At 36.8% G+C, this 72,089-nt stretch overlaps 3 protein-coding genes across 5 annotated transcripts; 1 reads left to right on the forward strand and 2 right to left on the reverse strand.

Annotated features, from left to right (window-relative positions):
* The first annotated feature begins 16,424 nt into the window (after positions 1-16,424).
* Positions 16,425-20,689, forward strand: LOC113307927 (double-stranded RNA-binding protein 1-like). 3 transcript variants are annotated; one of them, XM_026556396.1, is made up of 8 exons: positions 16,425-16,864; positions 17,141-17,248; positions 17,342-17,425; positions 18,389-18,630; positions 18,734-18,953; positions 19,383-19,538; positions 20,035-20,124; positions 20,275-20,689. In XM_026556396.1, exons 1-8 carry the CDS (start codon positions 16,585-16,587, stop codon positions 20,514-20,516), a joined length of 1,422 nt encoding a protein of 473 aa, XP_026412181.1. In that variant the 5' UTR covers positions 16,425-16,584; the 3' UTR covers positions 20,517-20,689. The 3 variants fall into 3 exon arrangements, with proteins under 3 accessions (XP_026412181.1, XP_026412180.1, XP_026412182.1); XM_026556395.1 differs by having other exon boundaries at positions 20,035-20,689; XM_026556397.1 differs by lacking the exons at positions 16,425-16,864; positions 17,141-17,248; positions 17,342-17,425 and adding an exon at positions 18,101-18,202 and having other exon boundaries at positions 20,035-20,689.
* Positions 20,690-22,590: 1,901 nt separating this feature from the next.
* Positions 22,591-23,569, reverse strand: LOC113313612 (inactive protein RESTRICTED TEV MOVEMENT 2-like). Its single transcript, XM_026562405.1, has 2 exons — positions 23,389-23,569; positions 22,591-23,248 (listed from the first exon to the last, which is right to left on the reverse strand). The coding sequence occupies exons 1-2, from the start codon at positions 23,543-23,545 to the stop codon at positions 22,626-22,628; spliced, it is 780 nt and encodes a 259-aa protein (XP_026418190.1). The 5' UTR covers positions 23,546-23,569; the 3' UTR covers positions 22,591-22,625.
* An 87-nt stretch (positions 23,570-23,656) lies between these two features.
* Positions 23,657-25,397, reverse strand: LOC113313611 (inactive protein RESTRICTED TEV MOVEMENT 2-like). Its single transcript, XM_026562403.1, has 2 exons — positions 25,097-25,397; positions 23,657-25,000 (listed from the first exon to the last, which is right to left on the reverse strand). The coding sequence occupies exons 1-2, from the start codon at positions 25,200-25,202 to the stop codon at positions 23,847-23,849; spliced, it is 1,260 nt and encodes a 419-aa protein (XP_026418188.1). The 5' UTR covers positions 25,203-25,397; the 3' UTR covers positions 23,657-23,846.
* Between the last annotated feature and the right edge of the window lie 46,692 nt (positions 25,398-72,089).

Raw genomic sequence — 72,089 nt, forward strand, 5'->3', positions numbered from 1 at the left:
TTAATATTTCTATCTCTCGATTTGATCTTTACTCAAGCAAATGGAAATCTGCGAGTCTTTATCAAATACTAGAGAGACAAACTTGGATGGTACCAAAGACCAATATCCAAGTGTCAATCAATGTAAATCAACAACCAAAGGTTGGATATTCTAATTGATTGATCTCAACGCACAACCTGTGATATTTCAATTATATAACAAAATATAATGCGGAATAGAAATAACACAGACACCAGAAATTTTGTTAACGAGGAAACCGCAAATGCAGAAAACCCCGGGACCTAGTCCAGATTGAACACCACACTGTATTAAGCCGCTACAGACACTAGCCTACTACAATATAACTTCTGTCTGGACTGTATTTGAACCCTAATCAATCTCACACTGATTCAAGGTACAGTTTCGCTCCTTATGTCTCTGATCCCAGCAGGATATTACGCACTTGATTCCCTTAGCTGATCTCACCCACAACTAAGAGTTCTACGACCCAAAGTCGAAGACTTTAATAAACAAATCTGTATCACATAGAAAAGTCTACGATGATAGATAAATCTGTCTCCCACAGATAAAACTAAAAGTTTTGTTCCGTCTTTTGATAATATCAAGGTGAACATGAACCAATCGATAACCCGGACTTATATTTCCGAAGAACAACCTAGAATTATCAATCACATCACAATAATCTGAATCGTATTGTAGCGAAACTAGATATTGCGGAATCACAAACGATGAGACGAATATGTTTGTGATTTCTTTTTATCTTTCCCTATCGGAGATATAATCTCAAGCCAATCTTACGATTGAACTCGTACGATAGAAAATGACAAGATCAGATCGCTCAAGTATAAGAGAAGTAGTTTCGTATGGCTTCAGAATCCCAATGAAGTCTTCAAGTCGTTAACCGACAGGGTCTCGAGAAGAAACTTATGGTTAAAGGAGAATCAACTCTAGCAAACCAACTAGTATCACACAGGAGGTGTGGGGATTAGTTTTTCCAATTGCTAGACGTCTCCTTTATATATTTTTCAAATCATTGTTTGTAATCCAAGTTACCTTGGTAACAAAGCATTCAATATTCAACGCTAGATGAAAAGCCTGATTTATCCAAGCTAATATCTTTCAACCGTTAGATCGAAACTTGGCTTGTCACACACAAATGAAATGTATTCATTTAGGTTTGAGTGACCGTACCTAAACGTATACACTTAGTTGGTTCAAAAATAGTTAACCAATGGTTAGCTATATGAGCACTTTCATATTAACCGTATTCATCTTCTTTATAACTAGTTCAAATGACTCATAAGAACTAGTTTAAGAGTTGTTCAATCGCTTAGATCTTTATACATAGACACAATTGGAACAAAATCGGTTTGATTCATTTGAATCAATTCATGAACAATATAGCCACGATTTGCAAAGATTACATTTCTTATTGATTTATTGTTTATGTTCATGAAACTACCGATTTGAGAAATATAACCAGCTTGGGTACGCGTACGGGTATGCAGTACCTTAGCTCCCGGATTTGAGTTGTTTTTTTGGTTTCCAAACTCGGCTGAATTTTTCGGGTTGAAAAATTCCGCCAGTACGCGTACGGGTACGCATACCTAAGGTGACTGGTTCATGAGTTCGTAAACTCCAAACTCGGCAGAATTTTCCGGGAGTAAAAGTTCCGCCAGTACGCGTACGGGTACGCGTACCCAGCCTGTCTCCTTCACCAATACTGCATGCACACATATGCACGCACTTGGTTTCCGGTACATGGATTTATACATTAATGTGCGAACATACTATATATGCTTATATCCATAGTTGGTTACGTAATCTCAACTCTACATTTCAATCATTGAAACATTCTTCTATAATGTTACAATAGTCGCTAGACATAAAGAATCGACTATCGTCATCAAAGCTATTTTCAAGATTGAAACGTCATCATGACTTTCGTCGCGGGTAAAGATGAAAATGGTTAAAGCAAAATCTTACCAACACTTATTTCGAGAAAAATATAGGCGAGTAAACTCGGCTCGAAATAGCAAATGTGTATGTATGAAAACTATCATACTTATACGACTTTTGTCTCAAGAGTAGGAGATAGAATAGATAGACTTTTGAGTGATAGATGAGTTCAAGTCTCCACATACCTTTTGGTCGGATGAAGTTCCACTGGTTCCTTGAGTAGTTCTTCGTCTTCGTAAGGTAATCGCCATGGAGTCTGGAGCTCAACTATTCCTAACTATCCTAGACCGAGACTTAGTCATAAGTATACTAGAAATGAAGACATATATTTTTGATCACTAACATTGAAAAACATGCTTGAGATAGCAACGCATGCGAGTTCGACCGAGCAATGCTCTAACAATCTCCCCCTTTGTCAATATTAGTGACAAAACTATCAATACATATGGATTACGAAATAGATAAAACTTTGTAGCTTCTCGTCCACATGCTTGATCTCCTTGGTGCTTCAACATTACTCGAAAACTTTGTCTTTTCCAAGTACTCCCATGATTCCGTAGATGTTCAATTCAGCATCATAGTTGTTGAAGTTTCATAGCCATAACAATGAGAAAACGAAAGCTCTCGATCATTGTTATACAATGTCATAGTATTATTACACATCATCAAAGTTCTTATATCACAACTTCGACAACAATACTACGGTGATATGTATCACTCCCCCTTAGTCAATACTTTTGTCTCAACATGAAAACCACTCCCCCTTACATAATGACCCGTAAAACACGTAAATCACTCCCCCTAAGTCAATAATTTTTTTTTCAATAAAATTGGCAAAGGTACGAAAACGGGATCCTAATGAAATTTCCACGAAGACGCTTCAAGACCAAAGAAAAGTACATATCAACTTATTTATATGCAATCATAAAGCCGAAGTTAAATGCATTCATCAAGGAGTTTATAAAGATACAAGATAACCCCTAAATAATTCCACAACCTCACTCCCCACAAAGATATGGATTTAAGCGCAAGTTCGAAAGAACTCTCCCCCATTTGATGTCATTCCCGAGAGAACAACAAGAGCGACCTTACTTTAACAAGAAAAAAATGATTTTATTGGACACCAAAAACCATAATGAAATGATTTTCTATATCCAAAATTCTCAATTAAACTAACCACAAGTAAACTCATGATTAATTTAATCGGAATACTCAATCAAATTTAACACAAAAGTGATCAATTTAATTGAACATGCTCAGCATAAGATAACTTATGGAGGTACGACTATGCTAACCATAAAAGAATGATTAACTCAATCGTTTTATGCTCAACACAAGAAAAACTTATGGAGCATTACAGTATACACATAAAATATGGATCAGGGAAGACCAATACTGCGGCATATACAAAGATTCATTCTATTTTCATCACTATTTGCATAACGACATATAATAGACATAATCCTTGTAAACAAAAGATTTTAACCTATCTTCCATCAATAATTGACATAATAGGCTTAACTTTTGTTTGTCAAAAGTTCATCGATCTTGTATCAATACATGCATATTTACATATAACCGAGATAACTTTTGACAATATATGGGACAATAATAGTTCACGGACGCAAAACCACATATCCCATAACATATTGCAATATATAAAACCATAAAGATTAAAATTGCAATCATCATCTTCCAAAACAACTTTAGAATTTAAATAAATAAATCTAAAAATCATGAAGATGAAAAAGTTGGACATAGCTATGTGTACTCACAATAATGGCTATTCCAAACTCTAGTTATTCTTCTAAACATAACACGAAAATAGAAGATTTACTAGACATTATAGATCTTTCTCAGAGCATCTACAGAGAATTCCTTCTCATTATTGAAGAAACTATTGATAATGGGATCATTCAATTCCTCTAGATCTTCAGAAATGTCAGTTAATTCACTAAGTTCTCTTTTTAGTCCACACAAGGTGTTCTTGGTTAGAGACAACATTTGTTCATAGTAAGTTATGTTTTCCAAAGAGGAAACGATTTGAGATTTTAAATCATTTCTCTTGTTGATGAAATATTTCACCATGCCTCTAAAATTATTATTATAGTGACAAACTGATATGAGATAGTTAGAGGAAGAACTTTCTCCATTAGTTGTCGACTTTGCTTTCTTTATCCTTGAGGAAGAGATTCCTTCACACAGATACAAATTAACTGCTTCAACTGCATCTCTTTTCGTAATCCCTCTAGTTACAGGAGCCATAAGACTGTATCTCATGAAAAGGAATGAGAAAGCAAATATATGAACGGATTTTATGAACACAAAACCCTAGAAGGACATTGAATGATTCTTTCAAGATTTGTTATCCGTCTTCCATATTCTTAGGAGAATATTTTCTTAACAAATATAAGAAAAAGAAAAAGATTTACAAACCGCAAGAACTTGAGCCACTTTTGATCCAATCCTCATTTTCCCCAAGCTAAAAATGAGGGTACGGACGTCACCAGCATTAGTTGGTGACTGAGCGAGCCATATGCTTATACTTCTTATTTTTTCGTGGCTTATCACTATTTGTTGTGTAAATAGATTTCTTACCTCGTCTAGATCTGGATTTCTTTAAAAGAGCTTGGTTTCCCGGACCTAGATTCATTTTCTGCATGTTCTTTTGAAGTTTGATTATTTTCTTATTGCTCCTTCTGAATCTCCAACAAGAGTCCTGATCATGCTTCGAATGTCCACAAAAAGAACAAATCAATGAGGATTTTTCGTTTTCCTGTGTAACACAACAATCAACAATTGTTGTTTCGTGATTATTTGGCGTGGACAACCTTGAGCTTTGAGTTTTGCTTTTAAATCCTAAACCACTAGTATTTCCAAAGGATCTCTGACTAAATAACATTGCTGAAATTTTGTCAGAGCTTCCAGATAACCTTTGCAAGTCATACTTGAGAGTGTTAATCTCTTCTTCCTTTAGAGACATGGTTCTGACGAACTTATCATTGAGACGCTCTATCTCAATATTTTTCGCATGGAGTGATGACTCAATTTTTTCCAAGGAGGCCTTTAAGTGAAGGTTCTCTTGAAGAATCTCTTTATTCAAGAGATCAAGAAGCTCTGTGTCATACTCAAGTTCTGAATCAGAAGTTGTAGTGAAGAGAGAATCTGTGGTAGACTCATCTGAGACATCCAGAGTAGATTTGTCTTTTATTGAATCATCTGAAGCATTAATTGAAGATGGATATTCATCACATTTATTCCTCCTCTTTATCAAATCCTTGACCTTCCTGATTATAAGTGATCTATCAAGATCAACATGATTGGAGCAACATTCATCAGCCCAAGACAAGTGAGAGGATACACCTGTTTCAGTCACAACGTTGAGAGCGAACGTTCTGCTAGTGTCAAGATCAAGAATTTTTAACTTTCCAGTCAGAGTGTTTCTGGAAAGTGTATCAAGGTTATTTCCCTCAACGATGGCATGCTTCTTATAATCGTATCTAGATGGAACCGATCTGAGAATTTTCATCACAATGTCCCTTTCAGGAAAAGTCTTACCCAATGCAAAAGATGCATTAACAATTTCAGACACTTTGTGATTAAACTCATCAAATGAATCTTCATCTGGCATACGAAGGTTTTCTCAATCGGAATTAAGGTTTTGAAGCCTAGCTTCCTTTTCACTGGTATTTCCTTCGAATACGGTTTCTAAGATATCCCACACATCTTTAGACCTAGTACAATTTGACACGTGGTGCTGAAGATTTGGGGTAATGGCATGTATGATGGCATTCAAACCGTCGGAATTTTGCTTCGCAGCAAGTATCTCAGCAGCATCGTATTCGCCAATATTTTTTGGAACATTAACGTTACCTACTGCAACAACGGGAGCATCATAGCCATTAACAACATATACCCATGATTGAAAATCGCGTGCTTGAAGAAAAGCTCGCATAACAATTTTCCATCATAAGTAATTAGAGCTATCGAAGACTGGTGGTACGTTAATAGAGATAGCACCTCTGTCCATAGAGTCGGATCACTACAAACACAGACTTGTAAGGTCTTGAACGTGTTTGCCTGCTCTGATACCAATTGAAAAAGCGGGGGTCTAACAACCACACCCAATATTTCGATTAACAATCTGTATGGACTAACTCTAATATACTTCTAAGAGAATCAACTAGACAGTCAGACTCAATCTTAATAAAAAGTATATCAAGGAGTTAATATTTCTATCTCTCGATTTGATCTTTACTCAAGCAAATGCAAATCTGCGAGTCTTTATCAAATACTAGAGAGATAAACTTGGATGGTACCAAAGACCAATATCCAAGTGTCAATCAACGTAAATCAACAACCAAAGGTTGGATATTCTAATTGATTGATTTCAACGCACAACCTGTGATATTTCAATTATATAACAAAATATAATGCGGAATATAAATAATACAGACACCAGAAATTTTGTTAACGAGGAAACCGCAAATGCAGAAAAACCCCGGGACCTAGTCCAGATTGAACACCACACTGTATTAAGGCGCTATAGACACTAACCTACTACAAACTAACTTCTGTCTGGACTGTAGTTGAACCCTAATCAATGTCACACTGATTCAAGGAACAGTTGCGCTCCTTACGTCTCTGATCCCAGCAGGATATTACGCACTTGATTCCCTCAGCTGATCTCACCCACAACTAAGAGTTGCTACGACCCAAAGTCGAAGACTTTAATATATAAATCTGTATCACACAGAAAAGTCTACGATGATAGATAAATCTGTCTCCCACACATAAACCTTAAAGTTTTGTTCCGTCTTTTGATAAAATCAAGGTGAACAGGAACCAATCGATAACCCGGACTTATATTCCCGAAGAACAGCCTAGAGTTATCAATCACCTCATAATAATCTAAATCGTATGGTAGCGAAACTAGATATTTTGGAATTACAAACGATTAGACGAAGATGTTTGTGATTTCTTTTTATCTGTATCGGAGATATAATCTCAAGCCAATCTTACAACTGAACTCGTACGATAGAAAATGGCAAGATCAGATCGCTCAACTACAAGAGAAGTAGTTTCGTCTGGCTTCACAATCCCAATGAAGTCTTCAAGTCGTTAACCGACAGGGTCTCGAGAAGAAACCTACGGTTAAAGGAGAATCGACTCTAGCAAACCAACTAGTATCACACAGGAGGTGTGGGGATTAGTTTTTCCAATTGCAAGATGTCTCCTTTATATGGTTTTCAAATCAGGGTTTCAATCCAAGTTACCTTGGTAACAAAGCTTTCAATATTCACCGTTAGATGAAAAACCTGATTTATCCAAGCTAATATCTTTCAACCGTTAGATCGAAACTTAGCTTTTCACACACAAATGAAATGTATTCATTTAGGTTTGAGTGACCGTACCTAAACGTGTACACTTAGTTCGTTCACAAATAGTTAACCAATGGTTATCCATATTAGCACTTTTATATTAACCGTATTCATCTTCTTCATAACTAGTTCAAATGACTCATAAGAACTAGTTCAAGAGTTGTTCAATTGCTTAGATCTTTATACATAGACACAATTGAAACAAAATCGGTTTGATTCATTTGAATCAATTCATGAATAATATAGCTACGGTTTGCAAAGATTGCATTCCTTATTGATTTATTGTTTAAGTTCATGAAACTACCGATTTGAGAAATATATCCAGCTTGGGTACGTACGGGTATGCGTACCTTAGCTACCGGATTTGAGTTGGTTTTTTGGTTTCCAAACTCAGCAGAATTTTTCGGGTAGAAAAGTTCCGCCAGTATGCGTACCTAAGGTGACTGGTTCATGAGTTCGTAAACTCCAAACTCGGCAGAATTTTCCGGGAGGAAAAGTTCCGCCAGTATGCGTATGGGTACGCGTACCCAACCTGTCTCCTTCACCAATACCGCATGCACACATATGCACGCACTTGGTTTCCGGTACATGGATTTATACACTAATGTGCGAACATACTATATATGATTATATCCATAGTTGGTTACGTAATCTCAACTCTACATTTCAATCATTGAAACATTCTTCTATAATGTTATAACAGTCGCTAGACATAAACAATCGACTATCGTCATCAAAGCTATTTTCAAGATTGAAACGTCATCATGACTTTCGTCATGGGTAAAGATGAAAATGGTTAAAGCAAAAGCTTACCAACACTTATTTCGAGAAAAATATAGGCGAGTAAACTCGGCTCAAAATAGCAAATGTGTATGTATGAAAACTGTCATACTTACACGACTTTTGTCTCAAAAGTAGGAGATAGAGTAGATAGACTTTTGAGTGACAGATGAGTTCAAGTCTCCACATACCTTTTGGTCGGATGAAGTTCCACTGGTTCCTTGAGTAGTTCTTCGTCTTCGTAAGATAATCGCCATGGAGTCTGGAGCTCAACTATTCCTAACTATCCTAGACCGAGACTTAGTCATAAGTATACTAGAAATCAAGACATATAGTTTTGATCACTAACATTGAAAAACATGCTTGAGATAGCAACGCATGCGAGTTCGGCCGAGAAATGCTCTAACAACGACGTCCAACTACCGGAAAAAGAAAAGCTAACTGAAAGTTAAAGAATCCTTGTTAGGACCTACGAGCCTTCATCTCCGAGGTGAATAGCCTCAATTGCTTCAAGTCGGAGTGCCTCTATTTCTTGAAGGCGAAGAGCCGCTCTAAAAGAAAAAGGAATTCACCACTTAAAGGTAAAAGATCTCGTTCTCTTATAGGTCAACTTCAACCACACACCTAAGCCGAAGTCAAATGGCTCTCCTCCACTGTGTATGGATGGCCACTGCAAGAGGTTGATGATACCTCCGTAGTACGACAACGATAGGTTGATGATACCTTAGTCGTACTGCTTGCCTCCGTTGTGTATGAATGTCCATTGCCAGATGTTAATGATACCTCCACAGTACGACAACGATAGGTTGATGACACATCTGTCGTACTGCTCTCCTCCGCTATGTATGGATGGACACTGCTAGAGGTTGATGACACCTCCGCCGTACGACAATAATAGGTTAATGACAACTCAGTCGTACTTCTCGCCTGCGATGTGTATGAATGACCACTCCTAGAGGTTGATGATACCTCCATAGTACTACATCGATAGGTTGATGACACTTCAGTCGTACTGCTCGCCTCCGCTTAGTATGGATTTCACTGCTAGAGGTTGATGATGCCTCCGTACTACGATGAAGATAGGTTGATGACACTTATATTGTACTGCTCGCCTCTGTTGTGTATGGATGGCCACTGCCATAGGTTTATGACACCTCCGTAGTACAACAATTATAGGTTGATGAAACCTCAGTCGTACTTCTCGCCTCTAGGTCATAACGTCTTCTCGTGACTGACCTTTCATTAAGCCTCTCCAAAGATCTGGCCCTACTCTCCCTCACCTAAAGGAGAACGTCCGAAATTAGGTGAATGGTAGGCCTCAACCAAGCTTGTGCTCTCCACACGACACACACGGGTACAACAAGTATTCTATAGTTTTTTATGTGACTTTGAATGGCTACCACGTGCAAACATATGCATTCTTCCATTTAAAGTTGCAACAACTCAAAGAATGCTAACACATCAGAAAATACATCACACACAAAAGCTGGTCACGTCATAAATGAGGGCATAAACTTAGGGTTTTGGTCTGACGGTCTACAACAACGTGTGGGTATCAGCCGTCCCACACAGAAAGAGAATAGTCGGGTGTGAGGAGTCAGCTTATGATATACTAGATAGGTTGCTTATCCTTAACTATTCCTGGGATCCGGGAGAAGGTGATGATCCTATTTCCTTATTTTTATCCCACTAACTAGAGATTAGGGTTTTGCTGGATTTTTGTTATAGGGAAAGCTAAAATGGATAGGGAAAGCTCAAACGAAGTTGGCCAAAGATCAAAATGGGTGGAAATAAAAACTTCTCTCCACTCCATCGATTCTCAATCACAATTTAGTTTTTTACTCCGAGTATTTTTCTTTCTTCATGACTGAATACAAAATAATCTTCAAACTAACCTACGTTTTAATTTTCATCAGCAAAAAATAAAAGAAACCTACGTTATAATCTTTCTTTTTCGTATATTCTCTATTATCATAAACTAAGTCTTCTTCTAATTTCATTATAGTTTTAAGAATAACAATGATCAAATAATAAAGGAGAGAAAATTAACCCGATAGCACGGTGTTTTGATGGTAATGTTGCTGATAATTATATCATACCAACACCAACCGTGAATGGATGGATACATACAAGTACTTGATGGGTGTTGTGTTGAGTTTCTTTCTTAAGTTGAACTATATTTGCAAACTACATTAATCCACTTCCAAGTAAAACTTGATGTAATCACAGACTCCCAAAATCAGTGATTATTTAGGATATATAGGAAATTTATTTTCATGATCAAAAGGTGTAAAACCCTAATTATCAATTATAAATAAAACAATTAACACCATATATCTTAATGTTTTGGAATACAATTTTATGTGGTTTAAAAAGAAGAATGATGATCAGATTTTTTGCGATGATAAGTTGATCAAACAATTATATTAAACTGTGCCTACGTGATGGTGTTCTTACAGGTGAATGTGGATCAAGAGTAGATAACTAAAAGCTAGGGATGGTTTATCTATTTTCCCCTTTATTGACTCCAAGTCAATCTAATATGACCAAAAGTCAGCTTTCCCCCATCCATTCTAGCTTTCTCTATAACAAAAATCTTTTGCTGAGCTCTAAATAGACATATGATTGGTCATTTTAAAAGAAACAACTGAATAGCTAGAAAAACAACAAGTTCTATGCGAATCATTGTCTTTTAGAGTATCTTCGTCTGCAACTGAATAAATCTAATCTCATATCTTTCGGATTCCCTACCTAGACCAACCCTACCTCCCACCTGCAAATGAAGCAGTCTTTGAACGACCATCATCTTGGTTTAGGAAAGTAATGTTCGTCATCAACCTCCGTTTCTCACAGTCGAACAAGGCATATTACATGACTGAACCTCGTATATTTTTCGAAATAAACATTTTGGCGATCACGGTGGGACAATTGATCATTCATTCGTAGTTATAGGTTACAATCGTGGTTGTCATCATGAAGGAAGTTGATTTATCAACCACCAACCGTAACAAAAACGCTGCCAGAAACCTAGATCTGGACTTTACATCAAAGGAATGGTTCTTCTTCGACTTACAAAATACTATGGTATATGAAAAAAAAGCCAAGGAGGCGCCACCTTAGCTGCAGGGTGTTTCCACGTCTATCATAGACACATCCAAGGCGGTGAAACCCTATCAGTGTTTATCTCGCATCAGAAGAGCACTTAGCCTTAGCCAACCCGCTAGTTTGATGTTCGGGATTACCTTAACCTTGACTCCAATGGTGAAAACGTCTTAGTGGTACCCATGTCTTGAAAATACGCTATTAAATATCGAAACATTGGCCAAGAACCGGGTTAGGCTCCGATACACTCAACATGATCTTACGAGATCTCAGACCGGTTACCTGACTCATCTAAAGACCATGCTGAGCCTCTTTACCATGTTGAACGTCATGACCATGATGAGCCTTATAACCATGCTTAACCTCTTGAGAATAGCGCAGACGTAAGTAACGCCACATCCTCGTTCTTTATCCGATTAGCCTCATTCTTTTTGCATCGGATCCGTGTGTTCTATCTCCTACATGATAAAGTTAGATTTTTTTTGGTAAAGCACCTACAAGTATGTGACAAGAAAAATGTTGCAGATCTGCTTTGTGGTTGCGGATAACTTTATCCAATTGAGGCACATCTTATCTTCCTGGAGAAACTAATTAATGCCCTAGATAATTAAAAACAGAATAATATAAGGTCCATGATGTTGCTTGAGCCTAAAACGATAATCTGGCTTAAGTTAAACAGAAGAGTCTGAGCCGATGTAAGCAGAAGAGACTCGGCCAGCCTAAGTAGAAGAGGCTCATCCAGTCTAAGCAGAAGAGACTCAGACAATCTGCTGAGAAGAGGGTTTATCATCAAAAATACGACGACAATGGCAAATAAAGCACCTGGTCCTGAACCAGTGCCAATAAATGAGATCAAGGCCTTCATTTTTCTTTGGGGTTCAACTGGAAGTCGATTTAGGCAACACTGTTTAGAGATTTGATTACTCAATGAAAGGTGATTATTCATTGTAATTATTATTTCACCTTGATTGTTCTCTTGGTTAAATTCAAAGTTTAACCTTTCTCCTAAAAAAAATCCATTAGAGTCTGGACCCTACTTAAAAACTCGGTGAGTGGTAAAAGATCGGGAAAAGTGCGCTCATTAATCGGCCGGACGAAATGTTAGTTCGGTCAAATATGCGGTCAATTACGCGTGATTCAAGAAAAATACAGAAATGCGTATATTCGTGTTGTGTTTAACATATCTCAATTCATCATGTAAAATTCAGCATATATTTTACTATAATTTTTTTTTAGTTCGAGTGCTATTATTTATAATTTTTATCGTATATTGTATGAAAAGGCATGATTTAAATGGTGTAATCATTTGAGTCTTTAATAGCTAAGATGACATGGAGATTTCTACACGTCTCTTCTTCTCTTTGAGTTTTGCTGTTGAAAGCAAAGTATCTCAGGGACGTTTCTTTTTGTACTGCAAAGAAGCCGCAGAGGGGTGTCTTTGGCTTGTGGGTGATGGCAACGACATTATAATCTGGATTGATCCTTGGATTCCATCTATCCCTAGATTTACACCTGCCTACCCAATGAATTCAGGAAACTTTCCTTAATTGGTAAAATATTTGATTATAATAACTGGAAACTGGAATGATGAGCTTATATATGAACTATTTGATCGGTTTAATGCAGAACAAATTCTCAAGATCTATGTTAATAGAGATTCAAAAGATAAGTTGATCTGGAAATTTACCACACAAGGAGACTTTACTAGAAAGTCATTTCGGACCCATCTCAACTCTATTGCATAAGAACCATCTCGCCTCAATGACACCACTTTCCCTTGGAAAAGATTTTGGGAAGTTAAGAAGCTTGCTCCAAAAGTCCAGAACTTCATGTGGAGACTTTTACACAATGACGTTGGTGTTATGCACAAAGTGGGTAGATTCGTAGAAGGAGTCCCAACCGAATGTCATTTATGCAATATGGTAGAGGAGACGGCAGACCATCTATTCCTGCACCGTCCTATTTTACAAGCAATCATGTTTGCCTCTCATTTAGGACTCAGGCTCGACAACAATGAGGTAACTCTAAAAACTCTAGTATCTAATTGGTTGTTAGTTAAAGATGATGGTTATCACTTTTGTTTGGGGTCAAAATTATTTTGGGCAATCTGGAAAGCTAGAAACACTTTAGTATTTGAAAAAAAAACAAGTTCATATTGATGTCGTACTACAACAAGGTATTTATTGGTTATCTTTATTGTAATGACAACGGGGATTCCATGATTCAATACCATCCCCAACAACAGACTCCTACTACAACTATTGAAATGATTAGATGGTCCCCACCACCAAAGGGCACGGTTAAGATCAACATTGATGCAGCTATAAAGAATGGGAGATCTTCTAATGCAGCTCTTTCCAGGGAATATCTGAGGGCCTTCATCAGCGCATAAACTTCTATCAACAATTATTGTAGCCCACTCATTGCTGAAGCCAATAGATTTGTCCTTGCTATGGGTTTCGACAAAAATTGTGATTGAAAGTGACTCTCTTACTATGATTCAAATTCTCAATGGAGAGTTATCCAGGTTTCTGTGGAGGGTTATCAACATTATAAATGAGCTCGACACTGCTACCTCCATTCTTTTGCAAGTAGAATATAACTTTGTGCCGCGAAAAGCTAATGATTCTGCTCATACACTCACTAAATTTGCTATCAAGTATAATATCCATGAGTTATGGACATCTTCCCAACCTCCTTCATGTATCTCCGGCGTTCTTGTTGCTGACGCTGTTTCGTTTGTAATCTTTTTTGTTTTCGGCTTTTCGCATGCTAAAAAAAATAAAAAATTGGTGTATATAAATGTTATGGAACATAATCACCAACAAACATATATGTATAAGAAGATACGATGAATATGCCGGAATCAACATAAAATAGGATTGAGGTAATGGCCGAATTAATGCGACAAATAATTTGTGAACATATAGTTCGCAGAAGATTCGGGAACGCTAACAAATTGTGAATATGATCCGGGTTGTAAAAATGCATCTAAAATGCGCGTGCTTGGATAGTTCGCGTGTAATTCACAAACCATCCGCGAACTTATTAACCTGGCTAATTTTGGGCCTATGGTGATTATTTGGGGCCTATGGATTTCTTCATCCACCCAATAAAGAATGATAAGGGGTGTCTAAAGTGTATTAAAATAGTAGATTACCCTTATACATTCTTAATAATTCCTAAAACAAATTCTAAAATCTAAATCATTTCTATTAACAATCTTCAATCAAAAATTAAAGCCAAATTCATCAAAATAAAAAACTAAAACCTAATCACAAACAACAATTCAATTCTCTATTTTTTTGGTTTTTGAAAAAAAACTTCGACGACAAACAAATTCGAGAGATTCAGTTAACTCCCTTTAATCCGTTTCTTTAGAGAAACTCAACAATGATTTAATCATGAATCTCTGAAATTTCTTCATCTAATTTTCAGAAAAATCAACCCAAAATCGGTTTATGTGTGCACTAGAATAAACCGATTGTAGTTGATGTTACCAGGAATCGGTTTTTGGTGTACACATACATAAACCGATTATGGGTTGATATGATGAACATCAACCACAATCGGTTTATGCTAATGCACACATAAACCGATTCTGAGTCCAAGTTTGGATTTGTAGAGAAATCAAGAATCGGTCTTTATGTGCCTCACATATATACCGATTATGTGAAATATCAAGTCTTCTGTATGTTTTTGTTGCTGGAATCAGATTACGTGAAAGACCACATAAACCGATTCTGGTTAACCAATTTTTTTCTTCTAGTTAATACTCGATCACAAAATGAGTATAAAATCATACTCGGTTTTAGTTCGAGTACAAGTGAAAATAGTGTTATACCTGAATTCAAAATGCGTATAATTTTGCACCCAATTTGAAAATGAGTATAATTTTATAGTCGAATTGAAAACGAGTATGACTTCTCAAACAATTTGAAAATGAGTATGAAATCATACCTTAACTCGAGTATATGTATGGAGTATAATAAATGTTAGTTGTATTTGATGTTTAACAACACATAATTTCCTGATCAAAAAGAAAAAAATTACCAGAATGGGTTTATGTTCATGTCCATATAAACCGATTCTGGATAATCGGTTGATTTTCATGTCTGTATAAACCGATTCTGGGTAAAAGAAAATTTCAAAAAATTTATGTATGTTTTTGAGATTACAATCGGTTGATACTAATGTCAACATAAGCGATTCTTGGTTGGTTCTTAAAAAAAATTCAAAATTTTAATTTTTTTCATGTTTTGATGACTCATTAACACAAATTAATTTCACATCTAATACGATTTTTTACTACTAATCAACTAAATTAACGCTAAGTAATCAAGGATAGATTAGCCATTAACTAAAATAATTGGATAAAGATTTTTTAGAGATTACTTCTTAATGACCCTTTTTGTTTTTTACTCATATGCCCCAAGTAATCACCATAAGGCCCCAAATTAACCAGGCTTATTAACTAGGGTCTTGACACAATTTATTGTTACACCAAATAGGTTGCCATGGTCATGGTACATACTACATACACCAAAGACCACCAAACAATCCAATGAGTTGCACATATCTCAATGTATTCATCTACCTAGTCTGTAAAATCTTAAATCAACTCCACATTTATCTACACACATACGGTTGTCATGTCCAAGGTAGTCAATTTCGGATTTCGGATTGTCTCGGTCGACACCGAGATACTGGTACAACTTTGTCTCGGGGAAATTCCGTTTTAGAATCTCGGTAAAATTTCGGTTTCATATTTTATATCCTCGTATCGATAATCACTTAAAAGAAACATAGTATTAGTAAATCTGGTTGTTCACCTTCCTCATCATCAACACCAAATAATAATTTTAGCTCAAGAAATTCAAACACAACAACAAGCAATAATACTAGTGAGTGAATTAATCTTTTTAATTTTTGTACGTGAGATTAGTCCACTCAATTTAAAAAGAAAAAAAAAATCCGGCCAAGACAAATCAATTCCGACCGAAAAACGCGTTTCCGGCCAAAATTTTCGCAAAGATTTCGTCCGATCAAAATTAACAAAATCGTGTCTTCTTGGACCGAAATCCGAAATTTCGCCGAAATTTCGGCCGAAATGACCGAAATCGACTACATAGGTCATGTCACATAAATTTTGTAACTTTCTTTTTAACTTTAACCAGACTCTTCCAGTATTCCTCCACATTACTTACATGCACATATTCTTTCTCTCTCACTACAAAAACGGAAATTCTCACTCCCTTCTTCTCTTTTTCTCTCCGCACTCAAAATTTATTAGTTTCTCTTGAGTTAAAGAATTGAACACTAGAGAGAAATACAAAGAGAGATTCACAGAGGAGAGAAAACAATGTATAAGTCAAGGCTTCAAGAACTTTGTCATCACAAATTATGGGGTTTACCTAACTATACATCCACAAGAGATGGACCTGATCACAATCCTAGATTCAAAGCTTCTGTATTAATCAATGGCGTATCTTTTGATACACCTGATTTTTGTAAATCTTCCAAAGAAGCTCAAAATGAAGCTGCTAAACTTGCTTATCATCATTTTGCTTCTTCCGATCCTCTTTATCGCCCTAAAATCATACTCAGAGATTCTCCTACTTCTCCGTTGTCTTCCTCACCTGGTACCTTTCTTAAACCCTAAAAACTCAAATTTCTTTAATACATTTCTAAAACTATTTTTTTTTCTTTTTTTGAAAATTAAGTTTGTTTTAAAAGAGGTGAAAATTATTAGTAGTACAAAATTCTTGGTTGATTATTTTAAAACGAAATTTAATTTTAGGTTTTTTCTACATTTCCGCCGATTATGTTGCAGAATGTGTCTCAAATTTGACATCGGATTATGTTGAGCATGTCGATGATTCTTGGGGGGAAATAACCATTTTTGGAATGTTTTGCAGCTTCTTCAACTACAAGCAATGGGGTCAAATCTAATGCTTCTAGGGAAGTAGTATTGCCACAACAAAATCAAGAACAAAGGAAGTCTGTGAAAGATGGATGTGTTGTAGGTATGAAAATTAGTGAGGAATTTTTAAGTTCAGATGTATGCATGTGATGTATAAGATTTTTTTTTGATCTTTTGCTTCTGATTGTTTTTTCAGGTTCTTCAAGGGCACAGTCACAACCTAATCATGAACTAAAAAGCAATTCTGTTAAAGGTGGAGAAGTCTCCGCTATCAAAGATGGTAGGAAGATTTAGTGTAGACATTGTTTTGTTTACATTTATTTGCTTGGTTCTTGCACCTTGTTTGATCGTAAATGTTCTGGATTGCTACTTAGTCAACCTTGTGGATAGTCAACCAATTATGGGTGTCAATGCTAATTACTATAGACGATATAAGATTTTAACCTCTGTGTTTAAGTACTGGTAGCTTGATACTGTTTATGTGATGTCCTGGTTGTGTGTAATGTTTCACCCCCATGCATCTCAAAGATAATAGAGTCTTTTGGTTGTTCCTTTTAGGGGCTTTTAAAGGGTAAATATCCTTACTTTTAACAGATACCATATTCCATAGGCTAGTTGCCATTTTCCCAAACAAATCTTGTAGCAAGAGATTCATTTATGAATATATAGTTTGGTGTTTAAGAATTAAGATCTCGTGGGCTATAAGAAGCTGGTGTGAGGTTAGCTTCATTCATTCGGCTATCCTCATTCTTCTAGCACCACCAAGTTCAAAACTGTTTGACCTGGTCGTGCACATGCAGGTCTTTTCTGCTGTACTTAAGGTTTCTTGTTCCCCCAACTTACTTGACCGGTTGGTAACGGCTTTATACTTTGTTGAGATATTTCTTGGATTCCTGTAAAATTGTGAAATAAATATTGATAATGTTTCATTGCTTAACTCATATGGAAAAAGATTCATGGCTCTACACCCTGTCTTGCTTAAAATTTAGATACTTCATGCTTCTAATAATAAGGGATTTCGCCTTGAAATTATTAACTTCAAATCAACAAATAAAAGGTGTATCAGAATAGGGGGATCTCTCATTTTTAAATCTAGGCCACCAGTTTCTCTCATTCTCTAGGACTCACCACTTTTTTCTTTCTTTCTCTGTTTTGTTTGTATTAGTTTTCGTTCCTGGTGTCTGACTATTTAGTGAATGTTTGTATGTCCTATCTTATAACGGGTTTTCTGGTTTCCCAACAGACTTGCAATATTTGCACAAGAGCCAGCTGCAAATTTACGCTCAGAAGAGAAACCTCAGTTTGCCCATTTATTCTTGTGTACGTGAGGGTCCTCCTCATAACACACACTTTAAAGCTATTGTTACAGTTGATGGACAAACCTTTGAGAGCCCTGAGTTTTTTCGCACACTAAAGGAAGCAGAACATGCCGCTTCAAGAGTTGCTTTGACATCGTTGATGCGTGACGGTAACAGTATTCTAGAGGCAAGGAATCTGATTCCACTATTGCAATTGAACTTGCTGCTTATATGGTTCTTCGTAAATCCTCATGATCATGGGCTTTGATATTTGTTATCCAATGTATCAGGAAGAGTCAGGTTTCTACAAGAACTTTTTACAGGAATTCCTTCGGAAAGAAGGTCTTCCCTTGCCAACTTATAAGACAAAATCTTGTGGCTCACCTCATCTACCAACATTCCAGTCGACCGTGGAAGTAGGTACTGATGTTTTTGAAGGTATAGCAGCCAGGACCAAGAAACAGGCAGAGATGAATGCGGCAAAAGTTGCGTATTCTCATCTTAAGGAGTGTGAGTAATTTCGTTTTCCCATTATCTCCCTCATTTCACTTTTCTGAGTCCTGAAGTTTTGCTTTCTAAATGTTGTTGCCCCACCAGAAACCATTGATTTTCAATGTCTTGTTGCCAAAGTTCGTGTGATGCATTTTCTTTTCTTTTTTTGTGTGGGTTCTCGTGGATAACCCTATTTTACTTGCTTTAGTCCTGCCTAAACAGAAAAGCTGTATCCCTGTGTCTTCAAAATTGAATTGCTATAATGGCATCCACCTGAGTGTTAAATTTTCTCATTTTAGTTTTAATGCACGCCTCAATTGTTAGAAGGACAGGGGCTTTCCATGTTTATTTTAAATGTAGCAGAGCCTAGTCCTTATCTCCTATTGATTTCATATGACTTACTTTTTGGTTGGCAAGTTAAATAGATAAGATGCTTTCTCTTGGCAGATAAATTGAATGGAAGTACGAGCTCTCAAGCGAAGGATGCTTTTCGGTGCAATTCTTCTAACTCAATCCCGTCCTTGAATCTGGAGTTGCAACTGAATGTCAAATCAGAAGGTCCTCTTTCTACATCATCCGAGGAGCATAAAATAGCACAGAAAGGTAACCTCTTTCTACACCAAGCTCCAGTTTTGGTTTATGCTAATTTATGAGTGTCTGCATGGGTGTGCTAAATCAAGTAAGGCTGATATCAGAATATTCTGTGTGATTCAACCTTTAGTTGATGAATTGTTGTTGCTACACACTACATATGATAGGTAACTGGACAGTAGTTAACATGCGTGGCCCACGTGCCTTTATGTGATTATTTATCACCAGAACTCGAAGCACTGTATTGAATAGTTTTGCATTGTTTTAAATGATTTATGCTGTGGCCTAACTTGGAGCCGAGTTTAAGGCTGATTTGGGCGAAACATTCAGTCATTCAACCACTCTACGCGTATACAGTGAACACATTGCAGTAGGCTTTTACATCTGATTAGTATTATATCCCTCTGAAGATGATCTTTTGTCAAATTAGCCGTAGATATATTTACAAGAGTACTATTTGACACTGTGTTAGATTGCTTATACACTATCTTCATGGTATGCAAGACAGGTAGCTGTGAGGATGCTAATTTGTCCAAGCCAGTCGTAGATGAGGGACAATTCCGTAATCATCCCTCAGTTGCTTCTTCCTTCAAGCCAGGTATTACTTCAACTATGAGGAGCAAGGAATCTGACGAGATATATGCACGTCTGCGTGATCCATTACCTTCATCTCTTTCCTCAACCGGTGATTATGCGTCATCGTCACTTTCACCTGATGATATTGAGCAATCATCACTTTCCTCTGCAGATGATAATGAGCCATCATTGTGCACCATGGTTTCCCAGTTTGCTGATCTATCCACAGCTGCATCAAATATGAGCACAATGTTCCCCACTGAGATGAGGAGTTCATTACTGTGCAACAGAGTTAGGGTGTACCCACGAAAGCCAGACATGGTGTTTCCGGAGGGTGTTACGGTGATGCCCATTAGCGATGACCAATGGGTTGCTGTGAGCTTGGATATTCCGAGCCAACAAGTAACTACTTAGATAGTCAAGAGTCAACATCATGTCTTTCCTATGGTCGATTGCTGTGAGCTTGGTTAAAAAGAAAACAGATCATGATCTTTTGCTAAAGAATATAGTAATACTAACATTTAGAGTAGCATATGTTATACAAAACAGTACTTCGATAATTCAACACTTGAATCTTTTTATGGACACATCAATTCTTTACATTCAGAAAAGCTTGATATAGTTACAAAGGAAGACATTGACTCGGCTACGGAAAAGGCTTTCCTTTTTTCTTGTGTAATTGGTCACAAAGAAGAAGGAAGTCCTCTTAGTTTGTCGAGATTCAATGCTATATTGTTAAGTTATGAGCCGGAAACAGCTGCCAGCTACCATCATACAACTTTGGATGATGAGTCGAAGTGGAATGTGATGCATATCTTCCTCAATTGAGAGCTGCAGTTGTAGGTTCAAAAGATCAAGTTTAAAAACTTGCAAGTGGAATGTACCCACCTCACTTTTGTCTTTTTCTCTTTGTTGTATCAGCTAAAGTGAACTTTGAAGTCTCCCATGCGTGTTGGCACCACAAGACTGATTTTTCCCTATGGGTTTGCCGGCCTTTAAACTAAATCTTTGCCGACTAAGAAAACCCGGCAGTGTGTCAAACGGATGTAAGATTCTTGAGTCGGCCTTTTTCTAAAAAATATTTCTAATTTCTTGTACTGCCATTGGTAACTCCTTAATGCTGCCGCTAATATGCCGCCTTAGCCACTGTTCTTGAGATAATTGCTCAAATGGCTTCTTCCAAGCAATATTTCATAGGCCTTGCGCTCATAGTACTTGTGGTATATTTTCCCGCTACCACTTCTGCAACCAAATATATCATAGGAGACGATAGCCGGTGGACAATCAAGTTTGATTATCAAGCTTGGGCCAGCAACAAAGAGTTTCACGTTGGAGATGAGCTCGGTAATTAACCATTCTATCAAAGTTAATTTTATTTAGAATACTATACTACTTTCATAAACATTGCTCAGGTCATTTAATCGGCATTCAACTTTTCATGAGTTCGGTTAACATTTAGTTAGAGTTTCATTTCATTTAATATGTCAACTATTAATTGCAGTGTTTATGTACCCTCCCGGAGCTCATAGCGTGCTTAAAGTTAACGGTACCGGCTTCAAGGAATGCATCAAGCCACCAGTAAGTGAAGCTTTAACTACTGGAATGGATGTGATTACCCTTAGTACACCAGGAAGAAAATGGTACATTTGTGGTGTTGGACAGCATTGTGAAGTTGGAGGATAAAAACTTTTCATCACTGTATTGCCAGAACTATCAGGGCCAGCAGCAGCACCATCCCCAGTAAGTTCCGGACATGGAGTTGCGAGCACTTGGTTTCAAATCTCCGCTGCAACAATTCTCGCAATTGTTATGGTTCTTAAAGTTTAATCTACTCCATTTTATTTGATTTGGCGATGTGTGCTTTTTTCCTTTTTCTTGTTCCTAGCATGAACACAAGCTCAAGATTTGTTTTAGCATTATTTTGCTATAATTTCTTATCGTTTCATCATTTGTATCAAGATTCATCATTGGTGTTGAAGCAAAATTTTGGTTCAGTTTAATTACTTACTTTCGTAGCTCATTTTTGAATTTTGTTTTAAAAACATATAAAAAACACAAAATTGGTTAAAAAGAACAAAATCAACAATTCCTCGGAGAAAAGGACAGTTCATCCTAACCATTTTCAAATACTTTTTCTTATTTTTAATTTACATCAGGATGCGTCCAGTTTCATCCTTGCTATTTTTTAAGTTTAAATCAGGATGAATCCAGTTTTATTCTTGTTATTTTTTTTGGTATCCATTTCACCCATAATAATTTTTACTCGTCCATTTGAGTCATGTTTTAAAAATATTTGGACAAATGACCCATTTTCCGTATAAAAAACCAAGGCAAACTTGCAATTGATTATTACGTAAATTTCCTTTCGTCAGTAAAAGGAAGTTCAAAAGGCAAATTTCACCATTAAAAATAAGATAATTTCACCATCAACACATCAAAATGTAAATCCAAAAAAACTAAACCCGCTCAAAAAATTTGCAACTTTTCCATAATAATCCAACTAAGCTGCATATGAATTTTGCTTCATGTTGCACAAGACACAAGCATCAGAATGACAAAACCAGCCGCACACATGTTCAGAACCAGCTCATATTGACTTACTGCATATTCAGTCATATCATCTGTTTCAAGTATCTTACTCGCAATAGCATATTCCTCAGCAAAATCATTCTGACTCATTGCATCTTCAATCTCGTCTTGCTTCATCTCTTTGACGCCATCAACATAATCCTTCCCTTGATTTTGAAAATGTTCTGCATCTTTCTCTGTTTCATCAGTGATCGACTTTGCATCGTCAGTCATATTAGTGATGGTGGAATTAGTAGAACTTTCTTTGTTCTTTTCAACTTCACTGATACTATCAGCAATCACTTCAAAAGTAAAAAAATTCTTCTCCTCTTCTTTCAGGGAATCATCATCAACAATTTCAGCACTAGTAGTATCACTAGTAACAATTTTCTTTGGCAATGTAATACGAAGAAACCCATCATCGAAACTTGCTCGAATTTCATCAGTGAGGCAATTTTCCGGAGTCAAGTAATCCTTTTTAAAACTACTCCACTTCTTATTTCCCATGAGCCTTTCACCACTGACTTCCAAGGTAGTGTTATTGCTAAACTTGATCCTTATATCTTCCTTCTTGAACCCTGTTCACACAATTTAAGCAACAAAAAAAAAAAACCAATTCAAATCAAAGATGAATTATGAATTTGAGTTACGGGTTTTAACTTATAATACAGATTATGGACCAAGTAAAAAGTACTAGAAAAAAAGAGAGAAGACAAACCAGGAAGTTGAAGCTTGATCTGGTCATATTTTTCTTTCTGTACCAACGTTTCGGATGGTTGAACAATCTCGTAAACTCTAAAGGTGCTCTTAGTGAAATCCATATTTTTACTCGATTTGTTCTTCTTTTGTAAGATACAAGAAGCTAGTTTTTTCATGCCAAGAAAATTTCCATACTGAAAAAAGTTCTGCTAGGCAACATATATATAGTGCTGCTCTGTTTGAATTCTTAGCGCTTTTTTCTTGTTGGTCTAACTTCATTTCCAACATTTACAATAACCAAGGAGTTTTTCCATTAAATTCTGTTCTCATTTCCAATGTTTCATAAGAATATACTACATTGGTTCAACTTCAAATTCATTTACTCATCAAATGAAGAGTAAATTTATTTATTTTGCACAATTATTGATAGTATACATTTATATATAGCATTGACTTCTTTTGTTTAAGTCAATTCGTTTATTCCAAGTGGATTGACTTGAAACTCCATGTAACATAAACCCCGAGTGCGACCACGACAAGACTTGCCACTGCCATGTTCACCACCAAATCTGATCTACTAATCTCACCATCATTGGTAGATGGATTCTTCTTTTTCTTCATTTCCATCATAAATCCTTCGAATTTATGTTTATAATTTTCCATCATTGACGTCATATTCATTCCTCCTCCAGTAGCACCACCACTTTGACGGCGATAATCACTCATCTTCTGTATTAATTCATCCTTTTTCTTCTTTAGTTTTCCAACAACAGCACCGTCGCCGCCGTGAACGTAATTCTCTATCTCGTCTTCTTTCTTGCCCTTCCCAGCATGCTCATGCTCATGCCCATGCCCATGCTTATGCTCATCATCAGAATCATCATCAGAACTAGTATTATTACTACTACTGCTGCCACTAGCACTACTACTACTAGTCCAATTTTTCTTCTCCTCTGCATTATGGTGATGATGATGATGCTCAGTTTTCGTTGTCTTCCTGTCTTCATAATCATGAGCTGGGTTTTTTCTTGGTAATAAAGCTTCTGCATTTGTTCCAGCTGGCATCTGAGCCAGCACTTGAGGTTTTGGTGTCGGTAAAATTGGCTCGGGGACCGGTTTCTGATTTGGTGGAGCTACTGGTTTCATGGGCGAAAAATTTGCCTCATCAGCTGGTTTCCGACATGGTGGAGCCACCGGTTTGTTTGGTGAAACTCTTGCCTCAGTAGCTAGCTTCTGGCTCGGTGGAGCTACCATTGGTGGTGGTGGGTGTGGTGGTGGAAGTTTCGGTGATTCAGTAGAAGTCGGTTTGTGATCATGAGTTGGTGTTGTGGTAGTAGTTTTCGGGGTAGGATTAGCTGATGTTGGAGGTGCTACTTGATCAGATGGACGAGAAGTAGACGTAACATTTACTGCAGGTGTAGGAGGTTGACCAGTTGTTGTTTTTGGCATGATAATATTAAGGACTTCATTCTCAAATTTTGCTCGTATTTCACCGGTTTTACAGTTTGCAGGGGTTCGAAAATCCTTTCGAAATTGACTCCATTTGTTACTAACTCCTAGAGGTCTTTCTCCGGTGATTTTCAATGTTCCAAAACTATCAATTTGTACCTTTATTTGTTCCTTCCTGTAACCTGCATGCATTCATTTCAAACCAAAACTAAATTTTGAAAATTTGCAAATTGAATAGATTAATGCATAATGGAGACTAGAAAGAGAAGAGGACATACCAGGAAGAGTCAAGGAGAGGGTATCAGAGCTGTCTTCGTGTTTAAGAGAGGACAACGGTTGAAATTCCTCGTAAACTCGAAATGGAATGGAGAGCCCTCTATCCATTTTGCGCTGAAATGAAGTTTGGTTGATATGTTCGTATAACGTTTATGCTCAATCTGTAAGATGAATAAAGAGAGACAGATGCTGAGATGAAAATGAAAGGAAGCTACGAGTCCGTTTATATAGATATGAAAACACATTATTGATGAAGAGTGCATGGAGCTAATTGTTCACTGTACATTAGAATTCCTTTGAAAAGAGACATTCTTTATTGAATAATTAGGGTTTTCTAAATGTCTGATGAGTTGTTTTATTGAATTCTTAGTCTCTTCCTAGAGAAGATGATATATGTCTTTCTTTGCGGTTTTAGTGATATAGGTTATTCTTTGCTTCATAATACTGAGCTATCTCTTTATATTCTTTCGAACAAAATATATTAGTACTTTAGCAGTACAATTTTTAATCATCTTTCCCATTATAAACCGTTTGAGCTTTTTTGCTTTTTTGGTTTAAGTATTGTCTTACTTTCGTGTCAAGGAAAGTTAAATCAGTGATGGAGTACAAAAATGAGAAGTTTTCATGATTTTTGTTATAGGGAAAGCTAAAACGTTTAGGGGTAAGTTGATTATAGTCAAACAACATTGATTTTGGGTCAATGTGGGTGGATCTAAAAATTCTTTAAAACCCTCTAATTACGCGTTAGCTTTCCCATTCTCACCAAATATTCTGTGATATTTTTTTAAGAGTTTTGATATGATTAAAGATGAGTGAGAACTTTCACGAATATATATAGCTACTAGGGTACTTTGATGACAGTTCAACCGAGTACGGAAAAGAATCCATGGACCTTCATAACTAATCCGTGAAAACAAAAAATCGTTTCTAGGTATTTCTCCCGGTTGTCGTAAACGTTGTTCATAATCACCGTAACTTCTCAAGCCATCACTAGAAACACCACTTGAAATAGATACAGATACATATTCATACAAAGGAGATACGCTATGATGTAGATCAACAAATATTCTTTAATCATTTGATTGTGCTGAGAGTACTTAATATGATGGTTTACATTAACTGATAACAAGATATGAAGAGATTTGTTAACTGCAGAAAAAGAATGAATTAGATATCAGATTTGAAGAGCCAAAACTAATTAATGGTGAAAGCCATATTGGTCTGTTAGACACTAGCGGTGGTGATAACCATGGTGGAAAGATAAAAACAACAACAACAACAAACCGTTTATATTTCACCCCTGTTAACTATAAGTCTGATCCCCTGGACCACAAGTCATCTTTCCCCCTAAACATTTTAGCTTTCCCTATAACAAAAATCCTTATTTAGCTACGAGACATGTTCCAAGTTTGTAGAGGACATTTTTCTGTGTTATATTCATGGAATTTTCAAGATACATCCATGGATATGGTGATCTAAATGCCGAGGAAGTGGAGTGTCACGCTGTTCTGGAAGGTGTCCAATGGGTTGTATCCCATCAACTGCAGCATATCATAATAAAAATAGACTCGCAGAATATTATTTCAGCAATAACGGTGACTGCTCTAGTTTGTATTGGCAGAATCACATTATTATTCAGGATATCAAATTTTATTTATGTTGTTTTAGTGATTGGAAATGTAGGCACGTCGTTAGAGAGTGTAATAAGCTTGCAGATATGTTGGCTAAACATGCCAGAAAGTATGTAGTCTCTAGCACTTGGAACTCTAATCCTCCAGCCTTCTTAATAGAAAGATTAATGGAGGATAAATCAGATGTAACTCTTTCATCAATCCCTTAATGAAATTTTCTCTTAGTATCAAAAAAATATATTAAAAAAGCAGACCATCACCAACAACAGGGTAACAATCTGAAGTAAGGAAAAAAAAACATAAACAACTCAACTATAGTAGAGCCGAAGGAAAGGGAAAAAAAATATCACCAAAATCAAAATTAGCTAAGATGTACTAGTTACAACTCCCCAATTATTCAAAATTGTGTTGATATCAATGCCCTCAAATATTAGCCCATGTGCACCAGTTATAGATCAGAATCTTGACAATGTCCTTGATCTTATCTATGTCTTTGTATTTTCCTTTGAAGATTCTAGCATTTCTTTCCAACCACACCGCCAACCAAATGGAAAAAGGGATAATGTCCCAAATTCTTCTGTTGCCGGTGGCTCCTTTTTTTCTTCTTGATTCCCCCCAATTGGTATCTCTCATAGTAGCTTGAAACACCCAATTTAGTTCATAACCTTCCAGAAAATAATTCCAGATGTCTCTTGTAGTTTCACAATGAAGAAATAGATGATGGCCGGACTTTGCAGCCTTTTTGCAAAGTAAGCAACCATTAATAATGATTTGATTCCTGTAAGTGTCTTATATTGGAGCAACAGTGTAACATAAATTCTATACAAAGAAAATTATTTTCTGTGGAATTTTTGGATTCCAAACACACTTATAAGGGAAGTGAATCAAACCATCAACTTCTAAGTCTTTGTAACAAGCTGACACCGAGAAAGATTTGGTACCATTCTGCCTCACCCTAACATCTTCTCCATCACCCTGTTGAAAGTAGAGAGTAAGTCTAGTAAATGAGCAATTTCATCCACTTCCTCCTCTTTTAGATCCCTGCAAAAAGCAAAATTCCAGTTGTTCTCTCTGTTGTTTTCCAGCATTTCTTGTGTTGTAACCTCCTGCATTCTGCTAAGTCTATAAAGAGAAGGAAACAAAGATATAAGTGAATGACCATATTAACCAGCTGTCTTTCCATAACAAGCATCTATCTCCACTACTGACATGAATGGTTGAATTAATTAAGCTCCATTTTGGTCACTGCTTTTCAAAATACCAGCCGAAAGACTCTTGCCAACTGATTTATTTGAAGAGTTAGGTAAAAAAAACTCTTATATTACCCTCAAACTTATGATTAACCACCTTTATCCAAAGTGCATTCTCCTCCTTTCCATATCTCCATATCCATTTAGTATGCAAAGACTTGTTCATATGTCTCAAATTTTTATTTTTATTTTAAAAAAATTTCTTAATTACCTTTTTACAATGAACTTTCTTTTTATTGACTGATTAAAAACATAAAATCAAACAATTTGTGTGTGTGTTGTTAGCAGAAATGTGTGCAAAACTTAATGATGAGATAAATCTCTAGCTTCCTTGGCTAATGAATCCGACAATAATACAATGGCGTCTCAGGATTAGCTGCCTGGGATAAATCAGTAGTAAAGGTTAACAAGTGTGTATACAGTATATATCCTCGTGTTTTAGAAAATATATTCCTACAACACTTCTCGATATTTACGTTTAGTGATGAGATTCCAGCCGCTGGATGATTCAATAATTTTCTTGACATGTGTTCTTGATGAAAGTTGTGATTTCAACTACTTGATGTATCAATTCTCATATAGCTTTGGCTTTCCAAGAATTGTAGATAAATGAAAGTCGGGTACCTGTAAGGACACTCCGATGTCTCAATGAGTAAAAGTTTTACTGCAGGTTTTTATGGGGAGAGAAGGACTATAAATGTGTGAAAAGTCAAGGATACCCAAATATACCTCAAGCTAAAACTTTTCCTACCTATAAGTCCTTTCTCCGAAAGTGATTGTCTATGGACTGAGTCGAGACAATGCAACTAATCGGTTCACACTTCGTGTGATCGTCTATGGATACGAGATCGAGATAATACAACAACGAAATATGTTTACTTGATAAAAAGATTCGGACTTAACCAACACACAATAGGATTGCTTATCAAGTAAATATGAATTAACGTCTGTGTAATTTACTTTAATTATAATAAAACAATTATAATGCGGAAAATAAAAGTAAATGACACAACAAGATTTTGTTAACGAGGAAACCGCAAATGCAGAAAAACCCCGGGACCTTGTCCAAAATTGAATACTCTCAGGATTAAGCCGCTACACAAAATTAAACCAACTTCGTATAGTTGAGACCAAGCAACTAAACCTATAGTTCACCTAGTTCCGTCTGTATTCCCACTCCTCCAACTTATGAATAAGTCACGTACTTGGAACAATTACTTTGGTTCGTATTCCAAAAAGTAAAGGAACAAAAAATCTGTTTGGTATCAACTCTCTTCAACCAAGTGATGTGAGTTTGACAAAGGCTCTTCTGTTTATCTCAATAAACTCATTCTTCAGGTTCTTAGATCTATTTTATTCTCAACTACTAAAGGTAATTGTTAAGATTTTGCAATCAATACTTTTAATCACAAAGAATTGTATTGATATATATCTACACAACTAATCAATCCAATCTACCACAAGGATAAACCGATTATAGTTGGATCCTCTTATACCGAAACAAGTATTGTGCACACCAAAGATTATGAACCCCAAATCAGAAATCTTCAATATCTTTGAAAAAACGGGGGTCTAACAACACCACCCAATATTTTGCTTAACAATCTGTATGGACTAACTCCGAAATACTTTGCTAGAGAATCAACTAGACAATCAGACTCAATCTAGATAAAAGTATCTCAAGGAGTTAATATCTCTATCTTGATTTGATTTTTACTCAAGCTAAAAACAATAGCGAGTCTTTATCAAAAACAAGGAATAACTTGGACGGTACCAAAGACCAATGTCCAAGGATCAATCAATATCAATCAACAACCAAAGGTTGGATTTCCAATTGATGATCACGAACGCACGACCTGTATTATTTTCAATTATATAAAATATAATGCGGAAAAGAAATAACACAGACACCAGAAATTTTGTTAACGAGGAAACCGCAAATGCAGAAAAACCCCGGGACCTAGTCCAGATTGAATACACATTGTATTAAGCCGCTACAGACACTAGCCTACTCCAAGCTAACTTCGGACTGGACTATAGTTGAACCCCAATCAGTCTCCCACTGATCCAAGGTACAGTTGTACTCCTACGCCTATGATACCAGTAGGATACTGCGCACTTGATTCCCTTAGCTGATCTCACCCACAACCAAGAGTTACTGCAACCCAAAATCGCAGACTTGATAATAAACAAATTTGTCTCACACAGAAAAGTCTATCAACGGATAAATCTGTCTTCCACAGAAAAACCCTAGGTTTTGTTCCGTCTTAAGATATGAAATCAAGGTGAACAGGAACCAATTGATAATCCGGTCTTATATTCCCGAAGAACAACCTAGATTAATCAATCACCTCTCTACAATCCTTCCTGACTACACATGCGGTTTTTCTAGGAATCACAAACAGTGAGACGAAGATGTTTGTGACTTCTTTATCTTGCCTATCGGAGAACTCTCACGATCTCAAGCCAATCAATCGATTGTACTCGTACGATAGAAGATGAAATATTAGATCACACAACTACGATAAAAGTATTATCGGTCTGGCTTCACAATCCCAATGAAGTCTTTAAGTCGTTAACCTGGTTTTAGAGAAGAAAACTAAAGGTTAAAGGAGAATCGACTTTAGCGAGCGCACTAATATCACATAGACATGCGGGGATTAGTTTTGCTCAAAGCTAGATGTCTCCTTTATATAGCATTCAAATCAGGGTTTTGCCTTAGTTACAAATCAATCCATATTCACCATTAGATGAAAATCTGATTTATATTCAAGCTAATATTTCTCAACCGTTAGATCGAAAACTTAGCTTGTCACACACACTTGGGTAAACGTTTACTGGGTTTGTGAAAACGTGTACGTGTATGTTGGTTCAACATAGTAACCCAAAAGGTTAAACATATGAGCATTTCATATTAACCTTATTCTTCTTCACCATAACTAGCTGAATTGACTCAAATGAACTAGTTAAAGAGTTGTTCAATTGCTATGAGATCTTATGTAACTACACAAGACACAATTGAAACAAAGATGATTCAATTCGATTGAATTGGCTCATGAACTTTATAGCCACAGTTTGCATAAAGCATTCCTTAGTAATTTAAGTTTCATGTTCAGATCACATCTTTAGATCATAACCTCTTAAGTTCACAAACAAGTTCACGGACTTAAGTAAACTGGTTGAGTTTTCCAAACTCAGCAGAAATTCTCAGAAAGAGAACTTCCGCCAGTTCGCGGACTGGGTTCGCGGACTGAGTTCGCTGACTTAGCACACAAACGAGTTTTGGAAAATCCAGCAGAAATTCTCGGTTGAGAACTTCCGACAGTTGGCGGACTGAGGCTGCGGACTGGGTTCGCGGACTTGGCAAGCCAATTACACAATCCTTATGATTTCTCTTGATCAACAAAGTTCGAAAACTTCGGTTTAAGGAATACATGGTTATGTAATCTAAACTCTCATTTCAATCATTGAGACATTATCAGAAGACGTTATGTAGTCGTTATTCACAGACCGATTCACGTCAGGGCAATTCTCAAAGTGATTGAAACATTTCATGACTTTCATCACTAGGTGAAGATAAACTTGATCAAACCGCAACGCTTTACCAACACATGATTTCGAGAAAAAGATAAGCAATGAATGCTCAGCTCGAAATGTCAAATGTGTATGATCTAGTCTATATAGCATACGACTTTTGTCTCATAAGAAGTAGGAGATAGAATAGATAGACTTTTGAGTGATAGATAAGTTCAAGTCTCCACATACCTTTTTGTTGATGAAGTTCCACGGTTCCTTGTATAGATCTTCGTTGTTGTATGATGAATCGCCATGAAGTCCTTGAGCTCAACTACACTTTTCTATCCTAGTCCGAGACTTAGCTATGTAGGTGGTGGGCCCGGAAATGTGTATAAAATTGAAGTGAAATGAAACGCGGGCCTACAGTAATACCGCAAGTGCACGGTCGTTGGTTGTAGTCCGTGCAAGTACGGGTCGATCCACAGAGACTGGGTGTGTTTGGAGTTTCTAGCTATTTTGGGTTTCTAAATTGCTGTTGGGCTTTGAATGGTCAATGGGCTTTGAGTACTAATGGGTTTTGATAACAATGGGCTTGGTAGTATTTTGATGTGAACTGGGCCTTTGGGCCTTTGAGGGACTGAACTTCAAATGTAGCAGTGAACCGAGCTTGGCTTTTGAAGTGGGCTTTTGCCTTTCCCTAGCAGTAGCTGTGATCTGGGCTTGGCTTAGTAATGAGCTTGGGCTTTTAGCCTTTGGTTTCAACCCTAACAGTGTGCAATGGGCTTAAACCAGTGAACCAAAACAGGAAAATGGATTAAGATACTGAAGAAAAGTGCCAAGGAGACAGTTGCACACCAAGGCCTAAGCCAAGGGCAGTGATGTGAAGAAAATAGCAAATGAAAGAAAGAAAACAGTAAACAATGGAATGAGTCTAAACATGAAAAAGAGCAAAACAAAACAGTGAAGACAAGAGGATGGACTCAACTGATCATGCCAATTCTTCCTTACAGCAGGTAAAGGTAAAGGTTCAAGCCTGCCTTTTACCTAAGGTGTTTCACCAATGGATAGTTGAATCACAACTAAAGTGTCAATCCTAAGCACTAAATGTCTGACTAAAGCACAATTAGTCAGAGAATTTGACAATGTCAATAAGGTATGAGTTGTGGTAATATCACATAGTTTTATCCTAACTACAAAGCATACATGATATGCACTGTGAGAGTAAAATGTGGTTTACCTTGATTCAATTCTATCCTAGAACATTTCACACATCTAAGAATGACATGAACAACATGAGAACATTACAAGACATAACAGAACATACACATTAACAGAGAACATACACATTAACAGAGAGCATACACAGAACAGAACATAATATGAACAGCAAAAAAAGTGAACATTAACAGAACAAAGTTCTGGACACTGGCTAGTCCAGCATGTCTTTAACACTAATCCCACACCCATATTTATACCCAATACCCAATTAGGGTTTACAATCAAAATCCCCAAATTTCTCCAATCGACAGTACAATTAGGGTTTCCCCTTTTTCTAGTGTTCTGGGTCTAATTTTTCCCATAACCCTACTCTCATCCTCTCCTAAGCAGTTCTATTACATCAATTGGGGTTTTCTAGAAAAACCCTAAATTATAAAGAAAATTAGGGTTTTCAGACTTGGGAGAAAATTACCATACTCTTCTGATTTCGTTGTCCCCTCTGCGATTAAGCTCATACCCATGCTTCCACTTGCATATGCGCTCTTGAAACACGCCTCAATGTTGTCTTCTGATGGAACCCTAGTTCTGTCTTTCTAGGTTTTAGCGTCTGATGGAGAAGCTATAACCGAGGAAGAGAGAAGTTGAGGTTATGGTCGAGGCGGTCGGTTTTGGGAAGGTGGTGGTGGCAGTGGAAATGGAGGTGAAGTGAAGGCTGGTACGGTGGAGGCAGGAGTTGCAGTTGCAGCTCTCTGCAACTGTCGGGTGAAGGAGAAGGAAAAGAAAGAGAAGGGAAGAGGAAGAATGAGGTTGGTTCGATAGTTTTAGGGTATGGGATGTTCTGGTGTGAGGCGGGTCCATCAAGAGGTGATGTTTCGTGAGATGGGCCGTGGGATGTGAAGCTGGTAGGTGGATCGGATGGTTCCTCCTGAAGAGGCTGGTAGCGACCGTCAGATTTTTTGATACAACGAAGTTAACGGCTCTAGATGGGGTTAGGTGTTGTAGTGTTAAGCGGAAGTATCGGGATTTGATGAACAGCAAGGGAGCGACCGTTGGATTCAACTACCATCTAATCTGAAGGCTTGGAATTTCAGCGTGTGGTGTTTGGCAGAGACTTCAGATTTTGATGCTCTATGAAGGAGCGACCATCGGATGCTTCTGAGAACTGATCTGATGGCTGAGAACGGAGGCGTTTTTGTGTGTAGAAAATGAGGTTGTGCGCACCATTCTTCGCGGCTTCCTTGCGTGATTTCTCCCGGCTTTTCACTACTTTTCTGCTCTTTTCCGCTCCGCAAGTCATCCAGACTTTATTTATTACCTAAAAATGCAAAATTAAGTAAGAAAAATATTTATTCTTGAAAACAATGAAAATACAGAATATGGGATAAAATGTAGAATTAATGCAAAAGATGAGTTAAATGCCAACAAAAAGGGATAAATATATACAATATTTGGCACTCATCAAATACCCCCAAACCTGAATTTTACTTGTCCTCAAGTAAAACAAAACTAAGGAAATCCTAACTATACCACTGTCGCTGGTCTCTCGAATGCATTTAGCGTATGCACTAAGCCTTTTAAACCACTAAGTGTCCCTAGTGGACGAGTTGAAGTCTCGTGAAGGTTTACCAAGGTGTGCCTACAAAACCTAAGGAAAAATAAGCTCAGATTCCATCAAATGTGACATGTGCAAAACAGTTAAGCTCACAGCAAAATGGAGATGTCAATCTAGCTATCGAAGGCACAATCCTAGCACTGATAACAAAAAAAGACATGTGATAAGAGTGTAAAGTGTATCTACACATGTGTAAAGAAAGATCTGAAGTTATGACTACTAATCACCAAGAGATAGTTTCTCAGGCTAAGAACCAAGGTCGAAATCTAGCTAGCTGTCCGGACTTTACGAGAATTGTGAATGAGTTGGAGGTATTTCACAATTACTCGCGTTGTACATCAATGGCATACACCCTCCTTGCTTATTACAAAAACAACAAAATGACTTTTACATGACTCTTATTTACATTGACTATTCTCTTTTATTTTTGGAACAAGAGATGATGGAATTGATAAATACTTGATTTTTTTGTATTTTTCTGATATTTTTTTTTTTTTTTTTTTTTTTTTTTTTTTTTTTTTTTTTTTTTTTTTTTTGAACAGGAAACACTTTTGATAATATACAAAAGAAAAAAAATTACATGACACTTTGCAAGAGGTAGCCCTTTTTGATGCACCCAGTTAAATTCGATGGTTGTTTTCTTAATGTAACCTCCACCTTCTATCCCAACCAACCAAAGAACAAGCTAGTCAAGTTTCGTTCAGTATTCTAAAGTGATTGGCAATCGTAACTTCCTATCAAACACCTTGAAGATCGAGGCCATACATGTATTGGTAGATCGTGCGCGTGCAAATTTCTTATCACTATGTGAATTGTGCTAGAATCAGGGTGCCTAAATATCTAGACTAAGACTCCTAAAATACATATTTGCACAAGAGTCAACATTTCAAGGTAAATGAGCTCCATTTTTATGATTTTTTTCAATTTTTTAATTTTTTTTTGATTTTTAATTTTTTTTTTTTGGAATTTTTCAATTTTTTCAAAAAGAAGAAGGAGTTCGTTTTCAATTATGGCAAATTATCATGGTATCTACTCTATACCCCCAAACCTAAACTAAACATTGTCCTCAATGTTTCAAAATATGGAAAGAATTAAAATGCAACATATGGAAAGGGACATGCTGAGTAGAGTAAAAGGAGAGAGAATACCCGATTTCGGCGAAAGCAGAATTAAAACTCCGTTATTCAAGGCAAAAAATCCAACATATTTCAGCCGAGATCATATTGGATTAGCAAAATATATACAAAAGGAACAAAAGGGTTTTTAAGAAATTTTATCTACTGGATTATATACAAAAAAATTCACCATACACTAACAATCTAAAGAGTTGAGGATCAACCCAAAAGACAAAGTGTAGACATTTCAACAGCTTCACACATATATAACAGGAAAGAAACGCAAGTGAAACTGTGAAACAAAATGAGCTACCCCCAAACCTGGATTTTACAGAAGATATAATTTTGAAAACAAAATCGCGCAGTTTCGGGGGTTCATCATGCAAAAGGTCTAGCTCGAAATGGACTGTTTTCGGGATGGGCAAAGAAATGCATTCCAACTGTGGCTCTTTAAAAGTGTTATATTTTGAAGCAAAATAGTCCAAAAGGACTTGGGAAGCACACAGTTCCAAACCTAGATTAGGAATTTTCAGAAAAATTGGTTTTACAATATTGGTACAAACCAAATCTAGGTTGGGTGGAAGGCCATCAGATTGTGACTTAGGTAGAAGAATAGGCACATCATTATCAATCAAATCAAAATCTCCTAAATCATCTACACATGTCACATCATGCTCACAATCATCAATCATTAGCAAGTTCACACTCAGAATCATCAACATCATCAACAGATTTATTCTCGTGTATCGGCACATCAGGGGAAACATCACATGGAATACTAGAAGAAATATCATGCATTAAGGTCGGGGCAGAGAAGCCTAATGTATTTGAACCCAAAGGTTCCATAACATTTTCAGTATAGACATGTTCTTCTAACATAACATCATAATCATCATCATCATCATGATAGGCATTTTGCAATCTAGGATAATTTTCAATCCTAAGGTCGGAGCTATTACAAGAATAAAACTCTAATTCATGGGGGTGACTCATATCATGTGGTGTTGTTCCTGTTTCCCTAACGGATTCCCATTGATGGGTTTTCTCTGCAATCTCGGCTAAAAAATTCCATGCATCATCCACAGATTTATCAATAAACTCACCATTACACATAGACTCAACCATGGTTCGAGATTTAAAGTCTAGTCCCTCATAGAGGATGACGACAAGTCTCCACTTCTCAATTCCATGGTGCGGACATTCACTCAAAAATCATTAAAACGTTCAAAATAGTGAAAAACAGTTTCCTCATCCAATTGGACAAAACAATTGATACTTTGACGAATAGCGATGGTCCTATGTGTGGAAAGAATTTTTGAAAAATAGATCTGTGAGTTGGTCCCAAGTGTTGATTGATTGTGGTCTCAAACCGTAAAACCATGTTTTGGCCCTTTCCTTTAAAGAAAATGTAAACAAACGCAATTTCAGAGAGTCTTCGGACATATGATCAGGTTGCATAGTCCGACAAATTTGTTCAAACTCTCTTACATGAGTATAGGGGTTCTCAGAATCGAACCCTCGAAATATAGGAAGTATTTGTATCATGCTTGCATTTATTTTAAAAGGGTTATTGGTTTGAGGTAATACAATACATGATAATGGAATTTTTAGTGATGGATACATGTATTCATGGAGAGCATGAGGTTGGCCCATTTTGAAATGACACAAAGCCCACTATTTGGTTTTAATGGGTTTTCAAAAATTTGGTTTTTGATGGGTTTGGATTTTTGGGAAAAATTTGGTTTTGGTGGGATATAAAAGAAATTTGGTTTAAAATTGGGAACAAAAGAAAATTTTGGTTTTTTTGAATGGGAGCAAGCCCACTGTTGGTTTTGCGTTTGCTTTGGCTCCGCTTGGTTGAAAACTTTTGGTGGAACTGAGTCCAAAATCTCGGCCTAGAATTTGGGTACTCGGCCCACTAACGAGTTCAACTAGCGTGGTCGGTTACAAGCTCAGCTGGGTTTAAAAACCCAGAATACAAAATACAAGTCCAAATTAAACAAGCTCACAAAAATTAAATACAAGCCCACAAATTAAACAAACAAGCCCACAAATAAATTATTACAAACCCAACAGAAAATAAGAGAAGCCCAAAAATTGGCTTTAATATTACAAGCCCACAATTAAAAAAAATTGGAAGCCCACAATTCGGGTTCTCTTAAATGGGTTACCTTTTAAGCACTGCCCAGCTGCTCTGATATTGTTGCAAAAACCCAGTTGGGCTTTGGTTTTTTCCTTGGTGGCGTCCCAGCAGAGGAAAAAACAGGTTCAGAACAGCAGGTCCAACAGCAAATGAAGGAAGCAGATGCAGATATGCAAATGCTATGCAGTGAAATGCAAAAATAGCTAATAAAAAACACAGATAAAACACAGCACCAATGGGGCCGCGCGCCAAAAACTTGGTGGGCCCGGAAATGTGTATAAAATTGAAGTGAAATGAAACGCGGGCCTACAGTAATACCGCAAGTGCACGGTCGTTGGTTGTAGTGCAAGTACGGGTCGATCCACAGAGAGGGGTGTGTGTTTGGAGTTTCTAGCTATTTGGGTTTCTAAATTGCTGTTGGGCTTTGAATGGTCAATGGGCTTTGAGTACTAATGGGTTTTGATAACAATGGGCTTGGTAGTATTTTGATGTGAACTGGGCCTTTGGGCCTTTGAGGGACTGAACTTCAAATGTAGCAGTGAACCGAGCTTGGCTTTTGAAGTGGGCTTTTGCCTTTCCCTAGCAGTACTGTGATCTGGGCTTGGCTTAGTAATGAGCTTGGGCTTTTAGCCTTTGGTTTCAACCCTAACAGTGTGCAATGGGCTTAAACCAGTGAACCAAAACAGGAAAATGGATATTAAGATACTGAAGAAAAGTGCCAAGGAGACAGTTGCACACCAAGGCCTAAGCCAAGGGCAGTATGATGTGAAGAAAATAGCAAATGAAAGAAAGAAAAACAGGTAAACAATGGAATGAGTCTAAACATGAAAAAGAGCAAACACAAAACAGTGAAGACAAGAGGATGAACTCAACTGATCATGCCAATTCTTCCTTACAGCAAGTAAAGGTAAAGGTTCAAGCCTGCCTTTTACCTAAGGTGTTTCACCAATGGATAGTTGAATCACAACTAAAGTGTCAATCCTAAGCACTAATGTCTGACTAAAGCACAATTAGTCAGAGAATTTGACAATGTCAATAAGGTATGAGTTGTGGTAATATCACATAGTTTTATCCTAACTACAAAGCATACATGATATGCACTGTGAGAGTAAAATGTGGTTTACCTTGATTCAATTCTATCCTAGAACATTTCACACATCTAAGAATGACATGAACAACATGAGAACATTACAAGACATAACAGAACATACACATTAACAGAGAACATACACATTAACAGAGAGCATACACAGAACAGAACATAATATGAACAGCAAAAAAGTGAACATTAACAGAACAAAGTTCTGGACACTGGCTAGTCCAGCATGAATCTCTCTTCACCTAATAGTTCCCCTTTTATACCCAAATTATCAAATTAGGGTTTACACCCATTTTCCCCAAAAATCTCCAATCGACAGTACAATTAGGGTTTCCCCTTTTTCTAGTGTTCTGGGTCTAATTTTTCCCATAACCCTACTCTCATCCTCTCCTAAGCAGTTCTATTACATCAATTGGGGTTTTCTAGAAAAACCCTAAATTATAAAGAAAAATTAGGGTTTTCAGACTTGGGAGAAAATTACCATACTCTTCTGATTTCGTTGTCCCCTCTGCGATTAAGCTCATACCCATGCTTCCACTTGCATATGCGCTCTTGAAACACGCCTCAATGTTGTCTTCTGATGGAACCCTAGTTCTGTCTTTCTAGGTTTTAGCGTCTGATGGAGAAGCTATAACCGAGGAAGAGAGAGTTGAGGTTATGGTCGAGGCGGTCGGTTTTGGGAAGGTGGTGGTGGCAGTGGAAATGGAGGTGAAGTGAAGGCTGGTACGGTGGAGGCAGGATTTGCAGTTGCAGCTCTCTGCAACTGTCGGGTGAAGGAGAAGGAAAAGAAAGAGAAGGGAAGAGGAAGAATGAGGTTGGTTCGATAGTTTTAGGGTATGGGATGTTCTGGTGTGAGGCGGGTCCATCAAGAGGTGATGTTTCGTGAGATGGGCCGTGGGATGTGAAGCTGGTAGGTGGATCGGATGGTTCCTCCTGAAGAGGCTGGTAGCGACCGTCAGATTTTTTGATACAACGAAGTAAACGGCTCTAGATGGGGTTAGGTGTTGTAGTGTTAAGCGGAAGTATCGGGATTTGATGAACAGCAAGGGAGCGACCGTTGGATTCAAATACCATCTAATCTGAAGGCTTGGAATTTCAGCGCTGTGGTGTTTGGCAGAGACTTCAGATTTTGATGCTCTATGAAGGAGCGACCATCGGATGCTTCTGAGAACTGATCTGATGGCTGAGAACGGAGGCGTTTTTGTGTGTAGAAAATGAGGTTGTGCGCACCATTCTTCGCGGCTTCCTTGCGTGATTTCTCCCGGCTTTTCACTACTTTTCTGCTCTTTTCCGCTCCGCAAGTCATCCAGACTTTATTTATTACCTAAAAATGCAAAATTAAGTAAGAAAAATATTTATTCTTGAAAACAATGAAAATACAGAATATGGGATAAAATGTAGAATTAATGATCAAAAGATGAGTTAAATGCCAACAAAAAGGGATAAATATATACAATATTTGGCACTCATCAGTAAGCTAGAAATCAAGACTCGTAGTTTTGATCACTAACATTGACAAACATGCTTGAGATAGCAACGCATGCGAGGTTGACCGAGCTATGCTCTAACAATCTCCCCCTTTGTCAATTTTATTGACAAAACTATGAATACATATGGAATACAAAAAAGATAAACTTTAATGGCTCTTATTCCATAGTCTAATCTTCAACGTTCCCTGAAATCTTCGTCCTTCCAAGTACTCCAATGATACCAAAGGTTTTAAGTTTAGCATCACCTTTGTTGAAGATCCGTAGCTATAACAATGAGAGAAACCGAGATTCTCGATCATCATTATATATTGTCATAGTATTATTATGTAACATCAAAGTCCAATTGTATCACGACTTTAACAATAATACTACGGTGATATGTATCACTCCCCCTTAGTCAATACTCCATCTCGATCATGGAAACCACTCCCCCTTACACAATGATCCGAAAACCATATGTATTTGTAGTGTGAACTACATTATTAATTTCTCCCCCTTTTTGTCAAGAAAATTGGCAAAGGTACAAGAACGGGATCATAATGAAATTTCCACAAGAGACATTTCATAGACTAAAATAAAAAAATACATACCAACTTAATTTAGATGCAATCATAAAGCCGAAGCTAAATGCATTCATCAAGGAGTTTTAAGATACAAGATAACCCCTATAAAATTCCACAACCTCACACCCCGCAAGATATTACCATTAAGCACAATTTCAAAAGAACTCTCCCCCATTTGATGTCATTCCCGAAAGAACAACAAGAGTGACTTTAAATTTCAAGAGAAAATAAGGATTTTTTCTTCATCGTTTTTCGAGGTTTGACATCAAATCTTGATCCAAAAATCTCTTCGTTGAGCATTTATTTCACAATGATTAGCTTGTATTGATATGGATACTGGTAATAAGATGAATTTAGACGGAGTGAATAATTCTTCTGAGATACATCAATCGGTGGTGGATCTGTCAAAATCTTATGAAGCTCAAATATCGATTAACTTGATAGATTCTCAAGCAAATACAAGGTATGATCTGTGGAAACATTCATTAATTGGGCGCCTTGATTTACATAGTATTAAATTTGTAGAAGCTTCACCTTTATTATTGAAACAATGGAAGTTGACGGGTAAATGTCAATTAATTCCTTTAGGTAAAGGTTTTTCACAATCAAAATAGAAAATGCAGTGGATAAAAATTACATTAAATCTGGTAAATGGGAAATTAAGGAACAATTCTTAAGTCTAAGAAATTGGATTCCCAATTTTAGACCTGAAAATCATAGAACATCTAAAGCTATGGTGTGGGTTCATTTTCCAGGTTTGAGTTTAGAATATTGGGATGAAGAAACCTTATTCAAGTTAAGCAGAGCTCTGGGTGTTCCAGTTAAGGTGGATGATGCTACCTTAAATTATCAAAGCGGGTACTATGCAAGAGTTTTGGTAGAGATTGATTTAGCAAAAACAATACCAAATAAGCTTTGGATTATTACCAAGTATGGATGTTTCTCTCAAAGTGTTGTTCTAACTAATTTACCTAAATTTTGTTGGAAATGTAAAATTGTTGGTCATCAGCATTCTGAATGCAGAATTAAAAATCAAACAGAGAAGCCTATTGAGCAAGGTCCTTCTACTAAGAAGCAACCAGAAGTTCCTCAAGCTCCAACTCCAGAGAAGGTTCATGAGGTGGTAATGGAACCATTTGATATAGCTCAAACTCCAGAGAAGGTTCATGAGGTGGTACATGTTTCAAATGTTGATATTTCATCATCAAGTAATATATCAAGTACAATTAAAATTTCTGAAGGAAAATTCAGTCCATTACAAGATGATTCTGCTGTTAAAGATGTGGAATTAAGTCCTTCTAAAATTCTGAAAGTAGCAGAAAATAATGCTTTGGATAATAGTGTGGTTAAATATGTTAATGGTATTGATGGCTCTGTATCTGAAGAAAGGGTACCATCTACTTCTTGGTCAAGAGTAGTTCAAATACCTTCAGTTCCAAAATATCCCACAATCAATAATGAAGAAGCTGCAAAGGAGGTAACTACTAAACCACAACCTAAATGGAATTTTAGAAAGAATCCAGGGAAGGGAGGAACTGCAGGCCTCCATCCTAAACAATGAAAGTCCTATTTTGGAATTTAAGGGGCTTTAGAAGAGCCAGGTCCCAAAATAAATTATGATATCTTATTAATCAGTTTAATCCTTCAGTGGTATGGGTTGCTGAACCTAAAGTAGTTTGGTCTTCTTCCTTTTGCAATAAATTAAACTTGCCTGGTATGCGAAGCATGGTAATTCATAATTCAGTCTCAAATAAAAAAGGTAATATATGGTTATTTTGGAATAAAAATTTACCTACTCCTATAGTAGTCTCGATGTCAAGTCAGATGATTACAGTGGATATAGCTGGTGTTCTTATTTCTGGTATTCATGCTCATGTGGGGGTGGTTCAAAGAAGATATTTGTGGTCAGAAATGGAAGAAGTAAGTGGTTTAAATAATCCATGGCTTGCTATTGGTGACTTTAATGCCATTACTTCAGCTAAGAAAAAAGTTGGTGGTAAAAACCCAATTAGAGGTGCAATAATGGATTTCAACAATTGTTTAGATACTTGTGGTTTAATACAAGCTCCTAAAACTGGTCTTATGCATTCATGGTCCAATTGTCAGCATGGCAGCAAAAGGATATTGTGCAATCTAGACAGGGTTGTTTTCAATCACTTATGGTTACAAAAATTTGAAAGATGGGGTTATAAAGTTGGTATCAAAGTGGCATCTGATCATGCACCTTTGATGGGTGGATGTGCTCATATTCCTAAGCCACAAAATGCTCCTATGAAATTCCAAAAAATGTGGTTATCACATCCAAATTTTATGGAGGTAGTATGTAATAGTTGGTCTGAAAAAGTGGAAGGTAACCCTGCTTTTATCTTTCAGCATAAACTTAAAAATCTTAAAAATATCTTCAGAGAATGGAATTGGAATGTGTTTGGTAACACAAATGTTCAGGTTAAATATGTTGAAGCTAAAGTTCAAGATGCTATGGTGAAGTCTGATAATGATCCCTTTGATGAAATGGCTCTTAATAATTTGGTAGAAGCTCAAAATCTCTATAATTCTAAAGAAGTTCAATTGCATACTTTTATGAAGCAAAAATCAAGAACAAAGTGGATTAAAGAAGGTGCAGTAAATACTGGATTTCTCCATACTAATCTTAAAATTAGACAAACAAGAAATACTATTAGTGAATTGGAAGATGTCAATGGTGAAATTATTTCCGATCATAAGAAGATAGCTGAAGAACTTGTAAATTATTTTGAGAAGAAATTTAAATATCAGGAAGTTGAACAGAATGATCACATCTTAAAAGTTATTCCAAAGGTGTTAACAAATGAAGATCGGGAAATGATTGAAGCTACTCCAAATGCAGATGAAATCAAAGAAACTGTATTTTCTATGGACCAAGACAGTGCTCCAGGTCCAGATGGTTTTTCTTGTTGTTTCTACAGAGCATGTTGGGATATCATAAATCAAGACTTAGTTGCAGCTATTCAGTTTTGCTGGGAAAAGAAGTTCATTCCTAAAAGGGCTTAACTCTAACTTCTTAGTACTCCTTCCTAAATCTGCTGGTGCTAGAAGCCCTAATCAATTTAGGCCAATTGGTCTGAGTAATGTCATATTCAAGATTTTCACTAAAATACTTGCTACAAGGATTGGCAAATTGATGAATAAACTAGTTTTCCCTCAACAAGTGGCTTATCTGAAAGGTAGATGCATTCAAGATCAAATTTTGCTTGCTTTTGAATTAGTTAATGAAATTCCAAAGAAGAGAAGATGTGGCAACGTAGCTCTTAAATTAGATATTTCCCAGGCCTATGTTTCTGTCAGCTGGGGGTTCTTATTTCAAGTCCTGCAAAAGTTTGGTTTTTCAAAGAATTGGTGTTACTGGCTTCATATCTTATTCAAATCAGCTAAAATTTCTGTGATGGTAAATGGTGGACCTTGTGGTTTCTTTTCAGTTGGAAGAGGACTTAGGCAGGGTGATCCGTTGTCTCCTATTCTATTTGTACTTATGGAAGAGGTTTTGAGCAGGGGCATTATTCAAATGGTGAATGAAGGATTAATAATGCCAATGGTTGAAAGAAAAGGTACACATCCAACTCATCTTTTCTTTGCAGATGATGTTTTCATTTTCTGTAATGGAGCAAAAAAGAGCATTCTAAATCTCATGAAATTACTTGCAGAATATCAGAAATGCTCAGGGCAAGTTATCAATAAACACAAAAGTAAAATTTTCATTGATGGTGCATCATAATTAAGGAAACTTCAAATTAAAGATATGATTCAAATGGAGATAGGTAGCTTCCTTGATAAATATCTTGGAGTGATACTTACTATTGGCAGAGTGAAAGTATCTACTGTTTGGCTTATGGTTGAGATGATGCAAAAGAAGCTTGCTGCTTGGAAGGGTAAGTTGCTATCTTTTCAAGAAAGATTGGTGTTAATAAAATCAGTATTATGTAGTTTTAGTTGCAGGAAATCCTACACTACACCCCTCATAAGATTTCATTAACATTCAACTCATTTTAGATTAACAATCTTAATTTTATTGATGAATCTTTGAATAATCTTACAAGAAAAGATAAAGGAATCAAGAATAACCACTGCTCTAGATTTTCTGTCTCCTATTTACTTGTTTCTCACTCAAAAAAGATCTCTCCCCTTTCCTTCACAACTGAACGGCTATTTATAGGGAATTACATAGTGGATGACAGATAATCTGTCCTTTATTTTCGGATATGGCTTGTGACATTCTCGCAACCTTACAAATGTTAATCTCGCAACCTTACAAATGTTCTTCTGCCTCAGCTCTTGTTTCTTCATGTATTATTCGTCTCAACGTTTCTAACGCTCCAATTTCCTCATCTCCATGAATTATTCCTTCATCTGCTTCTTGATTTCTCTCTACCTGTCTATGGTTTCTGGTTTGCTGCTCTTCTTCTACTTCTTTTGCGGAATTTGATTGCCAAGTGTGTATACTCACCCTATCATAATCTATATTCCTTCCTTGTACTAGTGTTTGCTGAACTGGTAGTTGAATTTAATTTTCTCCATTATTCCTCATTCTAGTAGATTCTCCCATTTCACTTCTTTCCCTTCCAGCAATTCTCTTGCTTCTCCTAACAGTAGTTGGTTGGTCTGATGTATTTCTTCTTCTAGCCATTTCTTCAATATTAATGAATTGCAAGAGATTATGTAAAATTCTTAATCAGTCACTTCAAATCTTCACAAATCTCAATATTAATCTTCAATTTTTTCTAGAATAATCTTCAATCTTCAATCCTCCCTGTTTCTAGCGCCATTATGTAGTTGCAAGAAATCCTACACTACACCCCTCATAAGATTTCATTAACATTCAACTCATTTTAGATTAACAATCTTAATTTTATTGACGAATCTTTGAACAATCTTACAAGAAAATATAAAGTAATCAAGAATAACCACTGCTCTAGATTTTCTCTCTTCTATTTACTTGCTTCTCACTCAGAAAAGATCTCTCCCCTTTCCTTTACAACTGAACGGCTATTTATAGGGAATTAAATAGTGGATGACAGCTAATCTGTCCTTTATTTTCGGATATGGATTGCGACATTCTCGCAACCTTACAAATGTTAATCTCGCAAACTCTCTTATTTTCGCAGGACCATCACATTTTTCTCATGATTTTAGCTGACGTCGTTTATTATGTCATTTCTGAAATTGTTCTGCGACACTGTTGTGTTGTTTGTTGATAATTTCGCTGAGGGATTATTGCTGCGAGATTCTGATCCTACATCTTGCCTCTTCTCATATCTTCTCTGCGAAGTAGAGAACGATGTGAGAAATGTCGCAGCTGTCCATCTCTTCATATTCGGCTATTTATCACACGTATCTTTCTTCCATTTATTTCTTGACACGTCTTCTGTAACCGCTGCTTTTCAACCGCTCACGTCTTTTCGCATTAATGGTGTATTTCTTCGATTAAAAAATCTTCTTTATATATTCTTCTTACTCTTTTTTCTATTTTCTTTTTACTTTCTCTTCTCTTTTTACTCTCTCATCTCTGCAACTCTATTGTTCTTCCGTAAGTTCTGCTACTGTAATTCTTCCTTCTTTAATTTTCTTACTTTTCATCCAATCCCATACTCTATATTCAGATATGCCTCCAAGCGGTCAAAAGCATGAGAAAACTTTTAAGGAAACCCAAAAAGATCTTGCCGAGAAAGGTTTCACACTTTCTACCATTCCTGGTGAAAGTGCCAAATCAATTCTTTCTATCAAACTTTTCTCTGATCAACATTGTGATGATCAATCAATCATAGTTTCTCTAGGTCAAATTCTCTCAGGTCTTCCCAGTCCTCTTTATGACCCAGATATTCCTTTGTTCTATGAAATTCTCGCTCACTCGGGATTTTCACGAGCTATCTTCCAACTAAGTGGGGATTGCATCCATCTGATGCTGGAGTTCGCTAACCGTGGTGCTGGTAAAGGATCTCTTTACTCTAAAGAACTTAGGGATCCTAAATTCGCAGATTTGGAGATAATCGCTGAAAAATACACAGTAGCGAGTTTCTTTGAGAATTATGAATTGATCTCCATGAAGAAAGAGAATACTCGCTGGGGTATTCGCCTGAAGAGGAAAGATAATATTGATGAAGGTAAAATACTCATGCAAGACATTGATTGGCATTCGGGTAAGAACACAACTCCCCGCCAATCCAAAGATGATAAATGGTGTGTTTTTCCCTTGATGCTGAAAGGACCTTACATTGCTGGGTCAAATGTTCTTCATGAGAATCTCGCTACTTATCAACCTTGGTAATTCTCTTGGCCCGGGAAGGAGAAAGAGGTATGTTTCTTCTAGTTTCGCTCACTTTACATTTCTTTATTTATCTTTATTCTTTTGTTCGCTGATTCTTGCGAAATTCTACAGATCCAGAAACTGAAAAATAGCTATCACAGGACTGGGAAGGCTAATACCTTGTTAGCTCTTTGATCATACACAGATGAGGTAAGAAATATTCTCTTATGATTTTAAACAGTATACTGTTGCCTCTATTTCTTATTTCTATCTGTGTGTGAAGATTATTGCTGAAATAGAAGAGCCTGCCAATGTTGCGAAGACTGGTGATAAAGGCAAAGGTGCTCTTCGCAGGGAAAAACCAACTGCTCCTCCTTCAAAGAAGAGAAAAATCCGTTCTTCCTCTCCTTCAAATATTCCTTCTCATGAAAACTCCGAGAGTGATGAGGATGATGAGGATAATGATGACCTTGCTGCAAATGAAGATTCTCCATCTGAATCTTCTATGGCTAAGCTCTCTGGCCTCTTTTCTGATTCTTTGCAAGGAATGGGAGATAGTCAATTCGCTAATACCTGCAAAGCTCTCGCTACGATTTGCGATGTTCCTTTATTGGATGGTGATAATTCTCTTCGCGGAGTTTCTAGATCGGTGACTCCCAATTTGCATTCTCTTAATAGTCTGGTATGCTTTCGTCTTTTACTTCTTCATTATTGTAACTCAAAATCTCTTTCTATTTTAATACTTTTTACATTTTCTCGCAGGCTGGAAAAGCTTCTTTCGCTGTTGCCTCAGATCTGGAGAGGAGACGCGAAATTCTTGAAAAGAAGAATCTTCAATTTCGTACAAAGAATGAGGAACTGGAAGCTGAAGTCAAAGTCTTCGCGAGAAGAACAAACAACTAGAAATTGATTCTTCTTCGTACAAAAAAAATCTCTAGTCTTCAGCAAGCTAATAATCAACTCTATGGTATGTTACTTTTCTCCTTTCCCTTCATTCATTCATCCTGTTGTTTTATCTTATTTAATTGATCCTTTTTGCAGACATTTATGGTCTTTCTGATGAAGCTACCATTCTTCGTTCATTTCCTAATGCCTTGGATAATGATACCCTTCTTGAGCGTCTTAATAAATCTTTAAATAGTTTCTCAAATGATAAAATTTCATCTCTTTCTCTGAATGAACTGAGATCCAAATTTCGCCTCTTAGAGATTGACCATAGATCTAGTTTAGGCTTAGCCAACCGATTTAAGCGTCTCTTTCTTAATTCTAAAGAGAAAATCAATGAGCTAAGAACCAAAATTAGCGGTCTCATAGATGATAAGGATCGCATCTCTGATCAAGGTGCTAAGGCTTTGGCGAAATTCCAAGAGACCCTTCTTGAAGTTCAACTTGAACGAGATGAAGCTAACCGCAAGAAATCGAGCTCTGAAAGAGAAAACCAAATTCGTTCTCGTCTCTTATAAATAATGAGGATGAATTCGCTTGGGCTGCGAAAATCTTAGACGATGCCAGAAAAGATTTAGGTGTAAATGTTAGTCTCCAAGTTGAGCATACAGCCTTGATTAGAGATATGATTTCTGACAGAGAAGGTTATTAACTGTTCTTCTTCACTAATCTTTTGTTTCTTATGAATTTTCATCAAGTTATTAATTGATTGCCTTTTGCTCGCAGATTCTGAAAGTAGATATCGCGAAAGAATTGAGGAACTTGAAGCTGAAAAAGAGGAACTCGCAAAGAATCTTTCTTCTCGCAACGAAAGTATTCTAGATTAAAGAATCAAATCAAGATCACTGTTGCGAACTTTAAGAACGATGCTCTGCATTTTCGCAATCAAACTATTCAAATGGTTTGTGATGACCATAGTATTCCTCACTCTGATTATCCTTGTCTCTTGGAGGAGATCCCAAAGAACATTCCTAGTCTGACTTCTGATAGCGAAGCTGATGATGAAGAATCTGATGGTGATGAAGGTTCTGATGGAGATAAAAGTTCTGATGCAGACGAAGAAGGGAACAAGTCTGATGAAGATGATGAAGGATCAACTAAGAAGTAGTCTTTGTTTCTTTCTTTGATCTTCTGTAATACTTGTACATTTATTCCTTCTTTCTGTATATTTGCGAATTCTTTTGGTTCCCCATATTCCTTAATATATGAGTTTCTTTCATTTTGACCTGCATTCATTAAAACAATTCTTCCTTGCAATATGGTTAATCAACATAATCATTAATTTTTGAATTTTTGCGTAAATCTATCATATGGAGACAAATAACATTTTCTAATTTCATTCATTCCCATACTTGCCTCTGTTATTTGTATCCAAATGAGAGATTTTGCAGATTTTTCTTATTTTGTGCCTCAACTTCGCAGTTGTTTATGTATAATTTCGCAATCATATGCGAAGTGAATTTTGATTCTTTTCAAAATCTCATTCCTGTGTGGTCTTATTTTGCCTTCCTAGTTAAAGGTCTTATTATGCCACCTCTTGTCATTGCGACAAAATCGCAGGACGTCCTTGCACTTTCATGCAAAAACCCATTGATCTTGCCTTAACTTTTTCTTTTGTATTATGGCCTCTTCAGGAATGTTGCGACAATATGACAGGCCTAAATATTCTTGCGAAAATAAAGCCCCATACATTGCCGTCTTGCGACGAAATCGCAGGACGTCTTCGCACTTTCATGCGAAAACCCATTGATCTCGTCTTATCTTTTTTTTGTATTATTGCCTCTTCAGGATTGTCGCACAAATATGACAAGCCTTAATACCCTTGCGAGTAAAAAGCCTCATGACATTTGCGTCTTAAGACACTTATCAGCTCCCTAATGGAGGGTGCCGCCCTTATCTCCCCCTGGTTGCCCCTTCAAGGAGGCGTACTCTACCATACAAGGTTAGCTCCTCCCATCCGTCTTAACAACAACCAGTTGTTTTCGCAGCCTCTTATCCCTTTTACCTATAGGGTTTATGGTTACGAGACTGCACCCTAAGTGGGGTTTTCTTCGGGCCGAGTGCAGTATAAGCCAAGACTTGTCAAGAATGGCAAGGTACGCTCCAGACGCCCCTGGCACTCTTGACTCAACCGTGTACCTCGGCGCCTTGTCAGATTCTGCACTCCTTGGGAGAGTCCTTATTACCTTAGTCGCCCAACCTAAGTCATATGCTTAAGCTGAGAATCCAAGGTGCCTCTCCCGGATGGGCTTTATTGACCCCAAATCTCCATGACTCAGGTTCCGGTGGCGGTGTAGCCTTTCCCTGAGCCATGCAACAGGTACCCCCTTATATGACGTACTTTAGGTCTTACATTTGCCTCTTGCGAAATTGTATTCGCGAACTAGGGTGTACGCCATAAAGGTTCGCCCCTTTCTCTTTTGTCATTGTTCTCTGATTGTCTTTTGTAGAATTCATTATCTCTGCGAGATTCTCGCACATCATCATATCGTATTTGCATTTCGCAATCTCAATTTTGTCATTCAATAAAATGTATTTTTGAGAATTTTATTTATTGCGAGAGTGTCGCAACAAATCAATCATTCATACATTCTTATTTTATTACCTTTGCCTCTCTGCTTCTTTGTTATTTTCTGCTACTGCTTCCTTGGTAGTGGTATGTTCACCATTTTTTATTCTGAGCTAGCATTAGTTTCGCAACATCTCTTCTTTTTTTTCGATTGCATCCACCATCAATCTCTCACTTCTTTGTGTCTCTTTGATTTTGTGTCGCCAACTTTCCTTCTTGTTTGCTCTTCCTTCGCAGGATTCTACCTCAGTTTCGTAACACCTCTTTCCTTCAACCCAATCTCCCTTTATGATTCCTACACCGCTGGGGTGAGGGAATTTGATGCACTGGTGGAAAGTTGAAGCTACACCTAGAATCCCATGTAGCCAAGGTCGACCAATTAATGCATTGTAGGGTGATTCTACGTCAACGACACAGAACAGGATTTCAGAAGATATTCCCTTCAATGGAATTCGCATAGTAACCTCCCCTTTAGGCTTGTTGGCAGTACCATTAAAACCATATATCTTATATGTTGATGGTATAAGATCATCATCTCTTCCTCCCATAGTTTTATAAGTATGATAAAATAAGATGTTCACAGAGCTTCCAGTATCGATTAGAATCCTATTAATTGCCCATGAATCTTCAGCTTCATCATCCTCATCTTCTTTCGGTTTTGGATTAATTTCTAATTTTACTACCAATGGATTATCATGTACCTCTTCACCTTCGGGGATTTCTTCTGCGGTAAAAGAAATAATCTGTTTCTGCCATTCCTCTAGTGGCGAGATTTTCGCAATATTCATAATTTCTCTTCCATCATTATCTCTTGCGAACACTCTACTCAAAACATTGTCATGAAAATCTTCAATTGTCTTGTATGAATGTACGATAGAGTGACAGAATAGATTCTTTGCTTTTGCACCAACTTCTATGAAGAATGTTTCCTTCTTTTTCATCGTGTTTACTTGTGATGATGCTCTGGTGGTGGTGGCAATGGTTGAGATTGTGGGTGCCCTACCAAAAAGTGGTTTAGTTTTCCTTGATCTATCATTCTCAGAATAATTCTTTTTACATTTCTGCAATCATTTGTAGTATGTCCATGAAAATGATGATAAGAAAAACTCATGACTTCTGTGGTTTGGAGGTGGTTCCGTTCCCATGTTCCATGGTGTTGGTATATTCTCCATCAAAATTATAGCTTCCCATATTTTCTCCACACTTGCATTTAGAGGTGGCATCTTGATTTCTTCCCATACTACCTTGTGACCTCCTTGTCCTCTATTATAGTTTTGTCTTTGACCTCCATAAGTTTCTTGCGGCTGATCGAGTCTTTGAATCTTGTTATTTCCACCACGATTGTAGAAATTTCTTTCTCTCATACTCCTCTTGATCTCGGCTTCCCCATAGCCACAGTTTTGTGATTGTGGCGTCACCGTCTCTTGTTGTACTTGCGAAGTGCGCGCACTGTGTTTATTAGTTTGGGTAATAAGCTTGCATTCGCTGTTGTGAACTGGTGTTCGCAACTGGGTATGATTCCATTTCATTTTGCCTTTCCTCTAGAGCAATATATTCTTCTGAAGTTCTCGCAATTCAGTCATTGTGATCGTATTCTTGACTCTGAAAATTTGGATATACAATAGGTTGGTTGCAAACATAGCATTGATAAATGATAAGATAAGATATCTCTCATCTACACGGCCAGCCATTTCGCTACACATAGTCCTCCATCTTTTAGTTAGGTGCTTCAAACTTTCGCCAATCCTTTGTTTTAATCCAAACACGTCTTCAATACCAGGTCGCGAAGAATTATTACTTATATATGCCCCCAGGAATGTAGTCTGCAAATGATTGAAGGATGTTATTGTATTCTTTGGTAGACCTTCGAACCATTTTAACGCCTCCCCTGTTAAGCTGGATGCAAATACTTGCATAATACGCATCATGATTTTCCCATTGCAACATGCACCTCACGTAGGCTTTAATGTGTTGAATTGCACAAGTTGTTCCATCAAAAATGCTGGTTAATGCGGGCAAATTGCATTTCGGGTATTCCTCCTAGTTGTACTTCCCTTGTAAATGGAGTTTTCGCAGCTTCTTCTATAGCTTCATCTAATTGTCTTCTGCCTACTTCTCCTCTATTATTTAGCATTCCTCTCATTTCTTCTAATTCTTTCAAGATTTGTTTATTTACACCTGAATTTTGATCCATTGGTCTTTTTAATTTCGCCTCCCTTCTTCTGCGTTCATGTCTTTCTTCTCTCGCGAAATTTTGCATTTCTTCTTCATCATCCTCATCTCGTCTTCTTCTGCGATCTCTTCCTCATCTCTATCTTGAATTCGCATATGATGATGTCTCTCATTTTCCCCTCCATGATTTTGTTCATTTCTTATCAATTCCATTCGCTGTCTTTCAGCCATCCTCTGTACTCTATCATACTCTTCATTGATATTACCGTTATTCCTTTTGTGTACGCCTTCTTTCTCGATTGTCGTGATTGTTCTGGCGAATTGTCTCCTGAAGCTCTTGTTCTTCCATTTCCGCTCTCAATCTTTCACGTTCGCAAATTAAACGTGCTTGTTCAGCATAATGTCTTTCAATTTCTTCTTCAATCGTTTGTTGATTTCTTTGAGCTTCTCTCTCATGTAAAATTCTCCTTCCTTCCTCTCGATTCCCTTCGCCATCTTGATTATTTCGTCCCTGACGTTGTCCATTCTCTTGATTTCTATCATTTTTCCTATCATCAAAAGTTTCATTTTGTGGAATATACGATCATCATCATCCTTTCTCTATCTTCGCGATGTTCTTCATTAGGATTTGTATTTCTTCTCGAATATTTTCCAGCATTAATGTGGGTGAGTTTCGCCTCATCTCTCTTCTAGTCGATCTTGAATATGATTTTGTAATACTTCTCGATCTTCTACTCTGTAGTCTCATATTTTCCATCCTCAATTCGTGATTTTGCCTTGTTAGATTTGCACGTTCTTCTGCCTCAGCTCTTCTTTCTTCATGTATTCTTCGTCTCAACGTTTCTAACGCTCCAATTTCCTCATCTCCATGAATTATTCCTTCATCTGCTTCTTGATTTCTCTCTACCTGTCTATGGTTTCTGGTTTGCTGCTCTTCTTCTACTTCTTCTGCTGAATTTGATTGCCAAGTGTGTATACTCACCCTATCATAATCTGTATTCCTTCCTTGTACTAGTGTTTGTTGAACTGGTGGTTGAATTTGATTTTCTCCATTATTTCTCATTCTAGTAGATTCTCCCATTTCACTTCTTTCCCTTCCAGCAATTCTCTTGCTTCTTCTAACAGTAGTTGGTTGTTCTGATGTATTTCTTCTTCTAGCCATTTCTTCAATTAATGAATTGCAAGAGATTATGTAAAATTCTTAATCAATCACTCCAAATCTTCACAAATCTCAATATTAATCTTCAATTTTTTCTAGAATAATCTTCAATCTTCAATCCTCCCTGTTTCTAGCGCCATTATGTAGTTGCAAGAAATCCTACACTACACCCCTCATAAGATTTCATTAACATTCAACTCATTTTAGATTAACAATCTTAATTTTATTGACGAATCTTTGAACAATCTTACAAGAAAAGATAAAGGAATCAAGAATAACCACTGCTCTAGATTTTCTCTCTCCTATTTACTTGCTTCTCACTCAAAAAAGATCTCTCCCCTTTCCTTTACAACTGAACGGCTATTTATAGGGAATTACATAGTAGATGACAACTAATCTGTCATTTATTTTCGGATATGGCTTGCGACATTCTCGCAACCTTACAAATGTTAATCTCGCAAACTCTCTTATTTTCGCAGGACCATCACATTTTTCTCATGATTTTAGCTGACGTCGTTTATTATGTCATTTCTGAAATTGTTCTGCGACGCTGTTGTGTTGTGTTGTTGATAATTTCGCTGAGGGATTATTGCTGCGAGATTCTGATCCTACAGTAGTATTCCAGTCTACAATATGGCAGTATAAAAATGGCCATCATCTGTTATTCAAACATGTGAAAAAATCATAAGAAATTTCCTCTGGTCTGGTGATGGTGAAATAAGGCAGTATAAAATATTTTCTTGGAGAAAAGTTTGAACTCCATTGAGTGAGGGGGGTCTTGGTATTCCAAGATTAGAGGTAATCAATAAAGCCTTTCTTATGAAAACGATGTGGAAAATTAATAATTTAACAGATGATTGGGAAAAAAAATTTCAAGCAAAATACAAAGATAAGAATGGTCAATGGAGCACAAAATGGCAAAAATCCTCTGTATGGACTGGTCTGAGGTGGGCTTGGGATGCACTTAAATAAGACATTAGATGGAATGTTGGTAATGGTGCAAGAATATCTGTCTGGTTTGATTTATGGATTGGTGATTGCAGACTCATTGACAAAATTGGGAATAATGCTTATATATCTGAAAACACCAACTTGAAAGGATTTGACATCTTGATAAATGGTGAATGGATCTTAAATAATGAACTTCAACAATTGCTACACAATATTCAGATGCCAGAAGTTCATGGAGGTGAAGATAAGTTGATATGGACTGGTAACTTAAAAGGAAAATTCTCAATCCCTGAAGCAGTTAATAAACTGAGACATAAAGAAACTTTAGTAAACTGGCACATGTATATATGGAATTCTTTCCTTCATCCTTCAGTGGCCAGTAATGTATGGAAGCTTATCCAAGGAGTATACACTGATGACACTGTTATGGTTAAAAATGGATATGATATGGTCTCCAGATGTTGCATCTGTGAAACTGATCAAGATAGTATGCATCATTTGTTACGAGAATGCAGCTTCAGTGTGGAAATATGGAGATGGATATGTAGTATATTTGAATTTAAAACACCTAAATCTTTTGCAGAAGCTTGGAAGTGTGCAACAAATAAAAGCCCTTTGGTTAAACAGGCTTGGATCACTGCAACTTGTGTTATTCTGAAAGAATTGTGGTTTCAGAAAAATAAGAGATTTTTTGAGAACATCAAGCCAAATCTGCAGAGTTTTAAGTGCAGAATTTTAAAATTAATTCATGAAGGTGGTATGAGAATTGATACGACAGAATTACAGGCTATCAATTCTTTTTTCAGATTGGAATCCTTAAAGGGGGTCTATGGTCTTATATGGTTGCGTGTCCCTATTTTTACTCCTGTATTGGGAATCACGATAGGAATAATTACTGGGACCAAATGGTGTCAGAACTATGATCAAGACATAATTGCAAGATTTCATCTAGGTATCAGAAGGTCCAGATTTCAGTGTATTGTAAAGTGTAATTGGTTTCCACCTGAGCAAAACTTCATAATGTTGTGTTGTGATGGTTATTCCTTTGGAAATCCTGGGAATGCAGGTTTTGGTGTTGTGGTTAGAGATTCTCAATGTCAGGTAGTTGGAACTTTAGAAGGTGGTATTGGTATTGCAACCAATTACTTGGCAGAAGATTATGGTGTTTTGTGTGTCTTGGAGCTGGCAGTGCAATGGAGTATGTTTAAAGTTATTGTAGTGTATGATTCCAAAATTGTACTAGCTGATTATACTCAGGGAGAGATTCCTTGGTTTCTACAAGGTAGGTGGAACAATGCTATGAAGAAAATTTCTGAAATCAGATTTCAACATTGCTACAGAGAAGTGTATTTCTCTGCAGACTGCACAGCTAAAAGAGGTGCATCACTTGTTGCTGGCACAAGACAACTTCATATGGGCGGGCCTCACTTGTTGCTGGCACTGTCAATCTAGTTACCAAGTCGATGTTAGGCAGACGTGTGTAGTGGAGAACGCAGCCATGGTGCCAGCAGAGTTGTGAAGCTAATGGATCTACTAATGGACCATAAATGCAATAAGAAGAAATCAATGGGCCGAAATTCAAGTGATAACCATGTTGGGAATTAAAAGGAATCCAAGCCCAATTTTTCTTCTCATATCAAAATGGGGTCTTCATGCTTCACACCTGAATATCCATTCCATTACCTTTCCCAAAACCCGATCTCATCACAAAAAACAAAATATCTCTCTGCTGTTGTGTTCTTCTTCCCCAAAATTTCAACCACCCATCTTTTGTGTCTCCCCAATTTGCTTAGCATGTCAAATCTATCAAACCCATACCTCTATCACCAATTTTACCTTGTCAAGATTAGTTGCTTATCTTTTCTATTATCAATATTCAGTCATAACTCTAGGCTTTGAATGATACAAGAGTAGGTCAGCTGTTTGGTTCTCACAAGCGACAAAATTGACAAGATAGAGGTCTGCTTTTGTTACTCCTTGCAAACATCAAAAGCAGCAACAAGAAATTGACGGCAATAGTCATAAAAAGAAGAAGATGTTGACCAATTCTCTCTACAACAACAGGCAGCAGGCTTGTAAAATTAGGTCTGAATTTGACTTTCTTTGCAACAGAGACAAGATGAAGATAAGTGCAGTGGCGGTTCAGTGGTGAGTTTAATCACATCAAATCCCTAATTTTGTGGTTGTACTTTGTTGAAAATAGGATTCGTATTTTGGGAAACTTTTGTATAAATAGAGAATGGGTTGTTGATGAAAACCAAGCCCGGACTAGCCGGTGCAAGCAAGTAGTAGTATTTAGGTTTATTTTTCAGTTCTTATAATGTTCTAATTTTCTACTAGGGATTAGACGAAGCTCTTAATCTAATATCAGATAATTTTGGTTATGAATTTGTTCTTGTTGTGCTTAACTGCTTAAGGATAGATTTAATCTTTGTGCTACAACATATTACTTTCACCTTGTTTGTCATGCAACCTAGGTAGTTGGAACAATTCTATGTTATTGTGCTGCAACTCATGCTTAAATGAATTGATATCTTTTGAATAGTTGTGCTTTAATCAGACAATTATTACTTAGGATAAATACTTTAGTTGTGATTAGTCATCCATTTTCAGATCACCTTGAATAAGCGGCAGACACGAATCTTCACCTCTATTCATTAAAAGGACAAGAGTAATATCCATAACTGAATTATCTAGTGCAGGTTAAGCAGTGGATTCGACTGCCCTAGAGATTTCTAATTGCATTCTAATATTGTTTGTGTAGTATAATCATTCATACTAGTCGTATCGACAAACCCATTTCGCTAATCAGTATAGAAAGACCTTAGAATCAACTCTACATCGCCCTAGGCTCTGTGGGATCGACCTGTATTTGCTCTGTCTACTGTAGAAGCTGTGCACTTGCAGTATAATTGTAGGTATCTTTCTCGTCCTACCAAGTTTTTGGCGCCGCTGCCGGGGACTCAGTAGCGGTGTAGCTGAAGTTTCTGACTTTACTCTACTGGTTTTTCATATGGTCTTGTATATATGTGTTTAGATTGTTAGTGTAATCTGTTTGTCTTCTATAGTATTCCTTTGTGTCGTTATCATATATCCTGCATAGTTAAAACCATATGTCATAGCATTTTGTAGTTCATCTGTCCTTAGTACAACTTAGTTTTTAACCATCTGTTTATATAAACTGCATTTTAGTCTTGCATTATTAGCTGTCACTTTTTTATTTATATCATTACATGTTCACTGCATCTTGTTGCAGTTAAGTTAGTACTTTTCTGCCATTATAATCTGTAGCTTCTAATCATATTATAGTAAATTCTAGTCTATCCAATCCACCTGTTCATATATCATGTTCCAGTAACTTTTAAAAAGTTCTAAATCTGTAGCTTTTCAGTTTGTTATGATTTATTCTTTCATCTCCCTGGGTGGAAAGAGCACTGATGTTTCTGTGTACTGTGTCACTATAACATAGTATCAGTTTAGGCTAATCTGCAGTCTCCTTCCAACCCAGTATATCTGTTTTCAGCAATTGAATTTTTTAGTTTTCTTTCAGCTAAGTTCCGGCATTCTCGCACCAGCATCATTGTATTAGTTAGTTCATTTGCACATATATCTTGCATCACCTAAAACTTCCTGAATTTGTATTTGATGTAGCTTGTCAGTTTTCTGTACCTATGTAATATAATCCATTTGTATATAATCTGCATCCTGTTGTTAATGATAGTTGTAGTTTTTGTTTTTCAGTTTGTAGTTCATCTGTAACTTTGTTGTTTTAGTATAACTTAGTTATGTCATTTCTATTTGTACATACCCTGCATCCCTCTTAAATGTTGTCTGTCATTCCTTGCTGTAGGTCTTAGTTACTCTAACCATATAGTTTTTCATATCGTCTTGATTTCTGGGTACTAATAGGTGTTGCATAACTATTGCTCTATTACTATGTCAGCACAAGCTAGATTTAGGTTAAAATTTGTAGCTTAGTCCTGTAATATCTTAGCTGTAGATGTATGCTTTAATCATTTTGTCCTTGCATTTTGTAGCTTAGTTGTACTTCATTAGGATTTCTTCGTTTTGAAATTTAAGACATACTACCATCTGTGTATATCCATCAGTAAGTTTAGTTCCATTCTGGAATTTTCAAGCTCTTTGTTGTGCTGACTGAATTTTGATCAGTAATAAGTGTTACATAGTGTTGGAGTTTTTCTTTTGCTTGTGCTAGCATAACTCAGATTTTTCAGTTTCTGTCATACTAAATCTCTTCTGTAAATAGTTGTACTCTGTAAAAGGAAGGTTTGGGGGTATTTGATGGGCACCTAATATTGCATACATTCTTATCATTTTGTAGGTGTTTAGGGTATTTTGTTGCACTAATTTCTTGTAATAAGGCCAAACTATATATTTTGTACTTCTTATTCATTGCGAGTAAAATGTGTGGCAATTGTCCCGACTTTTGTTTTATAATTCTAGGGGAATGGAAAGAATGGTCTGAACATGTGCTTTGAAGGAAGTGGAGCTATAATACCCTTTCAAGCTAGTTACCAAGTTGATGTTAGGCAGACGTGTGTAGTGGAGAACGCAGCCATGGTGCCAGCAGAGTTGTGAAGCTAATGGATCTACTAATGGACCATAAACGCAAGAAGAAGAAATCAATGGGCCGAAATTCAAGTGATAACCATGTTGGGAATTAAAAGAAATCCAAGCCCAATTTTTCTTCTCATACCAAAATGGGGTCTTCATGCTTCACACCTGAATATCCATTCCATTACCTTTCCCAAAACCCGAACTCATCACAAGAAACAAAATATCTCTATGCTGATGTGTCTTCTTCCCCAAAATTTCAATCACCCATCTTTTGTGTCTCCCCAATTTGCTTAGCACGTCAAATCTATCAAACCCATACCTCTATCACCAGTTTTACCCTGGCAAGACTAGTTGCTTATCTTTTCTATTATCAATATTCAGTTATAACCCTAGGCTTTGAATGACACAAGAGTAAGTCAGATGTTTGGTTCTCACAAGCGACAGAATTGACAAGCTAGAGGTATGATTTTTTTACTCCTTGCAAACATCAAAAGCAGCAGCAAGAAATTGACGGCAATAGTCAGAAAAATAAGAAGATGTTGACCAATTCTCTCTACAACAGCAGGCAGCAGACGTGTAAAATTAGGTCTGAATTTGACTTTCTTTGCAACAACGACAAGATGAAGATAAGTGCAGTGGCGGTTCAGTGGTGAGTTTAATCACATCAAATCCCTAATTTTGTGGTTGTACTTTGTTGAAAATGGGATTTGTATTTTGGGAAACTTTTGTATAAATAGAGAATGGGTTATTGATGAAAAGCAATCCCGGACTAGCCGGTGCAAGCAAGTAGTAGTATTTAGGTTTATTTTTCAGTTCTTATAATGTTATAATATTCTAACTAGGGCTTAGATGAAGCTCTTAATCTAATATCAGATAATTTTGGTTATGAATTTGTTCTTGTTGTGCTTAACTGCTTAAGGATAGATTTAATCTTTGTGCTACAACATATTACTTTCACCTTGTTTGTCATGCAACCTAGGTAGTTGGAACAATTCTATGTTATTGTGCTGCAACTCATGCTTAAATGAATTGATTTATCTTTTGAATAGTTGTGCTTTAATCAGACAATTATTACTTAGGATAAATACTTTAGTTGTGATTAGTCATCCATTTTCAGATCACCTTGAATAAGCGGCAGACACGAATCTTCACCGCTATTCATTAAAAGGACAAGAGTAATATCCATAACTGAATTATCTAGTGCAGGTTAAGCAGTGGATTCGACTTCCCTAGTGCTTTCTAATTGCATTCTAATATTTTTTTTATAGTATAATCATTTATACTAGTCGTATCGACAAACCCATTTAGCTAATCAGTATAGAAAGACCTTAGAATCAACTCTACATCGCCCTAGGCTCTGTGGGATCGACCTGTATTTGCTCTGTCTACTGTAGACGTTGTGCACTTGCAGTATAATTGTAGGTATCTTTCTCGTCCTACCAAGTTTTTGGCGCCGCTGCCGGGGACTCGGTAGCGGTGTAGCTGAAGTTTCTGACTTTACTCTATTGGTTTTTCATATAGTCTTGTATATATGTGTTTAGATTGTTAGTGTAATCTGTTTGTCTTCTATAGTATTCCTTTATGTCGTTATCATATATCCTGCATAGTTAAAACCATCTGTCATAGCATTTTGTAGTTCATTTGTCCTTAGTACAACCTGGTTTTTAACCATCTGTTTATATAAACTGCATTTTAGTCTTGCATTATTAGCTGTCACTTTTTATTTATATCATTACATGTTCACTGCATCTTGTTGCAGTTAAGTTAGTGCTTCTCTGCCATTATAATCTGTAGCTTCTAATCATATTATAGTAAAGTCTAGTCTATCCAATCCACTTGTTCATATATCATGTTCCAGTAACTTTTAAAAAGTTCTAAATCTGTAGCTTTTCAGTTTGCTGTGATTTATTCTTTCATCTTCCTGGGTGGAAAGAGCACTGCTGTTTCTGTGTACTGTGTCGCTTTAACATAATATCAATTTAGGCTAATATGCAGTCTCCTTCCAACCCAGTATATCTGTTTTCAACAATTGAATCTTTTAGTTTTCTTTCAGCTAAGTTACCTGCATTCTCGCACCAACATCATTGTATTAGTTAGTCCATTTGCACATATATCTTGCATCACCTAAAACTGCTTGAATTTATGTTGTTGTAGCTTGTCAGTTTTCTGTACCTCTGTAATATAATCCATTTGTATATAATCTGCATCCTGTTGTTAATGATAGTTGTAGTTTTTGTTTTTCAGTTTGTAGTTCATCTGTAACTTTGTTGTTTTAGTATAAATTAGTTAAGTCATTTCTATTTGTACATACCCTGCATCCCTCTTAAATGTTGTCTGTCATTCCTTGTTGTAGCTCTTAGTTACTGTAACCCTGTAGTTTTTCATATCGTCTTAATTTCTGGGTACTATTAGGTGTTGCATAAATGTTGCTCTGTTACTGTGTCAGCACAAGCTAGATTTAGGTTAAAATTTGTAGCTTAGTCCTGTAATATCTTAGTTGTAGATGTATGCTTTAATCATTTTGTCCTTGCATTTTGTAGCTTAGTTGTACTTCATTAGGATTCCTTCGTTTTGAAATTTAAGACATACTACCATCTGTATATATCCATCAGTAAGTTTAATTTCCATTCTGGAATTTTCAAGATCTCCGTTGTGCTGACTGAATATTGATCAATAATAAGTGTTACATAGTGTTGGAGTTTTTCTTTTGCTTGTGCTAACATAACTCAGATTTTTCAGTTTCTGTCATACTATATCTCTTCTGTAAATAGTTGTATTCTGTAATCTGCATCTGTTCAATTTGATACTTTGCATCATTAGCTTTATCAGTTCACTAAGAGTTAGAAGCTCCATCACCTTGCATCCCTGCATACATCACTTTATTTTTCTCGTTTATCTTTTGAACTTTTTCTATAATTGCATGTATTATGCCCCAGTCAGTTCATACACGCATAATAGCTTCTCATTTCTCCATGTAAGATATCATCGTTGTTAGTTAAAATTAGTTGTGTCTGTATCTTTTCATCTTTCAAGTCATTTAGTTTACTTGTAGTATAATTTCTGCAATTCTGAGTCAGTTGCATCTGTCGCGAGTGGTGTTCTGTCGCAAAGCCTATACACCTGCTAGATTTTGAGTGTAGTCATCTCTTTTTACCATCTTCTGTAGTTGTGGATAATTCAACATAATATAAAATTTGGAAGTTTTTCATAACATCAGCACCTGTAGGTCAAGTTTTTGTAGAAGTTAAGTATATCATCGATTAGGTAATTGCATCAAATAGGTAATTGTATTTCATACCCTTGTAATTTATCCAAGCATTCTGCATTATCCTCTTTTCATCTTCAGTTTGAAGCTAGTATATAATTCTTCTTGCATCGGTTTGTCCTGCTCAGATCATGTGATTAGTGATTATCTAGTTTGCCAGAGAATACATCAGTTGGCTCAACATCGGTGAACAAATAATTTATGTGTTTCTTTTTTTTACCTGCACAGTTCTGAGAACTGAACTTCTCCTTTGACCAACCAGGTACTTGTGAAGCTGAAACACACACCAACGAAAGAGAGAAAAGGGATAAACATAATTTGTGGTAGTGCCTAAACCCGGTTTTATACCGGCGGTATTGTTCTCTAAACTTTTTGTTATATCTCAAAGGGTATACCCTATTTGTGTGCTGAAATAGCTGCCTACTGAGCATTACTCAAACCCCTGCAACATACGATCTATCTGAGCATGATTCCGTGACTTGTGAATAACATCCTTGCTCGATGAAACTGTCATTTCACTCTGTGTCTGCATACATCCACGAATCTGTTTATCATAAGCCTCATCCGTGGCCTGACTTGGGCACTTGTTGCTAATTTTGGGTGTTATAACATAGTGTATGGCATGTCTGTTAGGCTATGATTTTTTCTCTGTGTGACCAAATTGATTGCTGGCATGTCAGGATTTTGAACTGGCATTAGGGATGAGAAATCATCGCACAAACACATTAGAGAACTCACAAATGAGCATGCTTCACATTATGAGAATCCAGTAGACCATGATGTCAATAGCTATAGGGAATATTTCCAACCTTTTCAAGGTTCTGATTTGCATTACACAGACACCAATGGCTATTCACACATGTGTGAATCACCACCATGGTATGTTGAACAATTTGGTACTCCCTTGAGCCCTTGTATGCAATCTGTGATAGAAAATCTCAAACTCATTGAAGAAAATAATGCTAGATTTGAATTGCAAGCATTGCATGATCATCCATATAGCAATACATCTGAATTTCCCTTCGATAGTGGACCTCATGCATAACCATATACTGAATATCCATATGAAACGAGGATACCCACTATTGAAGACTCTCCTTCCATTGAACAAATTAATATGATTCTTAAAATGAACCTGATTCATTTACAAAGTGAAGAAAGGAAGGAATTTCATGATCTAATGATGTAAATTTTGAAAATAGTGTTTATGTTTCTACTCAGGAAACTAATATTGAATATGAACCTAATCTAGAGGTAAATGAGTGGACTAGAGACACTATGGTTTTGAATAGGACATTGAATTCTTGTTATGATGATGATGATGATGTTATGTTAGAAGAACATGTTTATTCTGAAAATTTTGTGGAACCTTTGGTTTCAGAGACATTATGCTCCTCTGATCTGGCCTTCATGAATGACATTTCTTCGAGTATTCAATCTGCATATACATGTGATGTTGATCCTGGTTTAGGGCTTGTGCAATTATTATGTGAAAGTGAACATCCTACACAACTTGTGTGTGACTTAGGAAAAGCTGAATTATATGTTGACACCAATAATCGTATGCATGAATATAATTTTAATGCGTCTGATTCCTTGCCTAGGTCACAATATGATGTTACTTCTAATCTTCCTATGCATGAGACCAAATTTCTCGATAATCATGATTCTGAATTTGGGCTTGTTGAACTGTTCTATGAATGTGAGCATACTACGACACTTGTAGGTGACTTCGGGGATGTTGATGTGACTGGTAATAATGGTACTTATGATTTCATACTTGTGAGCAACTTAGATGTTCCTACCTCCCTGCTTAAGTCACAAACTGAGACTCCTCCACCCAACCTAGATTTGGTTTGTAACAAAATTGTAAAACAATCTTTTCTGAGAATACCTAATCTAGGACTAGAACTGTATGATTCTCAAGTTCTTTTAGACCATTTTGCATCTAAATATAACATCTTTGAGGAGCCACAGTTGGAATGTGTGTCACTGCCCGTTCCTAACATAGTTCACTTTGAACTGGACCTTGTGCATGATGTACCCTTGCAGTTACGAGATTTTGTGTCCAAAAGCATAAATGTAGAAAATTTCTGGGTTGGGGGTAGCTCATATACATCTGTAGTCTTACTTACACTCACATGCTATATATGTGTAAGACTGTTAATGTTTCTGCACATCATCTTTTGGGTTGATCCTCAACTCTTTAGGTTGTATGTGTATGGTGAAGTTTTCTTGTATATAATCCAATAGGTAATGTTTCAGTTGAGTCTTATGTTTCTTTTGTATATGTTGTGCTAATCCAATGTGATCTCAGCCGAAAAATGTTGGATTCTAGCCGCGAATAATGGAGTTCGGTTCTTTCTTTCGTCAAATCTGGTAATCTCTTTCCTTTTTCTCAAACTCAGGATGTTTCTCCTGGTATGTTACAGTTATAATTTTGTTAATATTTAGAAACATTGAGGACAATGTTCAGTTTAGGTTTGGGGGTGGAGAGTAGTTTCCATTGACTGTCACCGTGTTATATTTTGAAACTGAACTCTGCCATATAAAAATAAAAATGAAAAATGGAGCTCATTTACCTTGATTTGTGATGCCTACGCATGTATAATATCTTAGGATTCTTAGTCTAGATGATGAGGCACCCCTGATTCTAGCACAATTCACATGTTGATAAGAAATTTGCACATGCACGATCTACCAATGCATGTATAGCCTCGTGTCGAGGTGTTTTATCGGTTAAGTAGACTGCCAATCATCTAGAATACTGAATGATACTTGACTAGCTTGTTCTTTGGTTGGCTGGGATAGAAGTTGGAGGATACGTTAAGAAAACTAACCATTGAATTTGACCGGGTGCATCGAAAAGGGCTGCCTCTTGCCAAAAGTGTCATGTAATGTATTGTTCTGTTTTTGTGTAAAGTTGTTGCGTCATCTTGTTTTTGTATATCTTGTTATTCCATAATCAGTGAAAATCAGTTGAGAAAGAAAATCAGAAAAATTCAAAAAAAAAAAAAAAAGAAAATTCAGTTAAAAAAAAGTACTAATTATATGTTATTATGTTCTATTTCAGTAAAAATGTTAAAGTGTCTCTCTTGCCTCAAAATGAGAGTAGTCAATGTAAAGATTGCAGCCAATGTTCTTTTTTTTTTATGTGTTATAAATGGTCTTGTAATATGCAAGGAGTGTGTAGCCATCGATGTACAACGCGGGTAAGATGAAATATCACCAACTCTTAGGTGAACATTCACAATTCTCGTAAAGCCGGACAGCTAGCTTGGCTTTGAATTCAGTTCTTAGCCTAAAAACTATCTCTTAGCAATTGGCAGTCATAACTTCTGATCATTCTCTAAACATGTGTAGATACACTTTACACTCTTATCACATGTCTTTAGTTGTTTAAGTGCTAGAATTGTGCCTTTGAAAGCTAGATTGACATATCCATTTGTTGTGAGCTAAAACTGAACCCAGGTATCACTTTCATGGAATCTGAGCTTATATTTTGTCCTGGAACTTTTGGGTATTTTTTTGACCAGTGCCAGTGGCGTAGGTAGGACTTTTCTTTTGGTTTTGTGTTTTACTCGAGGACGAGCAAAAGGCAGGTTTGGGGGTATTTGATGGGCACCTAATATTGCATACATTCTTATCATTTTGTAGGTGTTTTAGGGTATTTTGTTGCACTAATTTCTTGTAATAATGCCAAACTATATATTTTGTACTTCTTATTCGTTGCGAGTAAAATGTGTGGCAACTGTCCTGACTTTTGTTTTGTAATTCTAGGGGAATGGAAAGAATGGTCTGAACATGTGCTTTGAAGGAAGTGGAGCTACAATATCCTGTCAAGCTAGTTACCAAGTCGATGTTAGGAAGACGCGTGTAGTGGAGAACGCATCCATGGTGCCAACATAGTTGTGAAGCTAATGGATCTACTAATGGACCAGAAATGCAAGAAGAAGAAATAAATGGGCCGAAATTCAAGTGATAACCATGTTGGGAATTAAAAGGAAGCTAAGCCCAATTTTTATTCTCATACCAAAATGGGGTCTTCATGCTTCACACCTGAATATCCATTCCATTACCTTTCCCAAAACCCGATCTCATCACAAGAAACAAAATATCTCTCTGCTGTCGTGTTCTTCTTCCCCAAAATTTCAATCACCCATCTTTTGTGTCTCCCCAATTTGCTTAGCATGTCAAATCTATCAAAACCATACCTCTATCACCACTTTTACCACTGTCAAGACAAGTTGCTTATTTTTTTTTATTATCAATATTCAGTCATAACCCTAGGCTTTGAATGATACAATAGTAGGTCAGTTGTTTGGTTCTCACAAGCGACAGAATTGACAAGCTAGAGGTCTGATTTTGTTACTCCTTGCAAACATCAAAAGCAGCAACAAGAAATTGATGACAATAGTCAGAAAAAGAAGAAGATGTTGACCAATTCTCTCTACAACAGCAGGCAACATGCATGTAAAATTAGGCCTGAATTTGACTTTCTTAGCAACAACGATAAGATGAAGATAAGTGCAGTGGCGGTTCAGTGGTGAGTTTAATCACATCAAATCCCTAATTTTGTGGTTGTACTTTGTTGAAAATGGGATTTGTATTTTGGGAATCTTTTGTATAAATAGAGAATGGGTTGTTGATGAAAAGCAATCCCGGACTAGCCGGTGCAAGCAAGTAGTAGTATTTATGTTTGTTTTTCAGTTCTTATGATGTTTTAATTTTCTAACTAGGGCTTAGATGAAGCTCTTAATCTAATATCAGATAATTTTGGTTATGAATTTGTTCTTGTTGTGCTTAACTGCTTAAGGATAGATTTATTCTTTGTGCTACACCATATTACTTTCACCTTGTTTGTCATGCAACCTAGGTAGTTGGAAAAATTTTATGTTGTTGTGCTGCAACTCATGCTTAAATGAATTGGTTTATCTTTTGAATAGTTGTGCTTTAATCAGACAATTATTACTTAGGATAAATACTTTAGTTGTGATTAGTCATCCATCTTCAGATCACCTTGAATAAGCGGCAGACACGAATCTTCACCGTTATTCATTAAAAGGACAAGAGTAATATCCATAACTGAATTATCTAGTGCAGGTTAAGCCATGGATTCGACTGCCCTAGTGCTTTCTAATTGCATTATAATATTGTTTGTGTAGTATAATCATTCATACTAGTCGTATCGACAAACCCATTTCTCTAATCAGTATTGAAAGACCTTAGAATCAACTCTACATCGCCCTAGTCTCTGTGGGATCGACCTGTATTTGCTCTGTCTACTATAAACGATGTGCACTTGCAGTATAATTATAGGTATCTTTCTCGTCCTACCAATCCACAAACAAAGTTGTTAGCAGGATATTTAACAAACAAATATACATACTTGAGCCACATGATGCAGAGCCTCAATCCTCTCAAGCTAAGAATGAGGATGCAGGCGTCTCCGAGCTCAACTAGAGACAAAGTGAGCCACATGCTCCCCTTGCTTTTCAAGGCTTGTTGTAAAAACAGGTTTCCTCCTTCTTCTGATTCTGGAAGCATTGGTTTTGCACGACCTTTGATTATCCAGATTCAACATATGCATGTTCTCTTGTAGTTTAGAAATTCTCTTGTTCCTCTGCTTGAACCTCTAACACGTGTTTTGAACATGATTAGCATCTCCACAAAACGAACAACCCGGCGAACCTTTGTCTTGTTGAAGTGCATTCTGTTTATTACAACTGCCATCCTTTTTTTTCCCATGACACTTAGGAGCATAGTTGACGATACCTGCAGTCTTGCTCTTAAATCCTAAACCATTGGTGTTTCCAAAGGATTTCTGACCAAATAACATTGCTGAGATTTTATCAGAACTTCCAGATAATCGTTGAAGTTCATCTTTGAGAGTATTAATCTCTTTTTCCTTTAGAAAAATGGTCCTGGTGAGTTGATCATTAAGAAAATCTATCTCAAGATCTTTCACTTGGATTAATGATTCCAGTTTCTTCAATAAAGCTTTTAATTGAAGATTTTCTTGAAGGACCTTTTTGTTCAAGAAATCAAAAATCTCTGTGTCACACTCAATTTCTGAATCAAATTTTGAGTGTATGGAGGTTTCTGCTGCGAGAGCTGTAACTTCATATTCAACAGACGTATTCAAGACGTCGACACAAGGAGATTTATCTTCCATAGAATCTTTAAAAGCAATAGTTGACAGTGTATTTTTATCACATCTAACGATCCTCTTTATGAAATCCTTGATCCTTTCTGTTAACAACAGTTTATTGAACTTTCCACAGGAGGTATTCATAGAAGGAGTGTTGAGGTTGTTTCCTCCATTAATGGCTTGTTTCTTAGAAACGTATATCTTGTCTTCAAATACAGTTTCTAAGATATCCCAGGCTTCTTTAGACTTAGTGAAAGTAGCAACATATTACTGAAGATCTGGGGTAACAACCTGTCTGATAGCATTTAATCCAAAGAAGTTTTGCAATGCAACAAGAGATTCTTCAGGACTATAACTACCAACATCCTTTGGTATAGATACATCGTCTTTTGTATTAACCAGAGGATTATAACCGTTAACAATACATACCCAGGTTTGAAAATCACATGCTTGAAGATAAACACACATTGCAACTTTCCATGCTGAGTAGTTTGAGCCATCAAAGACTGGTGGTACGTTAATAGAGATAATACCTTTATCCATAGAGTCAGATCGTTACAAACACAGACTTGTTAGGTCTTAAACGTGTTTGCCTGCTCTGATACCAATTGAAAAAGCGGGGGTCTAACAACACCACCCAATATTTCGCTTAGTAATCTGTATGGACTAACTCCGAAATACTTTGCTAGAGAATCAACTAGACAGTCATACTCAATCTAGATAAAAGTATCTCAAGGAGTTAATATCTCTCTCTTGATTTGATTTTTACTCAAGCTAAAAACAATAGCGAGTCTTTATCAAAAACAAGGAATAACTTGGACGGTACCAAAGACCAATGTCCAAGGATCAATCAATATCAATCAACAACCAAAGGTTGGATTTCCAATTGATGATCACGAACGCACAACCTGTATTATTTCAATTATATAAAATATAATGCGGAAAAGAAATAACACAGACACCAGAAATTTTGTTAACGAGGAAACCCCAAATGCAAACAAACACCGGGACCTAGTCCAGATTGAATACACACTGTATTAAGCCGCTACAGACACTAGCCTACTCCAAGCTAACTTCGGACTGGACTATAGTTGAACCCCAATTAGTCTCCCACCGATCCAAGGTACAATTGTACTCCTACGCCTCTGATCCCAGCAGGATACTGCGCACTTGATTCCCTTAGCTGATCTCACCCACAACCAAGAGTTGTTGCAACCCAAAATCGCAGACTTGATAATAAACAAATCTGTCTCACACAGAAAAGTCTATCAAAGGATAAATCTGTCTCCCACAGATAAACCCTAGGTTTTGTTCCGTATTAAGATATGAAATCAAGGTGAACAGGAACCAATTGATAATCCGGTCTTATATTCCCGAAGAACAGCCTAGATTAATCAATCGCCTCTCTACAATCCTTCCTGACTACACAGGCGGTTTGTCTAGGAATCACAAACAGCGAGACGAAGATGTTTGTGACTTCTTTATCTTTCCTATCGGAGAACTCTCACGATCTCAAGCCAATCAATCGATTGTACTCGTACGATAGAAGATGCAAGATCAGATCACACAACTACGATAAAAGTAGTATCGGTCTGGCTTCACAATCCCAATGAAGTCTTTAAGTCGTTAACCTGGTTTTAGAGAAGAAAACCAAAGGTTAAAGGAGAATCGACTCTAGCGAGCGCACTAGTATCACACATACGTGTGGGGATTAGTTTTGCTCAAAGCTAGATGTATCCTTTATATAGCCTTCAAATCAGGGTTTTGCCTTAGTTACAAAGCAATCCATATTCACCGTTAGATGAAAACCGGATTTAGATTCAAGCTAATACTTCTCAACCCTTAGATCGAAAAGTTATCTTGTCACACACACTTGGGTAAACGTTTACTGGGTTTGCAAAAACCATGCCCAAACGTGTACGTGTATGTTGGTTCAACATAGTAACCCAAAAGGTTAACCATATGAGCATTTCATATTAACCTTGTTCTTCTTCACCATAACTAGTTCAATTGACTCAAATGAACTAGTTAAAGAGTTGTTCAGTTGCTATAAGATCTTATGTAACTACTCAAGACACAATTGAAACAAAGATGATTCGATTCGATTGAATCGGCTCATGAACTTTATAGCCACGGTTTGCATAAAGCATTCCTTAGTAATTTAAGTTTCATGTTCAGAGCACATCTTTAGATCATAACCTCTTAAGTTCACAAACAAGTTCGCGGACTTAAGTGAACGGGTTGAGTTTTCCAAACTCAGCAGAAATTCTCGGAAAGAGAACTTCCGCCAGTTCGCGGACTGGGTTCGCGGACTTAGCACACAAACGAGTTTTGGAAAATCCAACATAAATTCTCGGTCGAGAGCTTCCGAAAGTTCGCGGACTGAGTCTGCGGACTGGGTTCGCGGACTTGGCAAGCCAATTCCACAATCTTTCCGATTTCTCTTGATCAACAAAGTTCGAAAAATTCGATTCAAAGAATACATGGTTATGTAATCTAAACTCTCATTTCAATCATTGAGACATTCTCAGAGGACGTTATGTAGCCGTTATTCACAGACCGATTCACGTCAGAGTAATTCTCAAAGTGATTAAAACTTTTCATGATTTTCGTCACTAGGTGAAGATAAACTTGATCAAAGCAAAACTCTTTACCAACACATTTTTCAAGAAAAAGATAAGCAATGAATACTCAGCTCGAAATTTCAAATGTGTATGATCTAGTCTATATAGCATATGACTTTTGTCTCATAAGAAGTAGAAGATAGAATAGATAGAATTTTGAGTGATAGATAAGTTCAAGTCTCCACATACCTTTTTGTTGATGAAATTCCACGGTTCCTTGTATAGATCTTCGTCGTTGTATGATGAATCTCCATGAAGTCCTTGAGCTCAACTACACTTTTTTATCTTAGTCCGAGACTTAGCTATGTAGGCTAGAAATCAAGACTCATAGTTTTGATCCCTAACATTGACAAACATGCTTGAGATAGCAACACATGCGAGGTTGACCGATCTATGCTCTAACAATCTTCTTTGTCTTCAAATCTTCTTAGATCTTCAATAAACACCTGCACACAACAACTTGAATCTCTTGTGATCAATCACGCACAGAACGAAGTCTGTTAACAATGGATTATCACAAGACGTCTTTAGATCTACAAACAGTCTAAAGATCCCCGTCAAAACTTCGATCTAGTTTGAGTGAATCTTATATCAGAAGAGAAGATTCTTAAGCATAAACAAACTAGGTTCAATCAAAGTTCAACCGCCGTTAGTCAATCAAATCAAT

This window comes from Papaver somniferum, chromosome 9 (genome assembly GCF_003573695.1).
Source record: "Papaver somniferum cultivar HN1 chromosome 9, ASM357369v1, whole genome shotgun sequence".
Taxonomy (NCBI): Eukaryota; Viridiplantae; Streptophyta; class Magnoliopsida; order Ranunculales; family Papaveraceae; genus Papaver; species Papaver somniferum.

Bases quoted from the DNA above. Each gene is read 5' to 3' on its own strand.
- LOC113307927 (XM_026556395.1), top strand. From the start codon at position 16,585: ATGTATAAGTCAAGGCTTCAAGAACTTTGTCATCACAAATTATGGGGT. The intron at 16,865-17,140 runs GTACCTTTCTTA...AATGTTTTGCAG, and splicing joins TCCGTTGTCTTCCTCACCTG to CTTCTTCAACTACAAGCAAT. The intron at 17,426-18,388 runs GTAGGAAGATTT...GTTTCCCAACAG, and splicing joins AGTCTCCGCTATCAAAGATG to ACTTGCAATATTTGCACAAG.
- LOC113313611 (XM_026562403.1), bottom strand. From the start codon at position 25,202: ATGGATAGAGGGCTCTCCATTCCATTTCGAGTTTACGAGGAATTTCAA. The intron at 25,001-25,096 runs GTATGTCCTCTT...GAATGCATGCAG, and splicing joins CCTCTCCTTGACTCTTCCTG to GTTACAGGAAGGAACAAATA.
- LOC113313612 (XM_026562405.1), bottom strand. From the start codon at position 23,545: ATGAAAAAACTAGCTTCTTGTATCTTACAAAAGAAGAACAAATCGAGT. The intron at 23,249-23,388 runs GTTTGTCTTCTC...TTGTGTGAACAG, and splicing joins GATCAAGCTTCAACTTCCTG to GGTTCAAGAAGGAAGATATA.